The sequence below is a fragment of the Phoca vitulina genome, unplaced genomic scaffold, assembly GCF_004348235.1.
Source record: "Phoca vitulina isolate PV1807 unplaced genomic scaffold, GSC_HSeal_1.0 scaffold1, whole genome shotgun sequence".
In the NCBI taxonomy this organism is placed as follows: Eukaryota; Metazoa; Chordata; class Mammalia; order Carnivora; family Phocidae; genus Phoca; species Phoca vitulina.
Window position 1 is genome coordinate 61,704,216 of NW_022589704.1, and position 72,089 is coordinate 61,776,304.

General features: G+C 38.1%; 3 protein-coding genes and 1 pseudogene across 5 annotated transcripts in view; 1 reads left to right on the forward strand and 3 right to left on the reverse strand.

The window, feature by feature from the left end:
* FASTKD1 (FAST kinase domains 1) overlaps nucleotides 1-1,128 on the forward strand; it is a 45,908-nt gene extending 44,780 nt beyond the window's left edge. Inside the window, exon 16 of the mRNA XM_032401163.1 lies at nucleotides 97-1,128. Coding sequence (XP_032257054.1) covers nucleotides 97-192 — 96 coding nt within the window. The 3' untranslated portion in view covers nucleotides 193-1,128. The remainder of the gene's footprint in view (nucleotides 1-96) is intronic.
* Nucleotides 1,129-5,185: 4,057 nt separating this feature from the next.
* On the reverse strand, nucleotides 5,186-21,473 carry KLHL41 (kelch like family member 41). The gene is made up of 6 exons (XM_032422063.1): nucleotides 20,364-21,473; nucleotides 16,342-16,499; nucleotides 16,111-16,218; nucleotides 11,915-12,100; nucleotides 10,109-10,255; nucleotides 5,186-5,316 (listed from the first exon to the last, which is right to left on the reverse strand). Exons 1-6 carry the CDS (start codon nucleotides 21,471-21,473, stop codon nucleotides 5,205-5,207), a joined length of 1,821 nt encoding a protein of 606 aa, XP_032277954.1. The 3' UTR covers nucleotides 5,186-5,204.
* A 2,874-nt stretch (nucleotides 21,474-24,347) lies between these two features.
* On the reverse strand, nucleotides 24,348-46,195 carry BBS5 (Bardet-Biedl syndrome 5). Of its 3 annotated transcripts, none has more exons than XM_032408592.1 (12): nucleotides 46,035-46,195; nucleotides 43,861-43,943; nucleotides 37,927-37,992; nucleotides 37,189-37,238; nucleotides 36,931-37,058; nucleotides 34,854-34,989; nucleotides 32,633-32,728; nucleotides 31,143-31,205; nucleotides 29,368-29,502; nucleotides 26,192-26,275; nucleotides 25,241-25,264; nucleotides 24,348-25,087 (listed from the first exon to the last, which is right to left on the reverse strand). In XM_032408592.1, the coding sequence occupies exons 1-12, from the start codon at nucleotides 46,091-46,093 to the stop codon at nucleotides 24,986-24,988; spliced, it is 1,026 nt and encodes a 341-aa protein (XP_032264483.1). In that variant the 5' UTR covers nucleotides 46,094-46,195; the 3' UTR covers nucleotides 24,348-24,985. The 3 variants fall into 3 exon arrangements, with proteins under 3 accessions (XP_032264483.1, XP_032264492.1, XP_032264502.1); XM_032408601.1 differs by having other exon boundaries at nucleotides 45,773-46,134; XM_032408611.1 differs by lacking the exon at nucleotides 43,861-43,943 and having other exon boundaries at nucleotides 46,035-46,168.
* Nucleotides 46,196-58,938: 12,743 nt separating this feature from the next.
* On the reverse strand, nucleotides 58,939-59,573 carry LOC116634995 (annotated as a pseudogene).
* Nucleotides 59,574-72,089: the final 12,516 nt, after the last annotated feature.

Here is a 72,089-nt window from a genome sequence, read left to right on the forward strand (position 1 = left end):
CCTACAGCTCGGCTCAGTGGTGCTTACAAGTCTTCCCTGATGTCTTTTTGTTGTTGCTTTAAAATTTCCATTCAAACTACATGGCTTATTTTACAGATCCCGCATTTTGAATGGAACTCTATGGCATTGTCAACAAAGGAAGCTCGGATGGACTACCTGAGAGAACGTATATTTGGAGAAGGCAAATCATGATTGTAGTTTTTATTTAAAATTAGTGATGATGGTGTGTCACAACTGAACTTATTTTAATTAAGTGGCCTGACTCAATGAAAAAATAATAGTACAGAATTGATTGATTTGAAGGTCAGTTGAATACCTATTAAAATAAACAGACATTTTACTTTCTCCAGTATTTCTTTACTATCTGGTTGGGAAATTGTATAAAATTCTTAATATAAAGGACTTGTAGCTTTTAAGAAACTTAAATAGTTTATAATTCATTCTTTGTCTACTAAGTGCCAGAAAGTGTTTTAGATGCTGGGGATATAGCAGTGAATGTAGCGTATTTGCCATGGGTAGAGTCAAACAAAATAAATGAATAAATTACATTATACCATAGATGATACTAAGTGATATGGAGAAAGATTTGGGGGAGAGGGGATAGGAATATTTTGGGTAGGTATAATTTTAAATAGGGTGATCTGAGGACTCACTAAGGTGGTATTTGAGTAAAGACTTAAGGAGGTGAGGCTAACTGGCAGTAGAGTATTCCAGGCAGAGAGACCAATAGGTACAAAGATCCTGAGGTAGGAATATGCCTGGCATATTTGAGAATAACAAGGAATCCTCTGTGGCTAGAGCAGAACAAGTAGGAGGTTGCGGGTAGAAGTGTAATAGGAGAAAAGGTAAAATAGAGTCAAATACATATGACCTGACCTCATGGCTATGGTGAGTGAGATAAGCAGCCATTGGAGAGTTTCTATAAAGGAATGATAAGAACCCATGTTTTAATTGAATCACTTGGGCTACTCTGTTGAGATGGGAAAAGACTGCAGTGAGGCAAGTGTATAAGCAGGGAAACCCATTAGAAGATCATTGCAATAATCCAGACAAGAAATAGATGGTTGGTGCGGCGCCTGGCTGGCTCAGTCAGTAGAACATACAACTCTGTATCTCAGGGTCTTGAGTTCAAGCCCCACATTGGGCATGGAGCCTACTTAAAATAAATAAGTAAAAAATAGATGGTTGGCTTAGAGTAGTAGCCGTGGAAGTAATGAGAAGTGCTCAGATTTTTTTGATGTATTTTGAAGGCAGAGGCAACAAAATTTGCTCACTGATTGGATATGAAGTATGAGGGAAAGGAGTCAAGGCTAATTCTAAGTTTTTGTCCTTAGCAACTAAAAGGATGTTATTGCTATTGACTGAGATGGGAAAGTCTACGGGAGGAAGAAGTAGGGGGTGCACTGGGTGGGAGGATCATGAGTTTGGTTTTAGACATGTTGAGTTTTGATGCCTTTTTATTTTTTTTAAAGATTTTATTTATTTATTTGTCAGAGAGAGAGAGTGTGTGTATGTGTGCACAAGCAGGGGGAGTGGCAGGCAGAGGAAGAAGCAGGCTGCTCAGCAAGGAGCCTGATGCAGGACTCGATCCCAGGACCCTGGGATCATGACCTGAGCTGAAGGCAAACGCTTAACCGACTGAGCCACCCAGGCGTCCCTGTGATGCCTTTTAAACATCTTAAGTGGAGATATCAAATAGGCATTTTATTTTTTTTTTATTTTTTTATTTTTTTTAAAGATTTTATTTATTTATTCATGAGAGACAGAGAGAGGGACAGAGGCAGAGGGAGAAGCAGGCTCCCCGCGGAGCAGGGAGCCCGATGCGGGACTCGATCCCAGGACCCTGGGATCATGACCTGAGCCGAAGGCAGACGCTTAACCGACTGAGCCACCCAGGCGTCCCTCAAATAGGCATTTTAATGAGTTTGGAGAAGGCAGAGGTCCAGGGCCAGATATAAATTTGGAAGTTGTCAGCAGTATTTAATGTGATGAAAGTAGATGAAATCACTAAAATGTGATTAGAGGAGAGTGTGAATGGAGAAGTCTGAGGACTCAGCTCCAGGTGCCCCAACATGAGGTCAAGAAGAAGAGAAATGAGCAAAGGAGGCTGGGCAGGGGTGGCCAGTGAGGTAGGAGGGAAAGTCATAGGTAGTGATACTTCCTAGAAGCCAAGTCGAGAAAGCATTTCAAGGAGGAGGAGGTGAGCAGTTGTATCAGATACTGCTGATGGCTCAGGTAAAGTGAGGACTGGGAAATGTCCATTAAATTTAGCAACATGAAGATCATTGGTAACCTTGAAAAGAGGAGTTTTGGGAAAGGGGTATGTGTGAAAGCCTGACTGGTTTAATAGAAAGTGGGAGGAGACAGGTTTTGTTTTGTTTTTTAAATAAATGGAAGAAGAGATATGGAGTGGGAAATGGACTGATCTTGACCTGGTCTGATCCTACCCATGATGGGGGAATAATGATTTTCTCTTGTCTTACAACACATTTATTCAATAAAATAGTTACTAAGGGTCTACTATGTGATATAATCCCTAACCTTTCTTCCAATAGTGATGTATTTGTGCTGGGCAGAAAGCCATGTTGTAACTATCCTCAGACCACCTGGTGGGAATGTAGGTAATTAGCATCTGAAACTTGCTGTCTTCTGACTTCATGACCATCTAAGTTCATTTAAGCTGGTAGCCAGAGTGCCTTGAGTCTTAAGCATAGCTATAAAACATGTGTCCTGCATAGATTTTGGTCTGTTGATATTTGATTTAGGTTTAGTTGAAGTACTTGTTCAAAATATTGTTACTTCGTGGGATGCCTGCGTTGCTCATTTGGTTAAGTGTCTGCCTTCGGCTCAGGTCATGATCCCAGGGTCCTGGGATTGAGCCCCGCATCGGGCTCCCTGCTCAGCTGGGAGCCTGCTTCTCCCTCTGCCACTCTCCCTGCTTGTGAGCACTCTCTCTCTCTCGCTCTCAAATAAATAAAATCTTAAAAAAAAAAAAAAAATCATTACTTTGCATGATGTGAAATCCAATACATAATCGTTTTGCAACATGTAAACTTCACAGAACCTTTTGTGAAAAACAGGATCAAAACAGTAAGCAAATGAAAGATGTCTCCCCTAACCATTCTCCCTCATTTTGGATTTCCTTATGATATTCATTTGTATTAGCTGAAATGCTAAATTCTAAGTGTTTGTCTTCTATATTTATGAATGTGTTCTCTTTCCCAAGCAAATTATGAGAAATAAACCCTGAATAGGTTAAAATATTTTACTCAGCAACTTTTAGAATAAAATGATTAGACCGATGAGGATTATAAATTGTTTCCTTTGGATATAAATGAAAACCCAGTTATAGTATACTTTGAATACATGGAAATCTTGATTAAATGACCCTCTTGTACCTTTCACTTACTGTTACACATACTCTGACGTCTCATGTACCACATCTCTTACTGGTCTTCCTCTAGGCTGCCTGATTCAAATGGTTTTCTTTATATATATACTCTTATATTTTGTATTTGATGGTTTTTCTATTTACATAACTGGAGTTGTTAAAAGCATTTTTTTAAAGCATTCTTTTTTTCATTGAAATACAATTAACATACCATAAAATCCACCCTTTTAAAAATATACAATGCAGTGGTTTCTAAAATATTCACTTTTGTGCAACCATTACCACTATTTGATTCTAGAACATTTTCATCATTGCAAAGTATTATTTTTACAGTTTAATCTCATGTCTGTATAGATCAGCACTCTCTGCCCAATAGTAACCACTCTCTTGCTTTTATAGTAAGCACTTCCTCTAACAGTTCTTATCACTCAGGTTTGCATCTCTATAGACACCATAATTGGCACCTCCCCCGCTTTTAAGTGTGTCTTAATCTATAAGCATCTCCCACCATCCCTTTCTCTTCCAGTTTTTCTGCTGAACAACCTGTGGAGTTTCCCACCCTCAGGATTTGTTGATTGTATAATCGTGGTATAGTCTAGAGCAGTATTTGTCAATACAGAAAAGTACCTAGGATTCTACTTCAGAGATCCAAAGTAAAACTGGTTTTTATTGGATGTTTCCACAGAGACAATAAAGCTGTATGAACACTCACCTGTTCTTTATGAAATTGCTTGAACACTCCAAATTAGTTCCAAGTCAGGTTTCTCAGAAAATAAGATGTGTAACGATAGAAGTCAAACATGTCTATGAAAGCATGTGAAACCCACTAGTGATGCTTGGTTGATGATTGCAGAGTTGAATGTGATGGTTGTGGACAGACCGAGATGTCAACTTAGTGTGTACACTAAGAACGACATCTTGAATATGGTGTTTTACATTCCAGAAAATGCAATGATACAGTCACCTTTCTTTCTATCAAAAATTTGTGAATAGGTAGCTCTTTCATGGAAAAAATAGATAAAACTTAAACCAACAAATACACACCCTCCTCCAGTACCCTCACTGGCCCCAACCAATGCCCAGCAATTTAAAGAATCAATTCATTTCCTAAGGACAATCCTTAACCCTTCTACCACAGATACTGTAGTTAGAGCTTGAAGACTGTGGTTTACTGGTTTTAAATAAAAAAAAAAAAATTAAATTTGATTTAAATCATGAACAATATACTAGTATCACAAAAGGAATGGAGAAAAAAGACCCCTTGAATTTGACGACTTAGAGATTTTTCTCCTTCAGATGAGACCCACTTATTATACTTCTTAAAAAGCATTTCCAAAGTTTTTTCATGGCATGTCATCTTTAACATAATGCATAGGATTCTTGTCATATCTTGAAGCACAAGGGAAAGTGATATTTGATACTTTAAACATTAAAATGTAGATGTACATATTTCATTCCAGTTTAATTTATAATAAAAAATGAGTGTGAAGTTACCGTAACAATGCAAATGAAAGAATTAGTAAACAACTCAAATTCAGAAAACTTTACAATTGATTGAGACAGATTAACAAAAGAAATAATCCATTCAACTTAATATTTAATTTCTTACTAGAAAATGGTTTTAAACAATGATCATTACACCAAAGATTTCAGTGACTTTGAGGTTTTGATGCCCACTGCTAACCTCATGGACATTTATTTAGTGAATAATTTCTACATGAATCTCTGCATAGGCTTTTGAAAACAGAATAAATTAAAGCCCTATTTCCAAACAAAACACATCCCATTCTATTGTGTTTTTTCACCTCCCTGTTTATAGTTTAGACAGTTTGAAGAGGTTTAAACGTGTTGCTAGGCAACTAGCTCCTGAAGCATAACGTATTTCCTTCAACATCCCAGCCCATTCTTTCTTATCATCTTCATACCTGATGGAGAAAAGAAAAGTAATCAATAAGCAGTTTTTAAATAGTTCTGTAGGTCTCCTTGTATTAAATATACAAATAAGGGTTTTCAAGAAAACCCTACTGGCTCTTGTCCAGAGGAGCATGCACCTGACTGGTAGAGTAGCATTTGAATTCCTCCCCAAATATGCCTTCTCTGAATGAGCATATGTCTGAACTTCCTGCCATGGTATTTAATCTGGATGCTTAGGCAGTTAAGCCTTTTCTGGGGATCAAAGACTGTTCAGAGATGAGGAGTAATCAACAGTTAAGCAATCAGTTATTCACCTTTGGACCGATTATGATGGCTGGTCTCTGAGTCAAGGTCAGCAGACTCTACCTTAAGAGTAAGAACTGGGAAGAACAGGGATGGCTAGTCGCCTTGATTATAATTTCAATTGTTCCAATATACTTGTGTGGAGCATGGCACCTAACAGTAGGGATCCCTCCAGAAGAATCCATTCCCCTCCTGCTTTAATGTCCTGTGTGAGGACTACTCTTAGATTTTGCACTTGGTGTTAGGTGAGAACTAACATTAGGTTGTTTCCTCCGGGGACTAGTCATGGTTATAAAGATGCAGGCAACTTGAATTGCTTTGAAATATGTGTGCCTCTCTTCTGCCTGGTGCCTGGAATGCCTTCTCTGCCTGAGGAATTCCGAAACGCTGCCTTTTCTCTGAAGCCTTTCTCGCCTTCCTCAAGCAGAGTTTGTAGTTTCCCCTCGTTTCTCATGTTGTCCTTTATATAGTATCTATTATAGCAATTATCATTCCTTTAATTTTTTCCCCTATATTTATGTTCTCAACAAGCTCAAGGGTACTTGAGGGCAAATAACATCTTATGCATTTTAGTATCCTCCCCTCCTTCAGAAGCTATCAATAATTGACCCATAGGAAATACCCCCAAATCATTCTATAATGATGAATAAGATTTAAAGTAAAAAATTTAAAAAATTGGCTAATACCTATGTAAGATATGTGCTATCTGACTTAATTTCATCAGTGGTCCAAATTTAATCTTAATATTTGCACTGAGCACTAAGTGATTTTTATGTTGAGAAAAGTAGACAAAAATATTTTACCACTAATAAAGGGAAGAACCCTTGATTATCTCTACAAAATTTGGGGCAACACACTAAGAGATAAGGAATAGTTTTAAAGACCTAATGAAAAAGTGACCACATTTAAGCAATAGGAGGTTAAATGAGTCTTAAAAGCATTTGCTTCCTAGCAGTTATATTTTTACTTTCAGCTTGGCTAATCCTAAATAATGGAAAGATTTCAATAAAAAATACAAGAATGAAAAAAAATGTTTTTACACATCACACCAAGAGGGTCTATAGGTTTAGAATGTGGTATACCGGTATACCGATAGTTTTCGTCTTTGAATTTCATCTCTGCATGTGTGGGTAGATTCACTAGGAAGTTGAGGACAAGTGGGCCGCCACCTTTCTGCAGGTCAGTTGCTGTCAATGTTAGCACACATCTGAGTCACCTGGAGGGCTTGCTCAAACACAGATTGCTGGGCCCCATCCCCAGAGTTTCTGTAGATCTGAGGTAAGGTCTGAGAATTTGCATATTTAACAAGTGCCCAGGTGGTGCTGATGCTGCCTTGGGAACCACAGCAGATCACTGGTTCTCAAACTGGACTTGCACATTTGGAACCACCTAGAGGCATTAAAAATATTGATGCCTGGCTCTCACCCCCAGAGATCGACTTAACTGGTATGGAATATGGCCTGGGCATGATCATTTTTTAAAGTTTCCGAAGTGATTTCTAATATGCAGCAAGATTTGAGAATTATTGCCCTAGATTTTATCACCCGCGCGGAAAACACCCGTACCTAAATTAAAAATTTTACAGCCAGGCAGACAGTGATGAATGCATTCTTGCCTTTCCCCAGTCTGGTGGTTCCCAAACTTGTCTGCACATGAGACTCATCCAGGGGTCTTTTGAAAGTTTCAAAGCCCAGACTATACTGTAGACTAATTAAATCATAGTCAGTAAGGTAGGACAGAGGTGACAGTACTTTCTGAAGCTCCCTAGGTGAACCTTGGGAACCACTGCCCTACTTGCAAAATACACCATCATCAGAGAGGATCCCTTTTTCAGGCTCCCCTCAGCAAGGTAAGGGCTACTTTTAGCGGAGATGCTCTCCTTTGCTGCCTACAATGTGCTCCTGCTGCAACAACTTGGCTTTTGGTCACCAGGGAACGTACAGGCTCATGTGGGATCAGCTGATTGACGGCACCATTCCCTAACATCAGTGTTTCTCAACCCTGGCTGCCTATTAGAATCACCTGAGAAGGTTTTAGGACCTAACTGCAGAAATCCTGATTTAACTGGCCTGCATTGAGGTCCAGGTGCTGGTATATTTTAAAAGCATCCCAGGTGATTTAAATGTGCAGCCAGGGTTAAGAATCACTGCCTAAAGTAGGGACCCGAAAGGGTACGTGCACCCCGATGTGTATAGCAGCAATGTCCACAATAGCCAAACTGTGGAAAGAGCCAAGATGTCCATCGACAGATGAATGGATAAAGAAGATGTGGTATATATATACAATGGAATATTATGCAGCCATCAAGAGGAATGAGATCTTGCCATTTGCAACGACGTGGATGGAACTGGAGGGTATTATGCTGAGCGAAATAAGTCAAACAGAGAAAGACATGTATCATATGACCTCACTGATATGAGGAATTCTTAATCTCAGGAAACAAACTGAGGGTTGCTGGAGTGGGGGGTGGGGTGGGAGGGTTGGGGTGACTGGGTGATAGACACTGTGGAGGGTATGTGCTCTGGTTAAGTGCTATGAATTGTGCAAGACTGTTGAATCTCAGATCTGTACTTCTGAAATAAATAATGCAATATATGTTAAGAAAAAAAAAAAAAGAAGAAGATAGCAGGAGGGGAAGAATGAAGAGGGGAAACCGGAGGGGGAGACAAACCATGAGAGACAATGGACTCTGAAAAACAAAGTGAGGGTTCTAGAGGGGAGGGGGGTGGGAGGATGGGTTAGCCTGGTGATGGGTATTAAAGAGGGCACGTTCTGCATGGAGCACTGGGTGTTATGCACAAACAATGAATCATGGAACACTATATCTAAAACTAATGATGTAATGTATGGGGATTAACATAACAATAAAAAAATTAAAAAAAAAAAAAAAGAATCACTGCCTATTCACTGTTGGTATTTATCCCTGTTTTCCAAAAACCTGATCTTCTCAGCCCTCCATTATTTCATTCTTTTTTTCCTACTGCTTCCAGTCTTTTTCCATCTCAACTTCTCCCTAAGTCTCACCTCTTTCTTCCCTGGAAATTTCTACTTTCTTTTTCTTCCTCCTCCTTTTTTGGGGGCAGATGAGTTAATAGTCAACTTCCCTTTATAGCCACTTTTTTTTCTTGCCCTCTACACAGCTAGTTACTATTACAACAACACTAGGAAATGATGTTTGATGCATAAAATAATTGCTTGGTTAAGCCATGGGCCTTTCAGCCTTCCCGTTCACCAGGGAATAAGGCATGTGCTGGGTCAGGTATAGAACCAATACCACTTCCACTCTCAGCCTTGGTGGTATGCCTTCATTGATCACTCTTCTAAAGCTGTACCTACAAATTTAAATGTGCATGCAAATCACCTGGGAATCTTGTTAAAATGAAGTTTCTGATTAAGTTTGGGGTGGGGCCTGGGATTCTGCATTTCTAAGCTCTCAGGAGATGCTACCACTGCTGGTCCATAGACCGTCCTTTGAGTATGTCTGAGGTTCTGGACAATCTGGTGACAGACCAGGTAAGGGCATCCATCCTTGAGAGTGAGGACTGGCCTTTAAGCATGAGTTTGGCAATTTCTGGTTGAGTGTACAGTATGAATTCGCTAATGCTCACCTCAGGCAACTGAGATCTACCTCCTATAAATTTTTCTCAGCAAGCACAGTTCCTGGGCTGAAAGCAGCAGGCACCATTTGGCAGACCATGCGGTATCCTAAGGTAACTAGACATCTGCATAGTGTATGCCCTGCCCAACTATGTGACTCTCTGTGCAGGACACAACCTACACTTCTGCTCCCAAGACGTCTTGTATATACCCTGGTCTCCAGGCGATAGTCACAGCATTAGAAACGATGGTAAAATTTTCCACCCCCCACACACTGTAGAAATACTACATTCGTTTTAAGCCTAACTTTAAAATATTCAACTGAATAACAACTGCAAGTGTCATACTTGGGACATCTGCCCAGCACCTATCTGGGAGGTAAAATGGATTGCTACTTTTCACTTTTTTCTTTTTGAAAAACTTTTGTAACTGAATCCTCAAAAACTGGAAAAACACTTAAATTAGATTCAAAATAGAATTAATGAATTCATGGAAAACTCAAGAAGCTAAATGTTTCTTCAGAACTCTCTTTTCTTAGGAAATAAAGTACTCTCTAGTAGAAAGGTTTGGAAGTAGCCTTTGCTCTACCAGATGCCTAGAGCATTACACTTTTAGAGCTAGAATGGAGCTTAAGGGATCACCAGTCCATGTCTCATTTTACTCATTTTCCTGATTTACAGGCCCAGAAGAGTCCTTCCCCAGGCACAATTAGAAGCAGTACTTGATCCTCAAGTAAGTGGCACATGCAGAAGTCCAGTTAGGTTCGAAAAGTGTTTACTACCAAGAAGAAGCATACATGCTGGGAAAGTCTGGCCTACTCTTTACTGCAGAATTGTTTATTTTATCCATTATCAGTTATTTGATTGAATATTTGGTCCAGAAATGGGAGTCAAAAAAACTTACTTCCATATGTCATTGACTTCAGTGGGTGCAAACTCTTTAGACTCCAGTTGAATCATGGCAAAACCACCGATGGCATACAGGGACCCAGCGAGGCCGACCAAACTGATGGAACTTCTTTCTTGGGGAAATTCAGTCATTACCTCCCATCTAGGAATTATTGAAAATAGAGTCAATGTAAAACCTGAGGAAATGTCAAATGTATTTACTGAATAATTATATAAAATTTTAATTTAAAAATTCAAGTAGCAAAGGCATCTAAAATTAGAAGTTTGAGTTTGTTACTGAAAAATACCTAAATATTCCTTTACTTGAAAGATGTAGCCAGATTAAATATAAAGCTCTCAATATGTCAGTCCCAGAAAATTTCACCTTCATCAGTTAGCATATTCAGCAATGGTGCTATAAACAGGGGGCATTTTGTGGCAGTTCTAGGCCTCCTAGGTCCTACGGTGTTGGATTTCATTTGAATGCATATATATAAATTTTGAGAAACTCTGATTTCTGTCATTTCTCAAGAAATCTTTAAATCCTTTGCAATAAAGGCATTTGACTAACCTTATATTATCCTAGTTTAGAAATTAGGGTTGGTAATTTTCTTTTTAATGACTTATACATCATCTTTTATTTTAAATAAAGGATTTAAGGGAACTTTTTAATGTTAACAGCCACATGACAACTAATGATAAAATCAATCAAATTAGTTGGAGGGATCAAGAGTCTAGAATGAGTTAATCATTTTGGCAACTCTCTATTTTATTACTCTGGCATTAAAAGTGGACCTTTAAACATATTATCTGTTTTTCTAACTATAAAAGTAGTATATGTACATTGTAGAAAACCTGGAAATACAGAAAGGTATAGAAGAAAACAAATACCACCCATGATCATAGCCTCCAGAATAATCATAAGGAACATTTTAGTGTAATTTTGTTATTTCTCAAAAAGCATACAAATTTAAATATAAACATCTATACATACCTATAAAAAAAACTAAGAACATAAAGTATTTACAATTCTGTGTGCTTCTTTTTAACTTCTTATGAGTGTTTATCCATACTACATAGTTTTCAAAAAAGATGATTTTTAATGATCATTAAATCCTCTCCCATAAAAATTCCTTGGTGATTTTCAGATACTGAAGTCTATTTTGTAATCAGGCATTACATGGTTCCTTAAAAAAGTAATGACAGTGCTCTAATTTTTTCTTCATTGCTAAACTATGAGTATAAAAACTATATACTTACCCAGATGAGTGAGCTCAAAAATTTGAAAAAGACTGATTTTACATAAAGAATATCTGTCAAGTATCTTTTCACATTAACTTTAAGCGAGTAAAAGCTTATATATGAATATTTTAAGAAAATTACAAAGAGCATAAAAAAATTTCTGAAGCATTCGTGTTTTACAAACATCACAAGCTAAGTGGAGGTCTTTCCATCCTTAAACAAACTACATATTTCAAATCAAATAACCCGTATGGGGACGTGTATACCCATCCACATGCATATGATTATTCAGAAGTATTGCCTTTGCGTGACTAAATTCACAAAGTTAATAACAAGGATGAATTGGACATTCTGGCATTAACTTGAGGGTTATGTGTTCCAAGTTGCAAACACATGTAATGCATCAGAATGTTAGGCATTTCACACCCAGTAAGAGCAGAAGAAACCCAGATCCAGATGCTTTCTCTTAATCCTTGCCTCCCTGCTCTCCTCTCCCCATGTCCTAATTAGAAAGCTTAATTTTCATCCAAAGTTAGAAAGTAGAGTGATTCATACGCTGTAGTAAGATATAGCAACTCACTTATGGGTTGTGAGGTCAAAAGCTTCCACTGAAGCTGAAAGACCATCTTCAGTGACACCTCCCGCAATCACAATTTTGCCTTTATGCACTGCCACTCCAAACATGGAACGGGGGGTTTTCATTGGAGCCAGATCCTTCCAGTCTCCTTTTTTGGGGTTGTAGATAAACACCCTGTTTGTACACTTTCTGTAAACATAAAAGACAACAAAATGGTTAGAACCTTCCTTTTCTGAAGGAAGCAATTTCACTAATCATTTAGCTTTGCTTCCCATCTGAAACACATCAAACAGAGTTAGAAAAACTTGGAAGTATTCTTAATCTGAACATATGACACAAGTGAAGGACAATTCCAAATGTGGGGAACTTAATTATACTAATGGAAGGTAGGATAACTTTCCTTTTGGCAACTGCCCAGGCAGAGTAGATTTTAATCCTATCTCCTGCTAAATTCAATGGAAGACAGGAATAGAGTTAAAAAAAATTCATAAACCCTTTATTGTGCCAAGTAACAAAAATGTTAAGTTTATCTTATTATTTGAATCTCCTAGGAATGAATCAGTTAATTTAAAAAAATAATTAGGTATGAAAGTATTTTAAATTTAACTATGTAATATGATGGCTCATTTCATTTTAGTATATACTGATATACCAATGCATTTTAAGAAATCTGGGACTAGGGGCGCCTGGGTGGCTCAGTTGTTAAGCGTCTGCCTTCGGCTCAGGTCATGATCCCAGGGTCCTGGGATCGAGCCCCGCATCGAGCCCCGCGTCGGGCTCCCTGCTCAGCGGGAAGCCTGCTTCTCCCTCTCCCACTGCCCCTGCTTGTGTTCCCTCTCTAGCTGTGTCTCTGTCAAATAAATAAATAAATAAATCTTAAAAAAAAAAAGAAATCTGGGACTATAGATTAGGCAACTAGTCATCTGAGTAGATGAGTAATGAGAACAGTTTTTACATGCTAAATGCTACCAGGAAAACCTGTACTCATCTGAATTATTCTTAGCATGTTCCTTATGGTTCATTAAAGTTATCCATAATTTAGTGATGGGAGTTCAAAATGCTAAATAATAATTGATTAACTGGATATATTTGAGGGGTTTTTTGTTTTGCTTTTGCTTTTTTTGTTTAAGATTTTATTCGAGAGAGGGCATGTGCTGGTGGGGGGATGCAGAGGCAGAGGGAGAGGTAGACTCCTTGCTGAGCAGGGAGCCCAACGCGGGGCTCGATCCCAGGACCTGGAGATCATGACCTGAGCCAAAGGAAAACGCTTAACCATCTGAGCCACTCAGGTGCCCCAGTTTTTACTTTTTTAAAGTAAGCTTTATGCCCAATGTGGGGCTTGAACTCACAACCCCAAGATCAAGAATCACATGCTCTACCAACTGAGCCAGCCAGGCGCCCCTGGATATATTTGGTAAAGCCAAAAAGCAAACAAACAAAAACCCTAACTTTCTGTGAGGACAACTTTTTTCTTTAGTCTTATGAAAGACCAGGTATTTGGAGTAGAAGCATTTCCTCTAATATTTGACTATAAGTATTACTTTAAAACTTCTTTTTTTTTTTTTTAAAGATTTTATTTATTTGACAGAGAGCACAAGCAGGTGGAGTGGCAGAGGGAGAGGGAGAAGCAGACTCCCCACTGAGCAGGGAGCCCGATGTGGGGCTCGATCCCAGGACTCTGGGATCATGACCTGAGCTGAAGGCAGTCGCTTAACCAACTGAGCCACCCAGGTGCCCTACTTTAAAACTTCTTGACAAGAGCATGATTACAAAATCATGTTCCTCAAATTCAGTGGTGTTAACTACTGCAATTCAGTGCTTACTTTTAGATAATGACTCATTTCAAAGTTCTTGACTTTGGCATTCGTCAAGCAATGTAGTCTTGGTTAATCATATTCTCAAGATTAATATATTCTTACTGACAAGACCTGTATGCTTTTACTGACATATCAATTTCCTAGTTACTAATACCACTTGAAGGAAACAATTTAAATCATTTGGCAGGGTCACTACATTTCCAAAGTCAGAACACTGCTTAATACACATTTTCCATTCCATTTACTCAGGAAAAATATCCAAAATAAGATTTTGCACTAAGTTTATAATATGGCCTTCCTTTAAATATTTATTTGATGGGAATAGCTGGGATTAAGGAAAATATCAAAATTTCAAAATATGTTATCTTTGAATATGGATAGACTGTATAAAAGCCCGTTATTTTTTTTAAACAATTATTTATTTTTATTTTTTAATTGAAGTATAACTGACATGCCACATCTTATTACTTTCAGGTGTATATCACAGTGATCTGATATTGTTATACATTATGAAATGATCACCCATGGTAAGTCTAGTTACCATACAAAGTTATTACAATATTATCCGTCCATCCTCAACCTTTCCCCTCTCTGGTAACCACCAGTTTGTTTCCTGTATCCATGAGTATGTTTCTGTTTTGTTTTTTCATTTTTTGTTTGTTTTTTAAGGTTCCCATTGCTTTTTAAAATCACGTTTCCTGTGCTATTTGTCATTTTAATTTAATAATGACCATTAATTATTCACTCAGAATATAGATCTTTATTTCTAGCACATTTCCATATTTTACTCTCCTTTCCTGCTTTGTCCATGTAATTTCTTAATTCTGGTTCCCTTTCCAGGATTGACATCTTCATTTATTAAGGAATCTGCGCAAATGAGGACAAGCCAAATTAGGCAGTTTTCAGGGGCAGGAAATTAATTCTATTTAAAGTGAAAATCTTCATTTTACCAGATGGGCTACTGGTTTAATTAACTGACTTCTGGAGCACTCTGAACTCACTTCTCCCTTTGAGTTACAAAATCTTTTTCCTAATGATCTATCCCTTGAGAAGTGCCTAGAAATCAAGTTATATGATTTTTATCCTGTTTTCCTCACAAGAGACTGGGGACGAGTGAGTGAACCGGGTGTAGTAGTTCTGTTTGATCACTGCCTCTTTGTGACCAGTTGTTCAATGTTTTGAATATCACCTCCGTCCAGCAGTAAGTCAGTGAAACATTGTTTCGGAAATAACTGCCCTCTTTTCAGTCCCCATGCTTTTCAGTTTCAAACTCATCTATCTAAATTCTCTTTTATGAATGTAAAGTATAAATCTGTAATATTTTTATGCACTATTGCCTTAGCAGTTATATTTTAAGTATTACATTACAGAGGTACACTTAATTTTTATTTAGTTATGGCCAAAAGAATAAGAAAACCCACTATTTTTTTTTTAAGATTTATTAATTCATTTTAGAGAGGGAGAGAGAGTGTAAGAGCACAAGCAGGAGGGGCAGAGGGAGAGGGAGAGAGAATTTCAAGCAGACTGTGCACTGAGCAGGGAGCCCGACTTGGGGAGCCCAACTAGGAGCGCCCTACTAGGGACTTGATCTCAGGACCCCGAGATCATGACCTGAGCTGAAACCAAGAGTCCGAGGGTTAACCTACTGTGCCATCCAGGTGTCCCAAAAACCCACTGGTTTTAATGTAGTGAAATATAATTAAAAATTAGCTCAATTAAAGACTTGATTATGCTCCTAAATGCTGCTTTTTCACTGTAAGAATGCTTATGATGGAGATATCATGCTAGTTCCTAGCAATATCCTGGAATCTACAAGTTCACTTCAGCAACTTTTTTTTTTTTAAGATTTTATTTATTTTAGAGCAAGAGAGCAGGGGGAGGGGCAGAGGGAGAAGGAGAGAATCTCAAGCAGGGTCTGTGTTGAGCGTGTAGCCCGATGCAGGGCTCCATCTCACAACCCTGAGATCATGACCTGAGCCGAAATCAAGAGTCGGATGCTTAACCAACTGAGCCACCCAGGGATCCCATGTTAGCAACTTTTAAATTTTATTTAAATTTCCCTTCAGTTTCCCTTAGAAATAATTTATAATATCCTCCAATAGCTTTTCAAAATTTTATTTTGAAACTTTAACTTCCACAATATTACAGGTGAGAACCCAGTCCCATTTCAGTATGTAGATTCAAATGAAAGGAGGAAAGAACTCTCTCGGTAAAAAATCATTTGGAGGGGTGCCTGGCTGGCTCAGTCAGTAGAGCATGCAAATCTTGATCTCAGGGTTGTGAATTCAAGCCCCACACTGGGGGTAGAGTTCACTTAAAAAAACACAAAGGTTTAAAAAAATCATTTGGATGTAAGCCATAAGGGGATTTTAGGGTACTTACTTGTCATCTGTCTTTCCTCCTAGACAATATATCATCCCCTTATGTGATATCACACTGTGGCCATAGACTTTGATAGGCAGTTTTTTAACTTCATTCCACTTTGCAGCCCTGCAATGAAAAGATGATAGAATTTCTGTGCTTTCAGTTAGTACCAGGGTCTAAAATTATGAATATGTATTAGGCATTCCTATACCCAAATGCTTAGGAAACAGGAACATCATGTCAACTTACACGGGATCGTAGCATAATACTGAATCCAGCGAAGCCTCTGTTTGAAGGTCTTTGCCTGCAACTACATAGATTTTGTCATCTACCTCTCCCAGACCAAAGAGACACCTGGCTGAAGGCAGAGGCGGAAGTCCAATCCACTCAGATGCTATGTTATCAAGCTGAAAGAAAAACATGTGAAGAATTGTGGAACTTGTTAGAAAAAAGTTACAGTTGTACCGAGAAATATGCTATATTTTACGTGTTGTGTAGAATACACGGAGATAGTCAAAAATATTGCAGGTGAAATAAAACCGCAATCTGAAAGTATCATATTTTACCTCTGGACTACCAAGAAAAAGGAGAACATCTACTTGGCTTACTTAAAATACCAAAATCTGCAGAAAAGAAGGAGAGAACAGAGTCACTAGAGGTCAGTTAGAACTGTGAGGTTCCTTGTCAAAGTTTCTTCCCCTGTTGCCTTCTTCAGGTTCAAAAAAGGCATCGTAATACTTTTAGGGAATTGAGGAAAGAGAGGTTGTCACTGTAGGGAGGGTCACAGTATGTGAGTGACCCCCGAATGCTATATTTAACACGCTCCCCAAGCCAGCACCCAGGACAGCTGGACCTGTCGCTCAGTCCACAGACAACTGGGATGTTAGGCAACATCTTTTTTCTTTTCTTCAAAATTTGTTTAGGTTCTCTCTGTTTCGCTTTATTACTTCTGACATAGGCAGGTGTTAACAGCTATAACCTCCCAGCCTTTTGTTGGAAGTCATTTGAAATACCCTTGTCTCTTTTTTTAAAAAAAACATTATCTTAGGAAGCAACTTGCTTGTTTTTGCTACTGCCACTTGTGCAAGCCTGAGACAGCTCTCTAAGTGCGCATGCTCCCACAGGGCATTCTGGTATGGCTGGTGTCGGTTCCCGCATTTACTACTGGTCATTTTAAGATTTTTCCAGTTTGCATTTTAGGACACCAAGGCACAAGAACACTGCTTCATGAGGGAGTGCAGTTACAGATTTGTTGTTCTCTGTAGTGCTACTTCTGTGTAGCAGAAGAAAAAGGAATAAACCCGAGAATAACTGGATACCAAGAGTAGGTGCAGATATTAAAGGCTGCGGTCAAGGGAGGGATCTCTGTAGAAGTCTGTGTATATCTTGCCAGTAACTCCGGTTAAAGCAAAGCACTAATTAAGACTAGATATGATGAGCAGTTTACTCCTCACATATGTATTGTTAGCTCTGCATTCACGAATTTTAACATCTAGATTGCGAGCCCTAATGTTTTCATTTTTGAAAACAAATCCTTTGATCAAGACGGTGTGTACTCCAGTAGAAATAATGAACATTTATGAAGTCTTGGTTCTGTGACAGGCTTTATACTAAATGCTCACAGAGCTTTTAAGTGATATTCAAATAGAAGCTATATAAATACCCTGTTTGTTTTTTAAATGGGAACAGTAGCCATCGTCATCTCAGACTGGAGGGTGCACTGCCCATGCTGGACGATACGGCCCACATCCCACACCAGCCCCAGTGAGGGCACTTACTACAGCAAATGTAACAGGAGACTGCCTACCAGGCTCTTTCACAGACGAGCTGTCAAGCTATTTAACCTCTCTGGCTCTAGTTTCTTCATCCTTCAGATCAGGGTTTAGACCAAGATTACTTTAAGATGGGGTGCTATTCAAAGATTTGATGAATCTATTAATTTATGAAAAAAATCCCCTCTCTTACCCAGGTAAAAAAGTCTCATTGTCTATTTATAGCATATAATCAAAGATCATATTATTCCTAACTTAATACATTTTAAACAGATGTGGCCAAGCAGAAAAACACAATATAAAACCTGATATTCTCATACATGCATTTTCTTGTGAGTCATAAATAACCCTTTTTATAGTCAGGTGTTTTTATCCTGGCATCTTGTTCACTATTTGTGCCTTTTTTTTTTTTTTTCAGATTTTATTTATTTATTTGAGAGAGAGAGACTGAGAGAGAGAGCACATGAGAGGGGGGAGGGTCGGGAGGGTCAGAGGGAGAAGCAGACTCCCTGCCGAGCAGGGAGCCCGATGCGGGACTCGATCCAGGGACTCCAGGATCATGACCTGAGCCGAAGGCAGTCGCTTAACCAACTGAGCCACCCAGGCACCATATTTGTGCCTTTTTAAAGGAGCAAGGCAAGGGCAATGACAGGAAGTCGATCTTTTCAACTTTGTATAACTGTTTTTGTAGCTATAAAGAGCATCAAACAGGTTTCTTAAAACAGAAGTGAGAAGCTGTACCAATAAAAGTAAGACTAGTAACAAGATGGAAGAGAATAAAGACTAAGTATTTCTTGGATCTATGATTTCTAGATATCTGTCCATCTGTATTTTTTGTTTTTTGTTTTTGTCAATCTGTGTTTTGATGTCATTTTTACTTCCTAGATATAATTATTGCCTTTTAATTTGAATTTGGCTTTTCTGAAATTTCAGTGAATTTAAAATTAGGGCTTAGGAAATTTTCTGGCATGCATTCAAATACTTATGATTATGGCTTCTATTTTATTTTTATATTTCGTAGTTAACACTCTTCAACAGAACTTTGAAAATTAAGAATCATGATTAACATGTATTATTACATTTTTCAAGATTAGAAAAAGCTGGTTAAAGGTAGTATTTTTGTGAATGCACAGCATGTCACACGCTCTCAGAGCACACAGTGACTGTGATATGACATTCTACACTTATCTTTGGCCTTTCCAACTCAAGTGCCCATAAACCTCAGGCTATGGGTAGCTATGACCTAAACAAACTCCTCTGAGCTAGCTGTAAGCTACAAAGTACTGGTATTGGCATTTTTTTTTTTAAGATTTTTTATTTATTTAACAGAGAGAGAGACAGCGAGAGAGGGAACACAAGCAGGAGGAGTAGGAGAGGGAGAAGCAGGCTTCCCGCGGAGCAGGGAGCCCGATGTGGGGCTCGATCCCAGGACCCGGGGATCATGACCTGAGCCGAAGGCAGACACTTAACGACTGAGCCACCCAGGCGCCCCTGGTATTGGCATTATTAAAGATAAAGGTTAAGCCACTGATTCCTTCATAAACTGATAAAATATAACATGTTGATAATATGAAACAAACTCTCTTCAAATAAACCACAAAGAATCTATTAGTTTGGAGGATTTGTTTTCTCGGACACTTCTGTGGTTTCACAAAACAGATTAACTTGTAATAATGTCTAAGTACAACTCTGATCCAAATACATGGGGTCACTTGTCATAAATAAAAATTAATGGGGTGCCTGGGTGGTTTAGTCCATTAAGCATCCAAGTCTTGATCTCAGCTCAGGTCTTGATCTCAGAGTTGTGAGTTCAAGCCCAGTGTTGGGCTCCACACAGGGTATGGAGCCTACTTAAAAAAAAAATCATCATAAATAAAAATTTCTAAATATAATTAATGAATTCAAGTTAGTGACACTGGTATCGGTACTTTTTTCCCAGAAGGTAACCGAAAGTGTGTAAATTAAGTACATAAGTTCTCTTCATTTTCAACAAAATTATATTTTAGGCAGTAGATATAAATGACACGTAAAATGCTACCTTTAAGAACTTCAGATCGGTTCAAGAAAACCTGGAAAAAGGCTGAAAATCTGATCAATTATCATTTTTGTAATGTGTAAAGTACTATGATTTAGGGAAATACATTAACCTATTTTTCAGAAAAGAGGTACAAGATTAAATTTAAGTTTTACTAAAACACTGGGTTTTGAAAGATCATAGTCACCATCAGCTATAAACTTGACATTTGGGGTAAGAGTATAAAGAAAATCTTGAGTCATCACTTACACATTAATTAGAACCTCATTCTTCAGGTTCTGAAGTGAAATTAACTGATTTAAATATTTCTGTCAGCTCTCGAAGTGGCAAAAGTGCAAGGGACTGGAATAGGATATCAAGTAGAATAAAACACAAGCAGCCTGAATAATTCACACATCAGCTAACAGGATGGTAAATAACAGTTTTCTTTATGCCTCTACTTTTATAAAAATAGCCCTTCTTACCTGGAAGAAGTAGGACTGTAGAGGTTGATCTTTATTTTCTTCATCCACGTATAGTCCTCCTACCACATACACTTGATTTTGTTGGGTAACAATGCTAGAATGATTTCTGGGAATCTGCTCAGCCAATGCAGTAAGGTAACACTCATTTTCTGTGGGATCATAAGCCACTGCAGCTGTGTCATTAACCAAGAGGATGAGGTCTTTGACAAACATTCCATGCCTGGGAATGTCATTCAGGTAACCGGGAAGTAAATCTTCATCACCAACATCCCCATTCACCTCACCAGCCCCAGCCTTCTCTGTATTTTTGCTGGGTTCCGGGAGTTTGCCTGCAAAGGCATCTTTGAGAACTTTGATTTTTTTCTGGAGTTCTGGGTTGCTTTTAATTATATCATCTTTCTCAACATGATCTTTAAAATATTTTTCTGTCATAAGGCGAAAACGGATACAATCAAACACTTCGCTAAGGTTTTTAACCCTGTTTTCTTTGTCTGTTCGCACCCATTTCATCACTGCCTCAAATACTGCTTCTTCCTTTTCTACATTTAGGCTGTCATTTGAAATGACTGAGATCAGTTCCTGTGGAGATAGTTGCATAAAGTCCTCTTCCTTACAAATCTGTACAAAGCGATCAGACACAAATTCACGGGCAGAGATGGCGAGTCTCGGGCAGTCAAGAAGAAGTCCTAATCTTAAGATGGCTAGACAGTTACCAGGAGCAAGTCTTTTCTGAAGGTAAGAAACACAGACAGTGAACACCGAAGGGATCTGAAAGCGGCTGGCCAGGGCAAAAATATCTTGTACATTTCCATCGTTGAGATCAATACTGGCGGAGTACAGGTACTTGATGATTAAATCCAGTACAGCAGGATCCACATTATCTAATACTACCTCCTTTTTTTTCCCCTCATCAATTTCAGATAAAAAATACTCACGGAAGTAAGGACTACAAGCTGACAAAATCAATCTGTGGCAAGGAAGACTTTGGTCACCTGCTTTTAGGGTGCAATCGATGAATTTTTTTTCTTCCAGGAGATCTTTTAGACCATCCTGAAGAAGGGTGGATTGGTAAAGCCGCAGTTCCTCTGTGAGCTCCCGCTGGGAATCCATTTTGTGGGTAACCTGGGTAAGGAAGGGGACACTGAAGGCCTTAGCTCCTTGCAGCACACAGGTCTAGCTGTAAAAAGGCAGATCAGTGTGCTTTGCCCAGCTTGAAGCCTTTGCAATTTAATCCCACCAGCTAAATATAGACACCAACTCTAACAACGGGAATTCAGGAGAGCTAGTTTGGAAAGAAGAGTTGTTCTTGCAGCTGTTCTAGATTGAAGGGAACAACTGGAACTCTTAATCACTAAGGAAACAGCTAAGAAACAAGAGATTGAAATGAAGTGGGAAGCTTTAAGATACATAAAGCATTAGAGAACATATGCCAATAAAGGTATGTTTAAAGAAAGTGTTTATTGAACTGACAGAAAACTGAATCATAAAAATGAGTCAGTCCGCTAAAAATGGTCTAGTGGCAAACTCCTTGGCTGTCTGAATTAATGCTGCAAAGGTCAAGAATATGAGGTGAGTTCATTTGAATACTCACAAGCAAAACCCCTTTTCCAATTACTGTTACATACAAATTTTTATTTTCTACTTAAAACAGTGGTATTTACAATTTTCTTTTAGAAGTAGGAAACCTAAAGACTTCTATTGATGTACTATTAATATAATTAAACAAAAACCTTTAATAACAATACCCCATCATAATTGAAGTAATAAATGCAGAGAAACTGCTAATTTTCTAAGACATTCTAAATTATCCTTCTTAAGTGGAAAAACTATAATTGGTATTGAATTACATTATAAAATTATTTAAGTTATTCATACCCTGCCTTTCTCTACAAAGGATCTGATGTGGCAAACAATTATAAAACAAGTAGCATAAAGGCAAAAGGTTAAAATGAATCAAGTCCAGAAAGAAATAGAAATAGTTAAAAGTCAACACTAGGTAAAGAAAAAAATCACGTATGATTACTAAAGATATCCTGTGATTTAAGTGAAGATAAAAAAAATTAAATAAAAAGTTAAAATACAGAACAGATGAAACTCCATGAAAACAATGTTATCAACAGAACACAGCAAAATCAGGAAGAAGTGCTATATCACCTGCATAATTTGGAAAACAAGCTTATTCAAGGAAAAAAAAGAATATATAACTGAAAGAATAATCTAAGTTGTTGACTGTAATAGAACACTCTATTAATTACAGAATGCAGAAGTCATTTGAAAAAAAAAGATCTTTTGTTTATATGCATATGACATCATATATACCTCTTCATGAACTATTTTATTACAAAATTATACTGTCACATTTTCTGAACTCAGTGGGGCTGCAGAAATACTGTATAATTTCGAAGTTTGGTATTCTTTTTTTTTTTTTTAAAGATTTTTTTTTTTTTTTTTATCTGAGAGAGAGAATGGGAGACAGAGAGCATGAAAGGGGGAGGATCAGAGGGAGAAGCAGACTCCCCACTGAGCAGGGAGTCCGATGCGGGACTCGATCCCGGGACTCCAGGATCATGACCTGAGCCGAAGGCAGTTGCTTAACCAACTGAGCCACCCAGGCGCCCCTCGAAGTTTGGTATTCTTTTTTTTTTGAAGATTCTATTTATTTATTTGAGAGAGAGAGAGAGAATGAGCAGGGGGAGAGAGAGCAGCAGGCTCCCCATTGAGCAAAGGGAGCCCAATGCAGGGCTCGATCCCAGGACCCTGGGATCATGACCTGCGCCGAAGGCAGTCGCTTAACCGACTGAGCCACTCAGGTGCCCCTTGAAGTTTGGTATTTTTAAACATCAAAAGAATATAAGCTCCTTGAAGACAGGAATTTTTTTTGGTTTGCTTTGTTCAGTGCTATAGCCCCAGGGCCTCGTGTGCTCTGTAAATATTTGTCGAATGAATAAATGCCCCCAGATCAGTGAATTGTGTATTTTTAAACTTCAAGGTCTCTATCTATGAGTAAAGGTTTTTTTCTTATTTTACATCACAGTGAAGTCAAAGGTACTGTCAGCTGCTAAAACAACAGCTGAAAGAAGAGCTCATTGACTCTTTTTTCCATTTATAGATGTCACTAAAGGTTTTAACACACTAGAAAAAACTAACAGCTGCTCCCTTGTTTAAACAATAAATGACTCATTTCTCTCTACTCGTAACAACTAACATTTGAAAAGATTACTGAGTCAGATGCAAACACCATGATAGGACATTTGAGATTTCTTACTAGTCAGCAATTATAAAGTCTGTTTTGCTTCAAAAACTATTTAAACATATTCCTGGCAGCATTTTGTGATCTGTGTAAATTTTTCAAACAACCTTTTTCCCCCCTTAATGTAGGTTGCTTATTATAACCCCATCTCTTAAAAATGTACAAATCCTTTCCTTTTTAAATAAAGAAACCAATGTATAGCTTTTCTTCATTGATTTTAATTAAACTCAGGTTAGCACTTGGCTAGCATTTTTTTTTAATTTTTTTTTTTAAGATTTTATTTATTCATTTGAGACACAGAGATACAGCGAGAGAGAGAGTTAAAGCATAAGCAGGGAGAGAGGCAGAGGGAGAGGGAGAAGCAGGCTCCTCGCTGAGCCAGGAGCCGGATGTGGGGCTCGATCCCAGGATCCTGGGATCATGACCTGAGCCGAAGGCAGATGCCCAACCATCTGAGCCACCCAGGCGCCCCCTCCCTTTTTTTTTTTTAAGATTTTATTTATTTGTGTGAGAGAGACAGAGACACTCACTCCTTTCCCTCTAGAGAAAGAGGGCTCCTTTGGCTAATTTCAATGATTTGACAAAGGTTCCTTACAATGTTTCTTTATACCAAAGCAGTGGCAAAAAACACGGATGCCAGAGAGGTTCCCAAATCACAGCTAACTAAGAAATCAGAATATCCTATTTTTTGAAAACTTCAAAGAGGTTTCAATGAGTACAAACAAAGAGAAAGTCAATAAATGAACAATTTATTTACAAACTATTTAAAACTATTTCCTTACAAAATAAATGTATTCTTGCCAAAACTATATTATAAGATAGTGCCCAAAACATTACATAGGAGTTGATATACTCCAGAGTTAACCATAATTTTTAGGTTTTACAGAAATGGTCACTTAAACATGACAAGTTTAAGGGCTACAATTTATATTAGAGTTGGCTTACATTTGGAACTATTTGATAATTTATTTAAACCAGATTTTTACAGTTAAAAAGGCAGTATTTTGATTACTCCATAAGAATAGTCTTATTCTTTTAAATAACACTTTCAAAACATTAAATGGTGCTGTATAAATTCTTTATTAAACCCAACATGATACAGTCATTTATTATCTGCAGACTAATAATTTACAAGCATTAGGTACAAAATAAACATATTTACAAACCAGATACATTTTGATTACAATTTTAAATATAAGTTTTAGAAAAGTGGCAATAAAATCTTAGATAAATGAGTTTTTCCTTAATCATTAAAAAACTCTTTCTTAAAAGCTTTTTCTGTAAAAGTAGAAACTATTCCATGCCTTATAGCAGGCGCCTAGTATCTTTAATCTTGAGATATCTTTAAATAGAAATCCAGCTCAACTCAAGATCAACTCATTACTTCCCAAAGTCCCTGTAGGGTGAATCCATCCTTCAATTTCTCTATTGCAAGCCCCAGTTCTTCTGAAAATACAGGTTCACGATCTTGTTGCTTTTTGGGAGATAAGAGGATGAGATGGGAAAAGAGAAGGTGGGCAAGGAAGAGGAAAAAAACAAAAAATAGGTTTCACATAAGTGTTGTGAATACTAAATTTTGGAATATAGAAAGTTTTTATTTCATATACTATAGATAAAATGTCCTTACCTTATTGCCATCAGCAAAATAAGCCTATAAGACAAAGAAATTATATTTCACATACTTGACATATAACAGGTCAGTGGACCAAGGAACAAGTAATTAATTTACAGAACAATTGTGTAACTAAATGTATTTTACATTCTGTTACTGTGTCTAATGGTCTTCACACCTATCTTTACTATGCTAGTAGTAGATTTCACTTCTTCTGTCAATCATTAGTAATGACTATAAGAGTTATGCTTTGAGCTCCAAAAATGTGTTTTGTAATTTAGTATACAATTAGCATTGTTAACTTGAAAGGAGATAAAAAGAATGACTTAGAAGCTATAAAATTTCATCCCTACTTTTGGTTGAGAAGAAGGTGCTGGCAAAACAAAACAGTCAGTGCTTCAATGTGTCAGCAAATGCTGTAGTTTATAATTAAATATTTTATACTATTTTCACACTTTTAAAAAAATATTTATTCCCAGAGAGGTATGCTGGTCAGATTCATACACTACACTATATAGAAAGCATTAGTATTATTTTGGCTATGAATAATACAAATTTGGAAACAGGAAAGCTCATAGTTCAAATACACTTTTTAAGATAATATACCAATAAATTGAAAGGACATCCATCTCATAAGGATTAATAATGAAAAGTATAGATTTTAAATTAATTTAATTAACTATTTAACCTGTTCTATTATTCTAAGGTATAAAAAATTTTTCATAGATCTGAAATCCTCTGAATAATAGTGTTCTAAAACTATTTCCCAGTTTGGTAATTTAGAAGTAATTTCACACAAAGAAAAAATCTTTAACTTAAAAAAAAATTACTTTCCAACTCATGTTTGAGATAACTCTCAAAAGTCTCAAGTTCTATGGTGTTTTATGCACTTAAGCCATTACTTAAACATGACTCAGATAAAAAAAAATCATAAGAAATTTAGTAGCTCTTCTTTGTCATGCTCACCACAAAAGCGTCCGTGTGATCATCAGAGTCTATTTCTACATCATCTTGAATCTGTTCAACTGTCAGAGCTTCAAGGGGCTGTGGCTAAAAATCAGTAGATATTAAAATGCATCAAGGAAAAAAAATGCATCAAGGAGACAATATTAATTAATTTTAGTAAATTGTGCTGTGAGAATTGTAAATACTTGTAAAAGGATAAAACAATTGAAAACTACTCAAGTCTTAGAAAAATCATTGTATAATTTATATTCTATTAAAACTAATGAGTAATAAATCAGTTAAACCTAAGCTTTTAAATCTGAAGTCAATATCATCAAAAGTATTAATATGACAAATTTACACAAACTTAATATGATACTTGGAGATATCCTTAAAGAAAAACTCTCAATGGACTTAATTTGATTTTCTTTCACGTAGTTTAAAAAAACTAAGTTTGGATACAGCAAATTTTCAATTTTCTTCAAAATAGTCATTAAATAGAATTTGTGAAAAGTAAAAGAACTAAGATTTGCATGCAATATTCCAATGGTAAAGCAGAATAAAATGTGGTGCTGATATTAATTCATTTTTCAAATTTTTTTTTTAAAGATTTTATTTATTTATTTGACAGAGAGAGATACAGAGAGAGGGAACACAGCAGGGGGAGTGGGAGGGGGAGAAACGGGCCCCCCGCTGATCAGGGAGCCCGATGTGGGGCTCGATCCCAGGACTCTGGGATCATGACCTGAGCCGAAGGCAGATGCTTAACGACTGAGCCACCCAGGCACCCCTCTGTACAAGTAACTTAACCTAGCTAAGCCTCAGTCTCCACAACTGTGAGATAAGGATAATAATAATGCTATACTTTATAGTACGGTTGGGAGGATTAAAAGAGATGATGCGTATAAAGTTCTTAGAGCAGTGAATGGGAACAGTAGGTGTTCAATGCAGTCATTCAACCTCTATGAATATTCACTAAAGTGCCTATTATGTGCTAGTTCTAACTGCTGGAAATACAGTGGTTAAATAGATGAAAATCCCTGACTTCATGGAGATTATTTATAGTGGAGAAGACTGATGAGTGTTACCAAAAATAAAGCAAGCAAGCAAACAGGGATAAGGAACAAAAAAATGATGGAGGCTGCTGTTTTAGACGGTGGTCAGGGAAGACCTTCCTGAAGAAGTGGCTTTGGAGTAGGGCCTTATATGAGATGACAGAGTGGGTTATTATGGCTGGTTATTATTACGTACTGGGGGCCAAAAAAAGAAAAGAAATGAAAGGTAGAGAGACAATGGGTAGGAGAACTAATATACTGAGTGTCTCTCATGTGCCAGGCATTTCATGAATGTCATCAATAACTTTGTGAGAGAGATTATCTTCATTTTTTTTTTTTAAAAGTAAAGATTTTATTTATTTATTTGAGTGAGAGAGAGAGACAGTGAGACAGTACGAGCAGGGGGGAAGGGCAGAGGGAGAAGCAGGCTCCCCGCTGAGCAGGGAGCCCAACACAGGGCTTGATCCCGGGATCCTGGGATCATGACCTGAGCCAAAGGCAGACGCTTAACTGACTGAGCCACCCAGGCACCCAGATTATCTTCATTTTATAACGAGAAAATTGAAGCTCAAATCTGCCTAGCATCACAAATAAATGGTGAAATTGGGACGAAAGTCAGGTTTGCCAGGTTCCAAGGACCAGGCATGTTTTACAATATTATTATGCAAGCAAGAGTAATAATGGTAATTGTGGTTTGAGTGAAAAGAAAGGGATAGGAAAAGGGAGGAGACTGTATGATTGAATGTGTAAAATAAGACAATCAGGAAAATAAAAAATGAAATCTCTGAGGTTTTGAGCACAGCTGACTTTGCCAATGCTAAAAGTAAATCAGTAGAAAATAAATAGATAGATGAGCAGGATGGTGCTTTTGAGAAAAATGATAGCATTTTATGTATACCAAGTTTGAGATACTCAAGTCCCAGTGTATCTTACAGATTTGGAAAATTACTAGGACAAACTTTGAGAAATTCAATTTATGTTGTTTGGAATGCTCATTTACATGAAAATATTCAGGAATATTTAGAACCATGCTCGTCTGAGAGAATGTGTCAAGATCAGAATAAAAGATGTGGGAGTCATCTACAGAAGTATAGGTTGAGGAAACTGGAAGAGGGCTTATATTCCTGAGGGAAATACAGAGAAGGCAGAATGAAAGGGAGAGTGTTGAAAGAAGTGCAGGTTGGGAGGAAAACAGAAAAGGATGGTTAGAGATGTGAAAAACATGAGTGTATATATAATATAGTGTCAGCAACCCAGAGAGAAGTTTCAGCTGGAAGGGAAGGGGGATATATAGAGAATATTACAGGGAGAGAAAAAACTAGCAAGGAACGCTACCAGGCAACAAGGGTCTGTTTGAAGTCAGAGGGTGTGAATTTGAACTCAGCTGCCCAGCCCTACTTCCCGATCTTCTCCGGTCACACCCTGCAGTCCAAGAGCAGAGGAGATATAGATAATATATGTGCTATGTGATAGGGCTCAACATGCTTAGCACCAGCAGGGACGCTGCTGAAAGAGTGGGTGGCAAGGGCACCATCGTAGGGTACAGTGAGGGCGCCAGCAAAAGAACAGACAGCAAGGGAACCTGTCATGAGTGGTCAGTGAGGGCACCTGAGACAGAACCTCTGGCCAGAATACCACTGACAGAGCAGAAAGTGAGGTCATCTCTAATGGAGTGGCTGGTGAGGACACCAGTGACAGACCAGATGACAGGGGTCCCAGCTGGAGAGGCTGAAGAGTGAAGTCAAAGGAGAGCTGATGTACCTGGAGAGCAGGGTGGGTGTGGTGTCTGTGAGGCCTGTGAGGTTTGCCCAAATGCTACTGGGAGGCAGAAGTGGAATAAAAATAAAAGAGAGTGAGAGACTGAAGTCTGTCCACATCAGAGGAGCCTTGCACATGGACACTTCTCTGGATAAACTGCTCATCTAGAAGGGCAGGAATGAATGATGAAGCAGCCAGTGAGAAGACAGGTAGATGGCACAAATTAGTGATGGCTGAGGGGTCATGCTCTCTGAGCAGAGTCTGTATATCCATCATTTTAAACATAGTTCAAAATTAAACTGTATACAATGTGTTTATATCTGAATTTTATAGACTGTAAAAGCAACTCAGCAAACTATGTATTTTATATGCTGAACAAATTACCTTTTCTTCCATCTCATAATCCACTCCAAATATAGGACTGGCAGAATAGACTTTGTGAAGTGAATTGATTTCCTTAACTGATTCTTGTAGTTTTTCCACAGGATCTATTTTAAAGCCAAGAACATATCCTCCACTCTGTAAGAAAAAATAATGAATAAACAAAAAACAAGCCTGAGGAATAGGTATTTACAGTACATAAAAACTATAGCTCTAATGTCCTTATTTCAGAGCACCATAGGTAAGCTGATTTTTTTAATGAAAACTTTTGTAATGAAAAACATAAAGCATATACAAAAATAGAAAAAAGGGTACAATAAGTGTCCATGTAGCCATCATCCAGCTTCAATAAGTAGCAACATATGGCCAACTCTGTTCCATCTTTAACCTCCCCTTTCCCCAAATTTCCTCCCCTTACACACTCAGGATTATTTTGAAGCATATCCAGATATCACATCATTTCATCTGTAAATATCAAAGATGATATTTTAAGATTTAAAAAAATAGACTATAGATTGTGAAGGCCAATGGAACTAAGTTTTTCTTGAGCTAGACCTTGAAAAGGAATAGACCATATATTAAAAGAAAGGGAATGGCCTAGCTGAGGCTAATTCCTTGAAGAATTAGAAAGAAACCTGACCATGACAGGTTGTTGTTGAAAAGTGTTGAAAAATTAAGTAGCATACTGTGAAAGGTGAGAGCATATGCTTTAGGTTGAGAGCATATACTTTTGAGTTTAAATTCTGGTTTTACAACAAATTTACTAGCTATATGATGCTGGGAAACATACTTTTCTTAATCTTTTAAGCCTCAATTTTCTTTTTCTTGTTATTATTATTTTTTTATTATTATTTTTTTATTATGTTCAGTTAGCCAACATATAGTACATCATTAGTTTTTGATGTAGTGTTCAACGATTCATCAGTTGCGTATAACACCCAGTGCTCATCACACCATGTGCCCTCCTTAATACCCATCACTCGGCTACCCCATCCAAGCCTCAATCTTCTAACCATAAAAGTTATCTAATTGTTGTATTAAATAAAATAATGTACACATGATATTTGATACAGTTCCTGGAACATAGTAAGCACTCAGTAAATGGAAGCTACAAATCTGCAGGCCAGGGGAAAGGTGTGACTAGACATTCATATTTATATTTAGAATTTTGAAGAGCGCTGATTTTACAAATAAGTAAATGTTTTATTCAAATGTATTTCTGCAAAGACCTGGCCTAATGGGGCACAGCAACTATAATTAGATATAGTATAATCTGCATGTGAGAGTCTAAAATCTCAAATAGGGTGCATGTGTGTGTATATTTGTATATATCTGTGTTTCTCAATGACATTCTGGTGAGTCAGTCAGACCTGAATCAAAACCTATTCCCACCACTTACTAGTTGTGAGACTGTGGGCAAGGTTCCTAACTTCTCCAAGCCTCAGTTTCCTTGAATGTAAAATGGGGAAAAATAGTAACTGTATCATAGGGTTGTGTAAAGATTGAGAGAATTCATGAAAAGTACAGTGACTTAACTCTGTCATTAAAAATGATAATCATAATGATAATAATGGTTATGTCTGCCCAACAAGGAAACATAAAAAGATTTTTCCTATGTGGACAATTACTATATGACTTTAAACTCTTTATTTAACATGTTACAAGCTAATATTCCTCTTGGATGTAAACTGGTTACTATATAAATAAAACAAAAAATATAGACTGTCACATAGTTTAAAAAACCTATTAAAGATTAATACAGACATAAAATATCTTACCTGCTGAGAGCTTTCTATGACAAGAGCTAAACCAAATTTTGAATCTCTAATCTTTATTGAACGCTAGATGTAAAATGGAAAAGAAGAAAATGCATGTTTTTATTATCGGATAGTAGTGATTCTTTAGTACAAACAAGTTTTTCAACTTCTATACAGTAACTGCTTTTCATAATTTAAAGATTCTCCCTCTTTCCTTCATTATACTCCCATAGAGATCAAGTAAATGAAAATGTTCATACTAGAAAGAGGCAGCAAACTTGTACGGCAATACAAAGAAGGCATCTCTGAAATATGCACAAAATTATCTGACTCGAATATCCCCCACAATCAGGGAGTCTACAACTTTTCTGAGTATTTTAAACCAAAGGTCTGCAATCTTTTAGTACTGGAGAGCCAGTGTTTTTTGTGGTTCCCAAGGCTGGGTTAGTTTTTAAAAGTCACATGAATATGACTGTCCTAGTGACAGACTGTGATATCAGATTGCAAGTTGTTTGGACCAGGCTGAATTCATTCCAGAGGCCATATTTGGTAACTGTATTCTTTTCTTTTTTTTTAAAGATTTTTTATTTATTTGACAGAGAGAGAGACAGCAGGAGAGGGAACACAAGCAGGGGGAGTGGGAGAGGAAGAAGCAGGCTTCCCGCAGAGCAGGGAGCCCGATGTGGGACTCGATCCCAGGACCCCGGGACCATGACCTGAGCCAAAGGCAGACGCCTAACAACTGAGCCACCCAGGCGCCCCCGGTAACTGTATTCTTAAATAACAAAAAGTGTCTATCTGAAGAATAAAAAGCACAAGGTTGTTTACTACTCAGTAATTTTTTAGTATAATAGAGATTAGGTCAGACAAGCTGTTAACACATGTAAACCATATAAAACAGCAATGAACAATACAAACACCAGTTTATCAAATGCTTATGTAGACTCTGTCATATCTTCCCAGCCAGGATTATAAATTCTTGTATTTCTTTAGATGGCCAGAAATCACTTTCTTCCTATCAGATTCTATGGTTTTCTTTCTTTCTTTTTTTTTTTTTAGATTTTTATTTATTTATTTGACAGAGAGAGACACAGCAAGAGAGGGAACACAAGGAGGGGGAGGGGGAGAGGAAGAGGGAGAAGCAGGCCTCCCTTGGAGCAGGGCTCGATCCCAGGGCCCTGGGATCATGACCTGAGCTGAAGGCAGATGCTTGACTGACTGAGCCACCCAAGTGCCCCTGTATGGTGACTATTAAAAATTTTTAAATCCAGTATATTTCTCTCTTAATAGCGAGTTGATAATGGTGGGGTTTCCCCTGAATGTAAGTACTATTGGGTCTTTTCTATGTTGAAATTATAAATTATCAACATTTTAAAGTCTGCTCTCAGCTACACTGCTGCCACTTAAAAAGAGGGAGACAAAATTCATCTAATCCTGAAAGTTCTATTAACTAATGAACAGAAATTATTTATTCTACATTAAAATAAGGTCACCAAAATGCATGCACTTACAATTTGTAGATATGGTATGCTGACGTTAAAACTGTCATTCATATTTGCATGCCACACAATTCTCACATTGGTAATAAAAAAGGTTCCTAAATTTCCCTGTAAAAGATAAGAGATACATCAATGATCATTTGCTTGACTACTTACTCTTTATTTTCTAAACATCAGAATGATTCTGATTATCACAGTAGCAGAGAATACCAGAATTGAGTATCATGGAGTATTAATGACTTCATTATTCACTGGATCGAAGAACAATTAGATGACTGAGGGCCTGGATTCTGAAGTTAGACTCTAATCATTATACCATCAGTACTTATCAGTTGCCTGACCATGGGCAAAAATTTGTTCTTGGTGCATTGTGTCAAACGTAAAATGGAGATCTGATAAAATAACCCCTATAAATAAAGCCCTTATCACAGTGTCTGACACATAGTAAGCATTCTGCAGTGTTAGATCTTATTACAACTATTATTCAAAACCTGGGATAAGTTAAGACAAGGAAGTTGTGGTAAGAGAAAGACAAAACTGTAAACTATGGTCTGTGGGACAAATCTGGCCTGCTGCCTAATTTATATGGCCCACAAGCCAAGAAGCCAAGTTTCTTGGCCCCACAAACCAAGTTTTAGATTTTTAAATGGCTGGAAAAAAGTCAAAAGAATAATAATTCATGATACATGACTACTGTATGAAATTCAAATTTCAGTGTCCATAACAAAGTTTTATTGAAACATAGCCATGCTCATTTGTTGCCTATGGCTGGTTTCACACTACAATGGCAAGTCTGAGAAGTTATGACAGAAATGGTATGACCTGCGGGCGCCTGGGTGGCTCAGTTGGTTAAGCGACTGCCTTCGGCTCAGGTCATGATCCTGGAGTCCCTGGATCGAGTCCCACATCAGGCTCCCTGCTCGGCAGGGAGTCTACTTCTCCCTCTGACCCTCCCGACCCTCCCCCCTCTCATGTGCTCTCTCTCTCAGTCTCTCTCTCTCAAATAAATAAATAAAATCTTTAAAAAAAAAAAGAAATGGTATGACCTGCAAAGCCTAAAATATTTACTATCTGGACCATTAGAGTAAAAAGCTTGCTGATTCCTGATGAGGACTTATTCAGATGTAGAGCTGTCTATATACTACAGAACCATTATCACTGTTTAAAACTAGTTCTTTTTTTTTTTTAAGATTTATTTATTTATTTGATAGAGAGGGACACAGCGAGAGAGGGAACACAAGCAGGGGAATGGGAGAGGGAGAAGCAGGCTTCCTGCGTAGTGGGGAGCCCAATGAGGGGCTCGATCCCAGGACCCTGGGATCATGACCTGAGCCAAAGGCAGACGCTTAATGACTGAGCCACCCAGGCACCCCAAAACTAGAACTTTTCAAATGCGCAAAATTTAATTGCAACTTAAGTTTATGATTCAATGTTCAGCAAGAAGCTCTTCATTCAAATGCTATAGCTTTACTCCAGAGGTTATCAGTCTAACCTAGGGTGTAACACACACACAGGCTGGAAACTATTCTTAGGTAAGAGAAAATTTTTCTTTAGAAATTGATGTGTTACTTATTCCAACTTAGATGTTTTAACTGGTCATAACTTCAAGAGCAAATGAGAAGTTATGATAATGGATGTAGGAATCACCAAATGAGTTATACGTTTAATTCCATAAGGACCAGATTTTTTTTTTTTTAAGATTTTATTTTTAAATAAAATACACCCAACATGGGGCTTGAACTCACAACCCCGAGATCAAGAGTTGTATGCTCTTCCAACTGAGCCAGCCAGGCACCCCTAAAAGACCAGATTAAAAGTCTTCCATGACTGTCCACCTCATGGCTATCCTCAATCAGCATAAGTTATCAAGATGTTGAGAGTAGTGCAGCATGTGGGGAAGAACACAGTTCTCAGATGAACTAGATGTGTGAAGTCACTTAATTCTTTGGGGCCTGAGTTTTTAGTCTATAAGTGAATGGACACTGAAGTAGATAATCTCTAAGGACCACTCCACCTGTAAATTCTATGTACAACAAATGTTGCTAAAAAGAACACAAAACCATAAAAATATGAAAATCAGAATATTATTTCATATCAAGAGCTATAATACTAGCTTATCAGGAGATATAATGCTAATTTTAACAGAGTTAAGTGAATATTCAAACTCAATGACAATGGAAAAATGATTACCAAAGTACTGACCCAAAAGGTTCATTAGCTTTTTGCACAATACCTGATCACTGGATAAATTCCATACTCCATTGATTTTATCATATACATGTTCTTGTGGTAATAATCTTAGTTGCTTATTTTGAATTAGTGCACTTCTCAATTTAAAATCACGATACATTTTAGAAGTTTCATATGCTCTATAAAAAAGAACAAAGACCAACCCAAACTGAAAATGTGGTTTTCCTAGGTTATGTTTACTTATCTACCAAAATATACAGTTATTAATACTTATGTATATCACTCAAGTAATTATCACAATAAATTTAAAAATTTGCTTTTCAATAAATTTTGGTGTCACAGTCTTTTATAGACTTTATCATTTTAGTGTAGTATTTCAGTAACCTATTTTTAGAAGTCTAATTTTTAAGACAACGTGTATCATACAGCATAAATGAGAGGAAACATTTTCTCTTTAAGCTGAAAAACAATGCTTGCATATAACAGACATGGAAATTATTTTTCCCTATCAAAATGCTTCCCTCCATTTCTGTTTTAGTCAAAGGCACAATTGGGAGTCCAATTACTTTTCTCATTGCAACTACAAACATTGTGCTCACAGCTACTTCTATACAGAAAATTGGAATGAATCTGTACCAACTCCAAAAGGGACCCTAGGACAGCGTGTATCTGCATGCAATTTATATATATATATAAAATATATATAAAATCCCTCTTTGTTTTCTCTCCATGCCTTCCTATTGATAAATAATAAATACAGAAGAAAGTTCTGTATTTATTATTAGTTTTGATTAGTTTTTTTAAGGATTTATTTATTTGAGAGAGAGCAAGAGAGAGAGAGCACACACAAGCAGGGGGAGGGGCAGAGGGAGAGGAAGAAGGAGAGGAACAGAAAGAATCTCAAGCAGACTCCCCACTGAGTGTGGAGCCCATCATGGGGCTCAATCTCACAACCATGAAATCATGACCTGAGCCAAAATCAAGAGTTGGGATGCTTAAATGACTGAGAGTTCTCTTGGAAATGAGAAAATGTCAACTTGCATTTCCTTATAGAATTAAAAAAAAAAAGACAGCGGGGGCCCCTGGGTGGCTCAGTTACTTAAGCAGCTGCCTTCGGCTCAGGTCATGATCCCAGAGTCCTGGGATCGAGCCCTACATTGGGCTCCTTGCTCAGCAGGGAGTCTGCTTCTCCTTCTCCCTCTGTGCTCTCTCTCTCAAGTAAATAAAATCTTTAAAAAAAAAAGAGCTAAGGTAGTGAAAATAATTTAGCAAACAAATGAACAAACAACCACAAAAGAAACAACAACAAAACTCCTTAGGGAAAATACCCAGACATGCCTTCTACTGTTAGTAAAATATATATATATATATAAATCTATAAAATATATATATATATATATTTTAAAGATTTTTATTTATTTGAGAGAGAGAGAGCATGAGAGAGGGGAGGGTCAGAGGGAGAAGCAGATTCCTCGAGGAGCAGGAAGCCCGATGCGGGACTCGATCCTGGGACTCCAGGATCGTGACCTGAGCTGAAGGCAGTCACTTAACCAACTGAGCCACCCAGGTGCCCCTAAAATATATATTTTTTAAGATTTATTTATTTTAGAGAGAGAGAGAGTGCGGGGAGGGGGGAGGGAGGGAAAGGAAGTGAGAAACTCAAGCAGACTCTGCACTGAGCGCAGAGCCCGAGGTGGGGCTCAATCTTATGACCCTGAGATCACAACCTGAGCCAAAACTAAGAGTTGGAGGTTTAACTGACTGAGTCACCCAGGTTCCCCTAAAATAATCTTTTTAAATTCATTAATTGAATTATCCAACTTGGTTATCTATATTGAATGAACTCTCTATTTCACTGTTAACTACCCTGGTAGCTTAAAAATTTAATAGAATCTTCAAGTAGAAATTTTTATGAATCTTCAGTAGTCTTATTGTTTTAAAAATACTTTCAAAGTGCTTATTAAATGATAATGCAATATGTTCTTCTATCTATCTTCAGGATATTGCAATTTTCTGAGCTTGGAGGAAAATAGTACCACACTTATACACTTTATCCTCTAAACCTCTGTATCATAGAATTGCCTTAAAATTATTCAATAATCCATAAAGTATTACCATACCTGTGTACTGCAATCACAGAAGTAAAAAGTCTAGGACTTCCAGGAACCAAATTTGTAAATATAAACTCAAAACGAGTACTGTTACATTTTGTTAGTATATAAAGAGCTTCAGTCTGGCCTCGTAATTTCTGTAAGGACAAATTTATTTAAAAGTTCAGATTTCAAGAGCAATTTCCCATTTACACTGAAAACAAAGTCCAATCTCAAATATCTAATGTTTCTTCACTATATATATTTCAATAAGTTTTTCAGACTTACAGAGTTAGCAGTCCTTGTTGTAATGTTCAATATGCAGTTGTAACCGATAGCTAAAATTCAAAAGCAAAGAATTTCAAGAACATGATATAATAAACTGAGAGATAAAAACCTCTACATACAGAACCTTAAGTGTTAAAAATTAAATATATGGAAAGTACAACTTTAAAACATTTTAATAAATTATTACAAATTTAAGTTAAATAATTAAAAGAACTAAAAGTAAATTCTGCTTCTTTGGACAAACAACATTCAAAGCTTCTCTAAGGAAGAAAGAAAGGAAGTTTGCTTCTCTAAAACCTATACAGTATTATTTACTGAACATCTTAGCACCAGTACCTCAAGAGAAAAAGTCTAGCTGGACAATCTAAAATGATTTTAAAAAATAAGTAAAACAAAATTTAACACAATGGAAGGTTACACTTTTATTACAATTTAGATCTTCCTTCTTTGGGATTAGTTGAAACAGGTCACAGCAAGTTGTCAAAGATAAGCAAAGAACGAAAACCATTCAGTGTAAAAGCACTAATCTCGTGTATGTCCAAGAGACAAAATGGACTGAAAAATATTTTTTTTGCAAAATGGTACAGTCTGTGGTTAGTCTAAGATTGCTAAAGTTTTTATCAATTTAAGTTTTCCGCATATTTCATGGTATAGCTTTTTTGGTTATCAAAAGCCACTGTGCAAGTTCACCTGACAAAGTATTTTTTTTCTTTAGTGTAATCTAACAAAGATACTTACAAAGATTGACTCTGGGTAATGCCAAAGAATGCCAGATAATTCTTAAATTTGTTACTAAGAGTCTACCTAAGAGCAAACAAACAAAAAAATAGGTTACTTTAAGTAAGGACCCATTTTTACAGTACAGAAAGAGGTAGACATGGAACCTCTAGCTCAGTTATAGCAGTAATCCCCACAGATGTTCTCATACATTTATCAACTGAACATGTTTATTGCTCGTATCTATCCTGTGTAAGGTATGCAATGCATGATTCAGAATCCTGGAGAAACAAAATCTGATAGTTACAGAAGGGATACAGGTATTCAATGCCAACAGCTTGGTTTGACTCAAATTAGCAGAGAGAACTGTGTCTTGGATTTTTGTCTTGGTGGAAGCTGTTCTGGGAGTCCTGGCAGGTCATATGTGCACAACTGAGAATGAGTATGGGATAGAATAACTACAAAGCCATTTAGTGAAATCATACTTCTCAAAGGACTTTCATATATACACTAATCTCTGCCACAGGACTGCTCTCTTAACAGTTCTCATTTACATGAGCCACACTTACAAACCCATTTTTTTTGTAATAAGCAAAAAATTTTTGCTCATATGAAGTTATGACCAGGCTGAAGTCTGCTTAAGGCTTTATGCTTTTCATTCCTAACTTCAGACTGATGTTCTTACACTGAAATAGAGTTAGATAAACTTCATTTCTCAAAGTGTGTCTTATGAAACCGTAGTCCCTATAAATGCTTTAGAAAAAAAAGTCAAGTAAATCTGAGCATGGTAAACTGTCTTACAGATTTATAATGTAATTAACATTTTTTTAAATTTTATTTTTATTTTTTTTAATTTTTTATTGTTATGTTAATCCCCATACTTTACATCATTAGTTTTAGATATAGTGTTCCATGATTCATTGTTTGTGCATAACACCCAGTGCTCCATGCAGAACGTGCCCTCCTCAATACCCATCACCAGGCTAACCCATCCTCCCACCCCCCTCCCCTCTAGAACCCTCACTTTGTTTTTCAGAGTCCATCGTCTCTCATGGTTCTTCTCCCCCTCCGATTTCCCCCCCTTCATTCTTCCCCTCCTGCTACATTCTTCTTCTTCTTTTTTTCTTTCTTAACATATATTGCATTATTTGTTTCAGAGGTACAGATCTGAGATTCAACAGTCTTGCACAATTCACAGCGCTTACCAGAGCACATACCCTCCCCAGTGTCCATCACCCAGTCACCCCATCCCTCCCACCCCACCCCCCACTCCAGCAACCCTCAGTTTGTTTCCTGAGATTAAGAATTCCTCGTATCAGTGAGGTCATATGATACATGTCTTTCTCTGTTTGACTTTGTAATTAACATTTTAGCATAACTTTGTGATACCCTGAATAAAACTCACTTAACTTTAACCAACATTTCTTCAACAAATTATAACCACAGAATTCTTTTGATGAGTAATCTATAGCCAAGTAATACTTCTTCCTCCCTGAAAACCTCTAGAATATCCAAAATCAGAGAAACTAAGCTTGTATGAATGCTAGAGTGAGATGATATAAGGCAGTTACCAAAATAAAGGCAGGCCTTCTGAAGAGAAACTGTGGAACATAACATAATATGTTTGACAAAAAATAAATAACCCGGCATGGCAAGAGTATAAGATTCACTCAAGATCACAGAAGAGTAGACACTGCTCAAACAGACAACAGATGGCACACTCAAATTAAGAGTAACTGAGGTTTATTTATAAAAGGACTTATTACAAAGGTATGGGTGGGGTGTCAGGAACCATAAGTGAGTGCTGCAAACCTGTTACCACCCCAAGCCCAGTGGGACAAGGACAGGGAACAGTTAGCCAAATCTGGAAGTCCTGCACAGCTGAATATCTTGAGAAGAAAGAACCAGGGGAATAAATACCCAGACCTCACTCTCCTGCCTCCCTTTGATCTTCTGGCATGGCTCTTCCAACCCAAAGCTAGAATGCATAAGGAGCCCCTAGACGTAGTCTATACAAGTCATTTTTCCAGGGCAAGGGGGAAAGGGTGATGGGTGCTGGACCTGTAGTGACAAATGTAAGCCAGTGGCGCAACCAAGAAAGACTGTTTGTGGACAAACTAGAAGTTCTTCAATGCTAGATCAAGAAATTCAAACTTAGAAACAAAAGCAAAAATAAACTACTGGCTAAATATAAATAAAAACCTTCTTTGCAGCAAAGGAAACAATAACAAAACCAAAAGGCAACCTATGGAATGGGAGAAGATATTTGCAAATGACATCTGATAAAGGGTTAGTATCCACAATATGTAAAGAGCTTGTAAAACTCAACACCCAAAAAACAAATAATCCAATTAAAAAATGGGCAGAAGACATGAACAGACATTTCTCCAAAGACATCCAGATGGCCAACAGACACATGAAAAGATATTCATCATTTACCATCAGGGAAATGCAAATCAAAACTACAATGAGACACCACCTCACACCTGTCAGAATGGCTAAAATCAACAACACAAGAAACAACATGTGTTGGTGAGGATATGGAGAAAAAGGAACCTTCATGCACTCTTAGTGGGAATGAAAACTGGTGCAGCCACTTTGGAAAACAGTATGGAGGTTCCTCAAAAAGTTAAAAATAGAACTACCCTACGATCCAGAAATCACACTACTGAGTATTTACCCAAAGAATACAAAAACACTAATTCAAATGGATACATGCACCCCTATGTTTATAGCAGCATTATTTACAATAGCCAAGATATAGTGCCCATTGGTTGATGATAAAGATGTGGTATATATAAACCATGGGATATTATTCAGCCATAAAGAATGAAATCTTTCCATTTGCAATGACGTGGACAGAGTTAGAGTATAATGCTAAGCAAAATAAGTCAGTCAGAGAAAGACAAATACCGTATGATTTCATTCATATGTGGAATTTTTTTTAATTTTAAAGATCTTATTTATTTATTTGACAGAGAGAGAGAGTGAGAGAGCGAGAGCAGGAACACAAGCAGGGGGGGTGGTAGAGGGAGAGGCGGGCTTCCTGCCGAGCAGGGAGCCCAATGTGGGGCTCGATCCCAGGACCCCGGGATCATGACCTGAGCCAAAGGCAGACGCTTAAGGAATAAGCTACCCACGCGCCCCTCATAAGTGGAATTTAAGAAACAAAACAAACAGGTAAAGGGAAAAAAGAGATAGAGAGATAGAGAGAGAGAAACCAAGAGGTAGATTCTTAATTATAGAGAACAAACTGATGGTTACGAAGAGCGTGGGGAGGCCTTGGGTGAAACAGGTGATGGGGATTAAGGAGTGCACATGTTGTGATGAGCACCTGTGATGTATGGACCTGGTGAATCACTATATTGTACACCTGAAACTAATATAACACTGAATGTTAACTAACTGGAATTAAAATAAAAACTTAAAAAAAAGAGAGAAATTCAGACTTAGATCTGTTAGCAATGGAGGCGGAGTTGGGGTTTAGAATTGGGATTGGAGAGAATTGAAAATTTCTGAGAAGAGAATAATGTGATCCTAGCAGTTTGGAAAGCAATGTAGGCTGTTTGGTTCATCACTTGGTAGCTATGTTACTTTGGAAAAGTTAATTAACCTCTGTTCCTTAGTTTCCTTATTAAGAAAAAGGGTGACAACATCCACTTCATTTTTTATTATTAATTTTATTATTAAATGATATTACACATATTATGTAAAAGATTCAGAACAGTGACTGGCAAAGAGTAAACATTCAAAATGTTAACTATTATTTTTTAACATTTTAATTCTTTACAAACCAATTTTTATGATTTATTTTGTTATTATAGATACACTGATTTATGTTTTCCTTACACCATTTCATGTAAGTAACATGTCTCCACAATTGGACTATAAGCCCAGCACATCTTTTGATTCTTTTTGTTATTTGTCTATTAGAGGATTCCAGGAAAAATTATGGAGTGGTAAGTAAAGTCACTGACCAAGTCTGATTACCTGTTTTTCTGTTCTTGGTACATTTCCTACAAATCTCTATCATTCTTATGTTGCCTCTTTCTTGCTGAAAGGCCTCATCCTATCGCTACAAACCCAGTGTCCTAGGCATGGACTTTCTGTCTGTCTTTCCAAACACCAAAATAATAACTGTCCCTGTTTTTCCTAATCTCAAACACTGAAATACGGCTGTTTCATTCCCATACAGCTTCAATGTATAAAGCTAATCTGATAATTTCATGTCAGGGTATTTACAGTTGAAATGGATTAGATGTGCTAATCTTTTGGGGTATTTATAGTTTTAATACGGGTCTCCTGAACTTAATGGATGCCTTAATTTGGTCATTTTCAAACTGCTGGGAAGGAAGATGGCAGGAGAAGGCAGGAGTCCCCTTCTCTTTTCTACCTTCTTATTAACCAGAAGCTCTATACCCTCCTATAATATTCTATTTTCTGGGGAATTGTTTCTGAGGTGAGTACACATAGTTATTTTTATGAATAGGAAGATTTCAGGCACTCACTGTGATGGATACTTCTGGCCAGGGAGGTGTTTTGCGCCCCCTATTCCAAAGTCCTAGTATAAGATTCTGCACTCAATGAGTACTCAATGAATTGAAAAATGTTCTAGTACCCATAGTCTTAGTCTGGACTACTGGATGGACTGTCACATAAGAGTTCCTGCCAGTCTGTATGAGAACAACCGAATTTTCTCCTGCTTCCTTAAGTTAATTCAGGTTTGTCAAGATCCAGATATCTAGAGATTATTATTCCACTCTCAAAGGTCCTCAAAGGCACAAACTAAGACTTCTTGTTTGCTACTAAGACTTCTTGTTTGCTGCTAAACCTTCATACCTCACTCTCACCTGGGCCTGCCCGACACTAGGAAGCATTTCATAAACGTGATCTAAGCATTCTTTTAAGGATGGGCCCTTGCCATTGACAGGATCTGCCTGTAGCTGGTGGTGACGACAGGTGCCCTTCCCAGGGAAGAAAGGCCCACAACTAAACCTGCTGCTCACATTCCACCCCAGAGCAGACCAGAAGAAAGACTAAGAGAGCAAGTGGCCACTTGAAAGGCTGCAGTGAGCATGTTCTCCCAATAAGGGTTACTGTGCAGACTCTAGGATTTACTGATCTTTCTCACCTGAAAGAGGTCTGCTCCTTTGCCCCCACTTACTCTTCTTTTCAATAAGAGGTTTATGACCCATCCTCCTAAACCTCCTTTCCTCTAAAAAACCTTCTCAGATATACTAGGCTGCCCACTCATCCCCTATTTTTTTTCCAAAAACAACAGTAGTGATACTTATAAGACCTGGTCACTGGATACTGGCTCTATGTACAGCTGTTGTATGCAGCCTGGACTTTTCAAAGTTCCAGCCTTTGGGAAATTTGGTTTGAGACGGACTCTAGAGTCCAACTCTGGCAGCTCCTCAATGACATACATACATGTCTCACAGGACTTTTCAGTGCTTAACCTACAAATAGACTTCACAATACAGCACTAAATTTGCTCTCCACATGTCCATCTCCAGGTGTCAGTCTGGGGGATTGTGAATTACTCTTGAATTTCTTAAAAGGAAGCATGGCTCCAGATAGCACAGCTATGACCTACTTATGTTCTATGACCTCATATTCTTTGTGTGGGGAGGCAGATTCAAAAGTCAGAACTATCCCATGCCCCTTACAAACAGGGATCCCGGAGTTTTAACAGTTATGTTGGAGAAAGCTGATGTCAAAACTGGGACTTACTGAAGGACCAAAGTTCCGAGGAAGAATCTGCATTCCCTGGCTACAGGTTTAATACCCACCTTTTCTCCTGTTTAAGTCTGAGAAAAGTCTTATGTGGATTTAACTCTTTGACTGTCACAATTACATTTACATATAATGCTTATCTTATTCTCCAGCTAATATGATTTAACATTTGTAAATCAAACCAGAAATATAAAAAATATTAGGAAACATACTCACCTCTATCCCCATTATTTCCTTTGGTGTCTTCAATTGAATCTAAACAATCAATAAGGACTTCTCCAGGTCTTGTTTTCATTTGTCTAAAGTAAATATCAAGGCTTTAATAGCTACAACTATACCCACTTACAATCTAGTTAAGGAGAGAAGAGACTTATGCACATAAAACAGCCAACAGTATAAATGAAATAGTATCAAATGCTCATGCATTGGAAAATGGAGACCACTGGGGCCTGGAGTGACCAGGGACATGTAGAGAAGCCTGAAATAGGAGAGGTAGGATTTGGAGAAGTAAGAGAGAGAGGGAGGAGAGTCCATGATTAAAGACCAGAAAAAAGAAATGATATGGGAATGTGGAAAGATGGGCCTGGCTAGGGAAGAAGATCCATGTTACGAGGTAGTGAGAAATATATGCCACGACCTCTGAATGCTAGTCGGATAGGTATGGGCCTTGTCCTCTGGACAATGGAGAGCCCTCAGAGGTTTCTGAGTAGAGGAAAGGAAGTCAGGCAGTTATGGAAGGAGCTAGTTAAAGCAAAGCATCATCAGGACTTGGCAAACAATTAGATACAGAAGATAAAAGGAAATAAAGAGTGAAATATAGTTTGCTGACTGATAGAATGCATTCTAAATGTGTTCTAAACAAAAACCTAGCAGAATATGTGGTAAAGCCTTCTAACACATTCTCCATACAGCTGACTCAATTACCTACTGAAAATACAGATATAATCATAATATAACTTCCCTGTTTAAGAGTTTTCCTGCCTAGAAAATGACGTCCAAAATCCTCAACTAAACATTTTGGCTAATCTACCTGTTTGTTCCTCCATCCTCTACCTGCCGACCCTGCCTTCCAGCCAATGATGTTTATACTTCCAAGACTATGCTCCTAATGTTTTGTTTTGTTTTCTTTTTTTTCTGGAATACTCTCCTCCTGTCTATCCTGACAAGGCCCTGTCCAATCTTCAGGGTTGAACTCAAATATTATTTCTTCTTCAAGGCCTTCCCCAGGCAAAATGAACTATTCTGTTTCTATGATACCCCAGCTTCTTGTTCATTTTTTTCAGGATGGTATTTACCACATTTTTAAAAATAGTTAGTTGTCTATGTGTATCTCCTGCACTAAAATGGGGGGCAGATAATAATTTTCTATTATTTTTGTATCTCTAGCTATCAGCACAGTAACTAGCACACAGTAAGTTTTGATAAATGTTCAATAAAATGGAATTATTCATGAAATGGACTTTTGCTTGGATTAAGAACCCTCCAAGAACAATAGAAAAAAAATCATAGAATGTGTGCAATATGCAACCATTGTTTATAATTTTATAAATTCCCTTCCCTCACAACTTTTTAAAGGATCTAAGATCATGTTATTATTAGATATCTAGCTACAACTAAGCCTGGGAAATTATTTCATTTTCTAAGGTTTTGGTCATAATAAGGAATCATAAGAAGTGGCTAAGAAGCTTTATTCATTCCATTAACCCTAGAATCTTAGCTTCACGGTCTTCCAACAGTTAATATCTCAATGGGCATTTTTTCCCCTGGTCTTTGGGTAGGAGGATTTTAAGTATTCTCTCTTTAAAGCATGAACTTAAAAAAAAAAACAACAAAAAACCCCCCAAAACCCCCAGAGTTTCTGTTGAGAGGTTCCAAAAAGTAGCTCCTTCTTTCCATTGGTGATTTGAATGAAAGCTTATCATGGAAATAAAGTCTGCGTGGTTAGGAATTTTGGAGAATCCTTATTCCCACCTCCCTTGTTTTACAGACAGAGAGGCTCAAGCTTAGGATGGCGAAGCCTAAGGGCCCACAAGGTGTGTCGCTATTCCAGACCCAGTTTCAGAACCCTCGTCTCCTAAGTCCCTGCCCAACGTCCCTCCACCACAGGAAACCGGCACTCCAAGCTCACTTGGGGGTACTGGACGCCCAAGCGCTACATGGTCCCGGACGTATTTGGGCTCAGCTTCCCCGGCGGGCCGGGGATCGCACTGGACTGAAACGGGTTAATGGAGATGCATTCCCTCAGCGGTCGGGCCCGTCCGGGGTCTCCCGGGGCGCAGACCACAGGATCAAACCTCCTCCCGCTCTCGCGAGGGCCGTGAGCTCTGGGGGCGCAGGCTCCTCCTGAAACCGCGCTGCGGCGCCCTCTACAGGCCCCGGGAGCGACTCACTGCGAGGAGACGTCGAAGCGGACATCCCGGTCCTCCCAAAGCGCGTCCAGCACCGACATGGTGACCGAGGACCAACGCTGGCACTCTCCACAGCGGCGGAGGCCGAGTGGCGTTTCACTGGCTCCCAGGCAACGGGCCGCCTCTGTCACGACGTCTACGGCGGGCGCCGAGATCCAAACTTCCTGAGGTAGGGCGCGCTCTTCCCCACCCCCTCCGCCCCCAGTCGCGTCATTAAGCGGATTTGACGCTCCAGGCCGGGTTGGGCGGCTCGGAGAAGCCAAACTGGTCGCGGCCCAGGAGCATGTGCTTGACCTCTGAGTGACTTTCCTAGCTCCAAACACACATCCTTAAGCCATTCCACCCTCTTCCCCCATTTTGCTACAGTCAAGAAATTTAGACTTAAAACTCTTAATTCTTTACCTGGCCCCGCCAGATCTGGTCCTGCCCACCTGTCCGACCTCTTCCGACCCGATCCTTCTGCCTACCTTCCAGAGAGGCAGGGCCCCCTTTTTCTGCCAGGAACTCTCTTTCCCCAGATCGCTGCATGGCGTGACCTCTTTCACTTAAGTCTCAGCTCAGATGTCAACAGAGGCGGTCCCTGATCTTTCTGTCACCGTACCCTGAGTACCCCGAGGACAGGACCTGATCTATCTAGTTTATTTTGAACGGTAGCTGGCGCAGAGTAGGCACTGGAAAACTTTTCGAATGAATTAAAACGCCTTCCTTCCCTCAACCTATGACAATTCTTTAAAGCAGTGGTTTTTAAAGTGTGGTCTGGGGATCCCTGGAGTTCCTTAAGATCCTTTCGGGACACCTATAAGGTCAAACTATACGCACAATAATATGAAGACATTCTTTGCCTTCGTAACTTATTTGTTCATTGAATGTACAGTGGCATTTTCCAGAGGCTGTATGATGTGTAATTATATGTGGAAGCAGGTATGAGAGTCTAGCTGTCTTCCATTAGGCCAGGCATGAAAAAGATTTGCAAAATCTTTGTTTTACAATGCTACTCTTCTCACATTTTTTTGGATAATATAATTATTTAAAAAAAATGTTATGTCCGTTGAGCACCTGGGTGGCTCAGTCGGTTGGGCGTTTGCCTTCAGCTCGGGTCCTGATCCCGGAGTCCTGGGATGGAGTCCTGTGCTAGGCTCCCTGCTCTACCGGGAGTCTGCTTCTCTTTCCCTCCCTTGGCTTGTGTGCATTCTCTCTCTCTCTCTCAAGTAAATAAATAAAATCTTTAAAAATGTTATGTACATTAAATATAATGAGTTTACTACTTTTTAATGAATCAGTAAATGAAGTTTTAAATGTTTTACTAAAAATCAATACATATAACCCATATAAACAAAAGTTCTTTCAGGTCCTCAATAATTTTTTTGAAGTCTCAATAGTGTTTTTAAGAGTATAAAAGGGGTCCTGAAATCATAGGTTTGATAACTGCAGCTTTAAATTATCTAGAGCTCCTCTGTGTTAGGCTCTGTGCCAAATACTAGAAATGTGAAAGACCATAGGAGTTTTTCTCAGGTTGAAGAAAATAATGGAGACAAAGGAACATACTAAGGTGGCCCCCAATGAGTCATGCCCTTGTATAATCCTCTCTCCTTAGATGTGGGCAGAACCTGTGACTTGCTTCTAGCCAATAGAATATGGCAAAAGTGATGGGATGTAAAAGTGACAGGAGATCATTTGCATGATTATGTTGTTATGTAAGACTTGATCTTAGCTGACTGCAGCAAGACTCTCCTGCTTGCCTTGAAGAAGCCAGTTGCTATGATATGGCCTTTAGGGCCAGTAGCCTCAGTTATATAAGTCCAAGGAATGGGAATTTATCTACAACCTGAATGTGCTTGGAAGCAGATCTTTCTCCAGCAATTCTTCTGATAAGCCCTTTGCTCCAGGAAATACCTGGGCTGCAGCCTGGAATGACCATAAGCAGAAAACCTGATAAACCATGCTTGTAGTTCTGATCTACAGGAACAGGGAGATAGTAAATGTCTGTTGTTTTAAGCTGCTGAATTGGTGGTAATTTGTTATATGCAACAACAGAGAACTAAGACAGGTTTTAGAATCAAGGGTGGTGCTACTCTAACAAACAGCAGAGGCTAAGACCCAGCAAAATTCTGTTAGGAAGCAGGCTGATAAAATTACTCACCTGCAAGTTTGTTATACCTTTCATGAAAAGGCAAGGATGGAAGTTTTGAACTGAAATATATCTAACTGTTCTTCTATGCCTGGTCCACCATTTTGTGATGGGAGTGTTGGGGACAGACAACTGGTCTCTTTAGTTTCCCAGGTCTGCCAAGAGGAATTGTGCTTCGAGGAACTGTACTTAATGGATTATACCCAGGAGCGTTATTTGTACCACATATAGATGATTTAGATGATGAGATCATGGATTTTGAGCTGCCAGTGTAATGGCAGGGGAAGGGAACCTTGGGAGGGAGTGAACTTCTTTTTCTTTTGGGAGGGGCATGAATTATTGAGTGCCAGAGGGCAGACGATGGTAGGCAGAATTCTGAATAGCCCCTAAGATTCCTGCCCTCCTTATGTGCATACCTTATCTAGTCATGATAGATGACTTTGTCTTCTTCTTCTTGAACATGGAAGAATCTATGAATATAATAGGATATCAGCCCTTTCATGAGATTATGTTATGTGGCAAAGATGAGATTTTGCAGATGTTATTAATGTCCTTTGAATTCATCAAAAAGGGAGGCTATCTGTGGTGGGCCTGACTTATCAGGTGAACCTTTAAAGGAGATTTTTCTGCTGGATTTGTTGAAATAGTAGCCAAGTTGTGAGAAAGCCATAAGGCTAGGAACTGAGGGCAGCCTCTAGGAGCTGAGAGAGCCAGCAAGAAAACAAACTCCAGCCATCTCATCACGACGAACCTAATTCTGCCAACCTGAATGAGCCTGGAAGAGAACCCTAAGCCTCAAATGAGATCACGTCCCTCTGACACCTTGATTTCAAGTGAGACCCTAAGCAATGAACTCAGCCCAGACTCCCAACCCATGGAAACTGTGAGACAATAAATTTGTGTTGTTCTAAATTTCTAAGATTGTGAAAATTTATTGTGCAGCAATATTAAATTAATACACTGACATCACAGTAGGACTTTTGTAACAAAGACTGAAATGAAGACTTATTTCAATGTGCTTATAACTGGAACTTCATATACTTTGTTTCCCAGACTTTCGTTTTCTCCTGCCTTTGTAAGGAAAGTTTTGTGTGTGTATGTGTGTGTTTTAAAAATTTTTAAAATTTTGTTGTTTTAAAATTTTTAAATAAATTTTACTTAAGTATAATTTACATACAGGGGCGCCTGGGTGGCTCAGTCGGTTAAGCGTCTGCCTTCAGCTCAGGTCATGGTCCCAGAGTCCTGGGATCGAGCCCCGCATCGGGCTCCCTGCTCAGTGTGAAGCCTGCTTCTCCCTCTCCCACTGCCGCTGCTTGTGTTCCCTCTGTCGCTGTGTCTCTCTCTGTCAAATAAATAAATAAAATCTTTTAAAAAATATATAATTTACATACAAAAATGCATCTATGGGACGCCTGGGTGGCTCAGTCGGTTAAGCATCTGCCTTCGGCTCAGGTCACGGCCCCAGGGTCCTGGGATCGAGCCCTGCATCTGGCTCCCTGCTCAGCGAGGAGTCTGCTCTCCCTCTCCCCCTTCCCCTGCTTATACTCTCTCTCTGTCAGATAAATAAATAATATCTTTTAAAAAATGCGTCTATTTTACTTAGCTGTGCTCTTCGATGAATTTTGACAAGTGTATGCATCCATGTAGTCACTCCCATAATGAAGCTATAGAACATTTCTGTCACCCCCAAAAGTTTCCTTGTGCTTTGCAGTCAACTCCAGGTCCTAGGAAATCACTTGTTTGCTTTCTATTACTGTAGATTGTTTTTCTTTTTCATTATTTTATTGTGATAAAATAATTATAACATGAAATTTGCCATACTGGTAAACTAATTTTGAATGTTCTAGAATTTTATATAAATGGTGTAATAAATTATATATATACTACATAAGACTAGTATATGTACTCTTTTGTATCTGGTTATCTTTTATTTGGCATAATTTTTTTTCTTTTTCAAGTTTTTATTTAAACTCCCGTTAGTTAACATACAGTATAAGGTTAGTTTCAGGTATAGCATTTAGTGGTTCATCACTTACATACAACATCCAGTATTTGGCATAATGTTTTGAGGTTCATCCATTTTTAAAAAAAATTTATTTATTTATTTGAGAGAGAGGGAGAGTGTGAGGGGGAAGAGGCAGAAGGAGAGGGAGAGAGAGAATCTCAAGCAGACTGTGCTGAGCAGAGATCCTGACGCGGGGCTCAGTTTCACAACCCTGAGATCATGACCTGAGCGGAAACCAAGAATGGGATGCTTAACCGACTGAGCCACCCAGGACCATATTGTTAATGTGTCAACAGTTCATTCCTTTCTATTGCTGTCTTGTATTGCGTTTTTTTTAAAAATTATTTTATTTATTTATTTGACAGAGAGAGCGAGAGAGCACAAGCAGGGAGAACAGTAGAGGGAGAAGGAGAAGCAGGCTCCCCGGCAAGCAGGGAGCCCGATGTGGGGCTCGATCCCAGGACCCTGAGATCATGACCTGAGCCGAAGGCAGACGCTTAATGACTGAGCCACCCAGGCGCCCCTTGTATTGCATTTTTTAGATATGCTGCACTTTGTTTCACCTGTTGGACATGTGGGTCATATTCAGTTTTTGTCATTAATAAAATTGCTAAGAATATTCATGCACAAGTCTTTTTTAAAAATTTATTTTATTTATTTTATTTTTTTATTATATTAATCACCATACATTACATCATTAGTTTTTGATGTAGTGTTCCATGATTCATTGTTTGCATATAATACCCAGTGCTACATTCAATACGTGCCCTCTTTAATACCCATCACCAGGCTAACCCATTCCCCCACCCCCCTCCCCTCTAGAACCCTCAGTTTGTTTCTCAGAGTCCATAGTTTCTCATGGTTCGTCTCCCCCTCCGATTTCAAGTTTTCATTTCTTTTGGGTAAATATACCTAGGAGTGGATTTGCTGTGTTATATGATAGGTGTATGTTTAACTTTTTAAAAAACTACCAGCTATTTTCCAAAACAGTTATACCATTTTACATTCCCACCAACAATGCATCTCCATTACTTGTCAGTCTTTTTCATCTTAGCCATTCTAGTGGGTATGTAGTATCTCATTGTGGTTTTAACTTGTATTTCTCTGATGACTAATGGTGTTGAGCATCTTTTCATGTGCTTACCAGGCACTTGTAAATATTTTTTATAAAGTGCCTGTTTATGTCATTTCACATTTTTTATGGGGTTGTTGTTTTCTTATAATTGAATTTTGTAAGAGTAAAGTCCTTTGCTACATATGTGTATTGTGAATATTTTCTCTCAATCTCTGGCTTGCCTTTTCATTCTTAATGTTTGCCTTCCAGAGAACAGAAGTTTTTAGTTTTTAATGTTAATGGAATTTATCACTTTTTTCTTTCCTGTTTAATAATGTTTTTTTGTGTATCCTCTCAGAGAAATTATGTCCAGCCCAAGATCGCAAATTTTTTCTTCTGTTTTCTGCTAGAAGTCTTATAGTTTTGGATTTTCATATAAGTTTATGATCTGGTTTAGGTTAATTTTTACATATGGTGTGAGGAAATGTAGAGGTTCATTTTTGTTCCCCATAATGTTCCTTTATTTTGTGTATGGATATCCAGTTGTTCTAGTATTATTTGTTGATCTACTCTTGCCTGCTCACTTCTTTCAAGAACACCTATTTTTGTGTGTGTGTGTGTGAGTAAAGCGATAGAAGTTTATTAAGTGAAGATACAGAAAAAGCTTTCAAGAGTGAGAGGGGTCCCAACAGGGTTGCCAATGAGGGCCTTTAGGGTTGGCCAAGAACACCTATTTTAATATAATGTTGTATGTCAATTGTACTTCCATAAAAAAGAATACCTATTTATATTTATTTCTAAAAGCAAACTTAAGGGCATGAGGGCGTGGGGAGGGGGGAATATATGATGACCTTGAGCCCAGTGAAAGACAGTACATAGCTCGGGTAACAAAGAAGTACAGTAAAGTCAAAACGTGAATAAAAACTCATTGTTACCTTTATGTCACTGACTCATTTCTTCTTTCCTCTACTCCACTCATCTCCTTTTTAAAATGATTACTTTTATTAATGTTGAGAGTTCATAGGTAAGGATAATCTTTCCTTCAGGGTGTTAGTTTCTACTTTTTATTGCGTGTTCATAATACGTTGGATAGCCCAGTATTCTTTCTGCCAAGAAGACACATCTTACTAGGAAGACATTCAGTAGGCCAAAATATATTTTATAACCTTAATATTTAAAAAATATAAAATCTAGAATTTATGTAACAAAATATGCATTAGTGCAAATATGTTACTCTGTTCAATTAGGTGGCAATCAACGTTGATTGAAATATATTTCTATCAAAATAAAATTATTGCACTTAGAAATCAATTTCCAAGTCCAACTACTAGAAAATGGGTACTAAGCAAAAAGCCTTTAGAGGAAGAAGTAATTATATTTGTGCTTTTCCAAGTGTTTGATCTGTTCCTTAACTCTGGTCTATTCCTTAGCTTCTATGTGAAGACAATCATTAAATACATGTCACGAGTCCCTGAGTAGCATTTACTATAAGCTGTCTTAAAATGTAAAAGAGCTACTAGATGGTTTTAGTGTTCCTATAAAAATTTTTATTTTGAACTAATGTATATACTGAAATATTGAGTTTATGGAATCCTTTGTTCTTTTGTTGAACAAAGATGTTCTTACTATAAAGAAGTTGTGGAATCTGAACTTCTCAAACTCAACACCCAAGAAACAAATAATCAAATCAAAAAGTGGGCAGAAGATATGAAAAGACACTTCTCTGAAGAAGACATACAAATGGCTAACAGACACATGAAAAAATGTTCATCATCATTAGCCATCAGGGAAATCCAAATCAAAACCACACTGAGATACCACCTTACACCAGTTAGAATGGCAAAAATGGACAGGGAGAGAAACAACAAATGTTGGAGAGGTTGTGGAGAAAGGAGAACCCTCTTACACTGTTGGTGGGAATGCAAGTTGGTACAGCCACTTTGGAAAACAGTGTGGAGGTTCCTCAAAAATTTAAAAATAGAGCTACCCTATGACCCAGCAATTGCACTCCTGGGTATTTACCCCAAAGACACAGATGTAGTGAAAAGAAGGGCCATATGCACCCCAATGTTCATAGCAGCAATGTCCGCAATAGCCAAACTGTGGAAAGAGCCGAGATGCCCTTCAACAGATGAATGGATAAAGAAGATGTGGTCCATATATACAATGGAATATTACTCAGCCATCAGAAAAGATGAATACCCAACTTTTACATCAACATGGATGGGACTGGAGGAGATTATGCTAAGTGAAAGAAGTCAAGCAGAGGAAGTCAATTATCATATGGTTTCACTTATTTGTGGAACATAAGGAATAACATGGAGGACATTAGAAGAAGGAAGGGAAAAATGGGGGGGGGGGAATTGGAGGGAGAGATGAACCATGAGAGACTATGGACTCTGAGAAACAAACAGGGTTTTAGAGGGGAGGGGGGAGGGGGGGATTGGTTAGCCTGGTGATGGGTATTAAGGAGGGCACGTACTGCATGGAGCACTGGGTGTTATATGAAAACAATGAATCGTGGATCACCACATCAAAAACCAATGATGTATGATGACTAACATAACAAAATTAAAAAAAAATAAAGACTTTAAGCCTATGCAAAATAAAATGAAACATGGTTTATTTATAAGATGTTCTATCAGATGCATTCCTAGACATCATAGAGGATGCATTAAGAAATGATGTTTCCTTATATCACTGAAAAGGAATGTACTGCTTAGCAACTGGGTGAAACATAAAAATTCTCAATTTGTGAATATTCATCAGCAATTAATATATGCGGTCAAGAACAGTATGCCATGCTTAAAAACTTATTTATTTATTTATTTATTTATTTATTTATTTATTTGAGAGAGAGAGTGAGAGAGAGCACAAGCTGGGGGAGAGGCAGAAGGAGAGAGAGAAGCAGACTTCTTGCTGAGCAGGGAACCCAGTGCGATGTGGGGCTCAATCCCAGGGCTCTGGGATCATGACCTGAGCCAAAGGCGGACGCTTAACTGACTGAGCCACCCAGGCACCCCCAAAACTTGTTCATTTTCTTAACGTGCCACATCCAAAGTAGATGTATTCTTGCTCAGGTAGATTGAGATGAGTTTAGTGTAAAAGGTTGGGATTATGCAGAGGAGGCGAATCTCAGCTTAATGGGGACAGCAAAGAGTAGAGTAGGGAAGAGAGGAAGGCTATCTACTCCTCACCTTGTGTCTTCCTACCTAGTTCTCATGGTAATAGCTATAGCCCTTCTGTTTTGATGCTACTAGTAATAGGAGGTATCAGGCCTCTTCTCTTCCCAATGTTAACAGCTCCACTGATCTGGTCAAATTGGAAACAAACCAAAGACTCCGAAGTGAATCACCCTAGTTCCATTCACCATACGTCAGTGTGTCTTCCCTGAACTTTATTTATTTATTTATTTTTTTAAAAGATTTTATTTATTTATTTGACAGAGAGAGACACAGCGACAGAGGGAACACAAGCAGGGGGAGTGGGGGAGGGAGAAGCAGGCTTCCTGCGGAGCAGGGAGCCCGATGCGGGGCTCGATCCCAGGACTCTGGGATCATGGCCTGAGCCGGAGGCAGACGCTTAACGACTGAGCCACCCAGGCACCTCTTCCCTGAACTTTAAAAGGATGAATTCTATTTATCATTGTCATTATCAAGCCAGATTACCCCAAAATTCTAGCATTGCCTCTCATTATTTACCAATGGCCAGGAATTCTGAACCATTGAACTGATTCCCAGTATGTGCCTGTACTTTTCTTTATGCTGTTCCTTGCGTACACCATCCTTCCCAATCTAAACCTATCAGACTATCAAGTTATACTCCAAAATTCATATTTATATATATTATTGCAACCTCCCCTAAAAACTGGGTAAACCGCTATATATTGACCATTGTCACCAAAACGATAGACATTTCTTTGGCAGCCACCTTACCAAAACTAAGTATAGTCATTTATATCCATACTATAATACAATTGTATTACACACATACATGGCCTTGATCTAAGTTGATCTACATCATAATTCCTGTGTATCTTCTGTATAAAAAAGAACAAGGAAAATGTCTGTAATTATTTGTATTTCATTATTAATCATGTTTATAAAACATTTTACAAACATTTTTAACTCACACTTCCAAAGTAGATTTACTATGGTACCCAAAGTTATTTTATAGCATGCCATTAATAGTACATAGTAACACATTTAGAAGGTTATTATTTTGTTTTACAATATGATTTGTACACTCAAATTGAGCTTCAATGCTCAATGGGCTGATAAAATAGCAATTCCTCACAGCATTAAGCATAAACATTATGAATGGAATGGGTTTAATCGTTACTGTTCTTTCATGCAAGTCCAAAACATAAAAACAATCTTATGACGTTGGGGCTATTTACAGTACATTAAGCATCAGGTTAATTTTAAAGATTAAAGAGGGTATAGAAAGAAGAAAAAAGTTATTGCCTATTTCTTAGAATTTCGATTCTCTGCTGATTGTAACAACTAGTAAAGTTTAGAAAAATCCATTTTGTAAGCTCTAATATTATCTGTACTAATAAAAAAGTAAACAGTATGAAAAATGCTTTCCAAAAGGCTTTCAGCTTATATACCTTTAGGATACTCACATTGTGAGGGGAGGGGGGAAGAGAGGGAGAGGAAAAGTGAGAAGCCTGGAGGGAGGCTAAAGTAGAAATTGTGATTTCAACATAATGGCAGGTCATTTGAATGGCATGGACATCTAACTCTGGATTTTAAGTTATCTGTAGAATTGTGATGTAAACCCCATTCATCTCGCAAAACTTTAAAACACAAAGGCTTTGTGTGAGTATTTCTCCCTCGGTAGAAATCAGAAAGTGATGCCAAATTTCGTGGCTCAGAACAGGGATGGGGTTTCTTAAGAAGGGGCCATCCATAATCTTAACCAATTAATTCAGAGGAAGTCAAAGCTTGGAGCTGTAGGTAACCATGAGAAGACAAACCCTTTGACATATCACAGACACCTTGGATATTGAATAGAATGTGGAGAGGATGTTTTACCCAATCTTACTGTTAGAGTCAAGGTGATGGTGCTGACATCTGCAGTTCGTGTAGATTAATACCTGCTTTCACATACGAAAATAATGATATCTTGGGAATTCAATGAAGATGTGATGTTCTTTCCCTTTCTTATAGTCATTCTCATAGGTTTCATATTCTAACTCCAGTGATTCTTTGGTGTGTAAGACATATATTCTCTTATTCACCCACTTGCCACTTGCCTTAGCTGGGAACGGGCAAAGATTAGTAGTCCTGGGAGCTACTCTTTTTTTTTTTAATTTAAATTTTATGTAGTCAACATACAGTGCAATATTGGTTTCTGGAGTAGAATTCAGTGATTCATCACTTACATAGAACACCCACAGACATATAGGCACTCACCATCTAACTAAGCCTTAACACTCTTGCTGGAAAAAGACACTAGAGTTTAGAGTTGAGAAAGGAGAATTCAAATTTAAGAATAGCATTAAATTATATTGTTGTAATTAAGTATTTTGAAAATCAATGAAAGTAGAGAATGACAAATCAGAGAAGATCTTCAAAAGATGCTTTATGAGAGCACTTCTTCATGTTTGGAAGGAGACCAGAGCTATGGAGTGTAAAGTTGCAAATTTCTCCCTAGAGCTCTTTCTTTTTGACCATTTCTATTTTTTAAAATTAATAAAATCACAAAAGTGTGAAAAAATTTAAAACCATGCAGAAATACGTAGAATAAAGAATGAAAGTGCTCCTTCATCTGTCCCCTTTCCTCCAAGAACACTTTTCTCCCTGGAAGTACCCATTGTTAACACTTTGGTCTATTTCCTCTCAAACCTCTTCTGTACATTCCTGAATATACTCACACACTCATACCTATCCCTAAATTGTGGCAAGTGTGTAAAGAAACAAAAGAGATTTTAAATATATTTTTAAGATTAAATTTCCTTATATATTTAGATAGTTCTGTGATATAGGTATGGGATCAGGGGGTAGATGATATCAACCTGACATTACCGATAATGCCGGCCTTGATCACCTGGCTAAGGTGGGGTCTGCACCAGGTTTCTCCACCATCAAGTCACTATTTTCTCTTTCCCTGCTCAACTTTTGGAAGTCATTAAGTCCAGCGTACACCTAAAGGGAGGAAGATTAGGCTCCATATCGTGGAGGTGAAAATATCTACATTTATTATTTGGAATTCTGTAAGAAAGATTTTCCCTTTTCTTCCATGTATTTATTTTTTCAATCATTTACTCATGTCAGTATGAACTCATGGATATTTAACTTACACTTTGAGTTATAATACAGTACTATAGTTATTTATTTTGTTACTCAGATTCAAATGCTTTTACACTCACTCACTTATTTAGTCACTCACATACTCCAGAGGCATATGTGAAAGAGGAGCAAGCATAATAGGATTCTATTTATGTTTTGGGCTTCTTACTCATTCCTCTCTCACTGAGTCACTGGTTTTTAATGTCAGCCTTCTGATGAAATGAGAGTCAGGTGGATGATGAGCAGTATATGAAGCACAGTCTAAGCTCAGGGGAGGTGGAATTGGGGTAAGTGGTTGAAGCTCTATCTGCACCTCACCAGCCCACACAAAACACCTATTACAGATGATATCAGTGATTTTTTGACTCTTCAGTATTGTTCATTCCTGATCAAAAGTCCCAGAAACAACTTAACCACGTTCCTGGAATAAACTGGGACTAGTTTATCAAAGCTTCCTCTCTCAGGGGCTGGACCCAAGTAACCAGTGAGCTAAATGATTTTACCAGTTTGTATGAAAATGAAAAATAAGTTGAATTGACTAAAAAAGAATCTGCAAGTTTTAGTAAAAAATACCACGTTTCTTTAATTAGATTAATTATAATTTCTATTATAAAAGATTTATTTATTTATTTATTTATTTATTTATTTATTTATTTATTTATTTGACAGAGCACAAGCAGGGGGAATGGCAGGCAGAGCAGGCAGAGGGAGAAGCAGGCTCCTGGCCAAGCAAGGAGCCTGATGTGGACTCAATCCCAGGACCCCAGGATCATGACCTGAGGGGAAGGCAGGTGCTTAGCCGACTGAGCCACCCAGTCGTCCCTATTGTAAAAGAATTTTGGAAAAGAAGCAAATTTTATCATTTGATCATTTCAGGCAGAACCCAGGTTACAAACAGCAGGGATTTATTTATTTACTGACTATTAAATCTTCTCTAAAATGATTCCAGAGAGGCAAGCAGATAAGAGATACAGATAAAGAGATAACACATTTTATTAAGAAAACTTAAAATTCGAGGTGCTTGGCTGGCTCAGTCGGTAGACCATGCGAATCTTTTTGTTTTTTTTTAAAGATTTTATTTATTCATTTGAGAGAGAAAGAGAACACAGGCAGGTGGAGCAGCAGAGGGAGAGGGAGAAGCAGGCTCCCCACTGAGCAGAAAGCCCAATGTGGGCCTCCATCCCAGGACCCTGGGATAATGACCCGAGCCAAAGGCAAATGCTTAACTGACTGAGCCACGCAGGCACCTGACCATGCAAATCTTGATCTTGGGGTTGTGAGTTCAAGCCCCACGTTAGGCATAGAGATTACTTTTTTTTTAAAATAAGCATTTGTCTTTAATTTCTCTTTGTTTTTAAGAAATAAATGGCAAAATATATACACTGTGGAGTCTGAATCCCCAATCACAGAGTGTGAATAATGGTCCGGTTGCGGAGCTCCTGAAAATACTCCTTGGTGTGGGTGATGGCCGCCTTTGGTGCCTCACGTGGAGGTGGGGGGGGCCTTCCACCAACTTCACAAAACAATAGCAAAAAACCTTCTCCATGATCCCAAAGCGACCTCTGCCATGGTATTGTACGCATTTCAGGTACTGGCCTCGCCCTGAGGTCGACTCAGCTATATATAAATTGGATCTGAATTCCACATTGTTGTCTCTCACTGCCATATCTTGTGCTTCTAAGAGAATCTCTTTAATTATTTGGGCCCCCTTTTTGTCCCTGAATTCCAGTTGAGCCAAAGCCTGGTCAATGGACATTCCTCGTAGCAATTTTGCCAAATACCACATCTTATCTTTGCTGTATTTTATTTGCCTTCGACAATGGTAGATTTCTGCTGGTGTCCGAGGTTCTCCAGGCAATTGTGGAGGATAAACAATTTTATTCTTCTTTTCCTATCTTTGAGAAATGTCGGGAGACCCACTCGTGTGGATATGTGATTGGGGTAAAACATTATGAGATGAAAGAAGCCCTAAGGCCAGCTTCCCCTTCAGATTCTGTATCCATAATGCACCCATATGTTCCAGTATTGCTGCTGCCATCTTTCTCCCTCCCTCTAGGCATAGAGATTACTTAATAAGAAAAATTAAAAAGAAAACAAAATTCAAGTTTGCCCTCTTTATTTATGTTTTAGGGAACCGCTTTTTTTTTTTTCTTGGAGTTCCTTCCTTCTGGAAATCTAAGCAGACTTCTAGGACTACAGGACCTAGTCCTCTTAAAGACAGTTGCTGTCAAAACCAATAATGGTAACCCACTGTTGCCATCAATCATCTTAATGGCCCCTTTGCTTTGGGATGTGGGCAGGCAAATATCTTCCTGGTCATTAGTTCATGTTATCACTTCATTGGCCTGGTTTTGCTTCTCTCTTTCTTGAAAGTGACAGTGAAGTTTTATTATTCTGCTTTTACAGTGATGTAAAAGAGCTCTTGCAGAAGGCAACCGCTCTCACACCCTTCTTTTTCATCCTTGTAACGCGTACTATTGCAATGCAGGCCAGAGCTGTGGTATTTACATAGAGTGGGTGGGGAAATAAGGTGCGGCAGACATTGTCCGGAGTGTGAACAGGGTGGTACCACCAATGTGCTCAGTGCACCAGGCTTACACATTGACTGAGACATCACCTTCTGCAGCACTGTCAGTTCAGCTCCAGCCCAGATCTCCTAACTCTGCAAGAATAGAGGGTAAGCATAGAGAGGCATGGTTTTTCATCAAGGTCAAGAACTTTAAATCTAGGCAAATCTGGATTCTAATAATAGTAATAGTTCATACTTTTAAAGGGCTTTTAATATGCCAGGCATTGTTCTAAGTGCTTTAGGTACTAACTTATTTGAACCTTACAACCTCCCAGTAAGGTATGCATTATTAGTATCCCTTCCTTACAGAGGCCCACTGAAGCACAGAGAGGTAAAGGAACTTGCTGAAGGTCACCCAGGTAGTGTGCTGTGGAATTCAAGATTTGAACCCAGATAGCTTGGCTCCTGATTCTGTGCTTTTATCCATTATTAAACACTTCCACATACTAGGCAAGTAGCCTCCCTTGGGTAAGTTATTGAATGTCACTGAGTCTCATGTTCTCATTCTTATAGTACTTATCTCAGAATTGGTGGGAGGAAAATGCCTAGCACAATACCTAGCACGGTTTTCTCTCTGTGGATGTTATTTTTCACCACCAGGCGGGTTCTTGTCAGCTCATTCTACGCTGTGGGCCTGGGTGGAGGACTTGGGTATTTATTTAAGGATTAATTAAGAGAGATAGCAGAGCTTTATAGTTAGTTTTTCTTGTCTCCTACTTCAGAATATAAGATAATAGGTATAACTCTTAGCCCACATTCTCACGGACCCATACTTAAAAAGTAATGATTTCAGAAGATGACTAATTTCAGCCACTTTTGTCTTGAGTAACACCAATTTCACTTCAATTTGGAGGTATTGTTGAACTAATTCCCCAAAAGAGTTCATGATGAATATTATAGGAATTTATAAATTACATATTGGGCACTACTCTAAAAGCACTTTTCTGGAAGCAGAAATCTACCCAAACTATGGTAGTTGGAATAGAGATCAAAGAATTGCTTTCTTTTGCCATTTACAAACAGTTCCTGTATTATGACTCCATTTATATGAAATGTCCAGTATAAGTGAATCCGGCAAGACCAAAAGTAGGTAAGTATAGCCAGAGCCTGGGGAAAGGGTCGGAGTGACTGATAGTGGGTGTGTGGTTTTCTTTTGGGCTAACAAAAATGTGGCATTAGATAATGGTGATGATCGCACAATTCTCTGCATGGGCAAATTTCACAGTATGTGAATATCTCAAAAATGCTCTTATAAAACAAAACTGTTCAGGGCTCCTGGCTGGCTCAGTCAGTAAAGCAAGTGACTCTTAATCTTAGGATCCTGATTTCAAGCCCCACGTTGGGTGTGGAGCCTACTTAAAAAACAAACAAAGCAAAACAAAACTGCTCATCTGAATGTTGTCTCTTGTGCCACCAGTGGTGTCCAGAGGGAGGAAGGCACGGGCCAGGAGGATATTTTACAGGTGTCTGCTGCTCATTTTAGCAGTGATGGATGGATATTACCCCAGGCAGCACTATAGGATGTAGGACTATTACTACATTTTTCAGGTCGAGTAACCATGAGAGGCTATTTGGGATGACCAAATTCTCTATAGGTACCCTGAACCAAATCCCTATCCTGTTGCTACCCTAAGCAGGGGTCTAATCACCCCAAGCTATTGTGAAAGTGACCAGATATGCCCAAACCTCTTGGCATACTATGATTTACATGATGCATATCACATAGCAGGTAATAAATCTTTGATGAATGAGTAAATGAGCGAATCAGACTCCCCAAGGATCCTCTGGGTTGGAGTAAACTTTCTGAACCCAAATAGTGCTTTTTAATTTTTTTTTACACCCTGGACAGCTACTCAGTAACCCCAAATATGTTGATGCAACATTTTTATAGTGATAATTCAAATGCAATGAATTGTGTTAATATTAAATTTTTAAAAAGCTTTTAGAATACAAAAGTAATGCCCTTCCCTGCCCCCTCCTCACCACACAGGCATTACTTAGTTTTTTAAATTAAGGAGGTTGGGGGGACGGGGGCGCGGCATGGTGGGGGGAGCGAGGAGGAGGGGGTTTGTATGCTCTTAAGTTTTCTCTAGAACAATAGTGACACCCTGTGGCAAATTCTTGTAATAGACTATTTTAAATCGAGTGGGTATAGATTTCCTACTTGAGGGCCAGAAGTACTATTAACCAAATTAATCAGACTTCAGATTAGATGAGAATTTATTGAGTGCCTACTATGCACAGGAACTATGCTAGATATTATTTATTTATTATTTTATATGTCTCCCAGATGACCAGGTACTAAACTAATTATACCTGTGTCATAAAGCAGCAGTGGCATTCAGAATACCTAAAATTGTATGCAAAATGTGTTTATGTGTGTTTATAGAGAAATGGGCCCTTAGCTTCCACAACACTTGACACTGCTACCTTAGAGCATGTTTCTTTCTTTTTTTTTTTCAAGGTTTTATTTATTTATTTGAGAGAAAGAGAGAGTGAGCCAGGGGAAAGACACAAGCAGGTGTGTGTGTGGGGGGGCGGGGTGTGGAGAGGGAGAGAGAGAGAAGCAGGCTCCCCGCTGAGCAGGGAGCACACTGTGGGGCTCGATCCCAGAACCCTGGGATCATGACCTGAGCGGCAGGCAGACGCTTAACCGACTGAGCCACCCAGGCACTCTAGAGTACATTCTTATCAATACTGTTGTGATAACCTTTCGACCAATTTCATCAATCTCTTTTTCTCTGGAAGTTGCCATTTCTTTTGGCAAACATGTTCACCCTAGGTTAAAAAAAAAAAACTTTCAAGAAAAAAGGAAAGAAAGGCAAAGAAAACAAAAAGGCAAGAAGAATAGAGTTAGATAGCGTTACAACATTGCATAATGGAATGTGTATTGGAGTATATCAGTCTCAAATCCATTACTTCTGCCCATGTGAGCTTAGTCAACTTCATCTTTGAGTCTTGGTTTCCTCATCTGCAAAATGGAGGTAATAATATCAGAGAATTATTGTAAGAATCAATAGATGGTGATGAATTTTTAGATACAACCGAAAGAACAATCCATGAAACAAAAAAGTGGTAAATTGGACTTTATTAAAATCTAAAACCTCTGCTCTGCAAAACAGACTGTTAAGAAAATGAAAAGACAAGCCACAGGCTGAAGGAAAATATTTGCCAAACTCACGTCTGATAAAGGATTTGTATCCAAAATATACAGAGAACCCACTGAGAAAACTTATGCTGGGATGCCTGGGTGGCTCAGTTGTTAAGCGTCTGCCTTCAGCTCAGGTCATGGTCCCAGGATCCTGGGATCGAGCCCTGCATTGGGCTCCCTGCTCGGCGGGAAGCCTGCTTCTCCCTCTCCCACTCCCCCTGCTTGTGTTCCTTCTCTTGCTGTGTCTCTCTCTGTCAAATAAATAAATAAAATCTTTAAAAAAAAAAAAAGAAAACTTATGCTTATAGGTTTGAAAGTGCTAATGTAATATACAAACATAAATTTTTATTTATAGCATATATTTTTTCTTGATTACAAAGTAGTATTCAATTACCATAGAAAATATAAAAATGGGAGAAAAGGACAAAGAAAAAATGCAATTCATCCCATAGCTCAGCAGTAAAAATTGTTAGCATTTTGATATATTTCTTTTCTTTTTTGCTAAATACACATAACTAAAAACATACGGTGTCATTAGTTAACTGATGTTTAAAGTTATCTTATTTCTTCCACCTCAGAGGTCTGGATTTCTACCAAGAGAAGGAGGACCCCCTTTCCAACACTGAGGAGTAGAATGTCAAATCCTGGTCTGTAGGATGACATGAGCCAAGTCCTGGAGTTGGGGTCAGGGCTGGGAAGATAAGGCAAAAAACCTCCTCTGGTCTGTGCTTGCGGCCTCTTATGCCTCTGCATAGATCTTGTTTGTGTCTGGGTGTGTGCACATGTATGAGTAAACATGTGTGAGCAGGCACACACACAGGGAAAGAAAGAAAGAGGGCTGAGAGTCCAGGGCTCAGGCTGAGTGATTACACTGCTGGCTGCCCAGGAGCCAGAGTGCCCTCAGGAAGCTGCTGCTCAGGGCTTTTTCCCTATCTTGGGAACATTTTGATTGAAGTATAACATAAATACAGAAAAGTATGCAGATCATAAGTACACAACTAGAATTTTCAATCTGAATACACCTAGATCAAGAAACATTACCAGCACCCCAGAACCCCCCACTATGCTCCCTTCCAGTGATTACCTACCCCAGTGAGTGACCTGACTTCCTATACCATAGATTGTTTTTGTCTGCCAAACGGACTTTTAATTCTATTGGACCTGGAAAGGGAAAGATTGTACCCTCAGGAATACCATGAAAAGAGTAAAGTTGTATCTGACATAAATAATTCAGAACTAAGTGTTCCACTAAGGGAACGAGGCCATCTAGGCAGGCCTGTGGACTCTGATGTGGGAAGGCATCATTATAGCCTTGGACTTGGACAGCAAAACTTGGCTCTCTTGGAATCATTGGGGTGCCACATGATGTCTGATTGAAGTCCTATCTAAGTCATGCCTGATCTACTGTTTTAAATCTTGCACTTCCAACCTCAGATATACCAATACTGATCAGTTGGCTTGATTCATATCCCGCCAGATAAAACTAATCTCCATACCTTCTCCTTGTCGCAATTCTTGTCAGCCTGATGGCTGCTAAACCTGCCTTGGTGTTACCCACTGTGGGACCTTAACTAGGCACTCTTACTCCTAATTTGTTGCCAGACTTTTGGAAGGTTTAGCCTTAGATAGTTCATACTGAGAAAACTAGAGAGTCAAATATAAAGAGTAATATTCAAATAATGGAAAAGAACAGGAAACAATAGGGGTATTTCTTTCTGCCTTTTGGTAAATTTTAAGACATGGAACTTTTCGGTTTCCTTTTCTAGACTAGAGCAATGACCAGATCAGGGAAGTCAAAATACGTCTCAAACCTCATTTTAGTCCATTTTTAGGAAGATGCAATAACTCATCAAACATAAATAGAGCAGGGTCAAACATTCCCTATATGCGATTAGAAGTTATCCATTCTCTGCTCAAGTTTAATTTTTTTCACTTGTTCCTTTGCATATCTTTCCTGTTGCTGGTTGGAAATCATTAAAACAGCCTAGAAGGCTGTTTTGGGACCGTCAGTGTTAGGAGGAGTCCAAGGGGATTTTGTGAGCACTCTGTATCTAATGTACAATCTAATGAATTGTAGGGAGTTGGAGATACATGTGGGGGGGGCAGGTGACTTATAATATCCTTTATAATTTAGAATACAGGAGGTGGAGTTCAAAGAGACCCAAGGGGTTAAAGAGATCAGTCTCCTACTTGGTGAGGTAATCCTTTTGAGGATAACCTTGACAGATGGTTATTTAATATCTGCTTAAACATGTTCAATGATTTCCAACGATGGGAAGCTCAGTGCTTATCTAAGCAGGTCATTTTACTTATTCACGACTTGAATTATCAGAAAGCTTTCCCTTATAGTTGTCTAAGGTCTGCCTTCTTGCAACTACTTCCCAGGGAGCCAGTTCCTTCCTGAGGAGTAATATAGAATAAGACTTAGTAAACAATTGAGCAATTTTTCTAACAGAATAAGACAATTACCATGTCATTCCTTTTCTTCTCCAGGCTAAATATCTTCTTTCCACCATTCCCTATTCATCCTGGTCTCCTTCCTCTAGATAGTGTTGATTTTATCAGTGTCCAAATAGAACAGAAAACTGTAAGTGTGGTCTGATCAGTTTAAGGTCCAATACATCTATATCTTTCTTTGATTTGGATTTAATTCTTCCATTAATGCAGCCCAAGATGGTTTTGCTTTTGTTTTTTATGGGTTTTTTTGGTGATCAAGTCACACTTTTGGCATATATTGAGCTGTGGCCAACAAAAACTGTCTTATCTTACTTTAAAAATTTATATAGTTAAACAAATTAACATACAGTAAAATTAGCATTTTTTAGTGTACAGTTCTATGAGTCTTTTTTTAAATTTTTTTATTGTTATGTTAATCCCCATACATTACATCATTAGTTTTAGATGTAGTGTTCCATGATTCATTGTTTGTGCATAACACCCAGTGCTCCATGCAGAACGTGCCCTCCTCAATACCCATCACCAGGCTAACCCATCCTCCCACCCCCCTCCCCTCTAGAACCCTCAGTTTGTTTTTCAGAGTCCATTGTCTCTCATGGTTCGTCTACCCCTCCGATTTCTATGAGTCTTAATACCTGTATAGATTTGTGTCACCACCACCACAATCAAGATACAGGATAGTTTCATCATCTCCCCCAAATTCCCTCCCACTATATCTTTGTAATTATACCCTCCTCTGACTCCTAAGCCCCAGAAACTACTAGTCTTCTTTCCATCATATAGTTTTATCTTTTTAAAATGTTATATAAATGGAATCATTCAGTATGTAACTTTTTGAGACTGGCTTTTTTCACTCAGTATAGTGCTTTTTTGATTTATTCAGTTGTTGCATGTATCAACAGTTCATTCTTTTCTATTGCCAAGTAGCAATCCCTTTTATGGGTACACCATAGTTTGTTTATCCATTCACTTGTTTAAGGGTATTTGGTTTTTTCCAATTTTTGGCAGTTTTGGTAGAGCTACTGTAACCTGTCATGTGTAAGTTTTTCTGTGAACATGGACTTCATATCTCCTAAATACTTTGGAGTAGAATTGTCAAGATACATCTAATTTTATAAAAGACTTCCAATGACTTTCCAGAGTACTTGTACCATTTTGCATTTCCGTCAGTGGTATTTGAGAGTTACAGTTGTTCTGCATACTTGTCAGCACCTGGTATTGTCAATATTTTTTATTTTCGTCATTTTAATAGGCATTGAGTGATATTTCATCCAGGTTTTAATTTGCATTTCCCTACTGGCTGAAGATGTTGGACTACACTAAATTGCCTTCTAAATATCCTCTTTGGTGAAATGTCTATTCAAGTTTTTTTCTCATCTTTTAGTTGAGTTGTTTTCTCATTATTGAGTTTTGAGAATTTATCTATCTATCTATCTATCTATCTATCTATCTATCTATCTAAGCTGGATACAAGTCCTTTATCAGACATATGATTTGCAAATAATTTGTCCCAGTCTCTAGCTTGTCTTTCATTCTCTTAACAGTGGGTATTTTTTGTCTTTCATTCTCTTAACAGTGAGTATTTTTTATAGAGTAAAAGCTTTTAATTTGGATTAAGTCCAATTTATCAATGTTTTTCTTTTATAGATTGTGTCTTTGGTGTCGTGTCTCAAAACTCTGACTAACCCCAGGCCATGAATCTCTTTTTATATTTCTTCTTTTAACCATTGTATAGTTTTATGTTTTACATTTAGATCTATGACCCATTTTGAGTTAATTTTTGTATATGGTTCAGGTATGGGTTGAGGCTTTTTTTTGGTGTGTGTGTGTATGGATGCCCAATTGTTCCAACACCCTTTGTTGAAAAAACTACCCTTTCTTCATCGAAATGCTAGGTCAAAATTAATGTATGTGTGATTTTATTTCTGGGTTCTATTCTTTCCCATTGATTTGTGTCTATTTCTTCACTAATAATACACTCTTGATTATTGTAGCTTTGTAGTAAATCTTAGAGGAGTGTGATTCTTTCAACTTTTTTTTTTCAAATTTATTGTGGCTACTCTAGTTCCTTTGCTTTTCCATATAAATATTAGAATCAGATTGCCTATACTACCAAAAATATTGCTGAGATGATGATTGGAATTCCATTAAGCCTATAGATCAAATGACATCTTTACTATGTTGAGTCTTCCAATTCTTGAACATAGTATGTCTCTCCATTTATTCACATCTATTTTAAAATCAGTGTTTTGAGGTTTATAGTATATAGTTTTCTTAGATGTATACCCTGATATTTCATTTTTTGGTGCCATTGTAAGTAATATTGTATTTTAAATTTCAGTATCTAATTGCTTATCACTGCTATATAAAAATATGATTGATGTTTGTGTTTGTGTTGGCTGTTTAGCCTGCAGTCTTGCTAAATACATTTATTAGCTCTAGGAAATTTTTGAAATAGATTTCTTGGGATTTTCTACATATTGTGAGACAGTTCTAATCTGTATGCATTTTATTTTATTTTTTTCTTGCTTTATTTCACTGGTTAGGAATTCTAGTATAATGTTGCATTGGAGTGGTGAGTGTAGACATCCTTGTCAAGTTCCTGACCTTAGAAGGAAAGCATTCAGTCTTTCATCAGTTAAGTATATGTTAGCTGTAGATTTTTTTGAGGATGACTTTTCTCAATAGATTGAGAAAGATCTCATCTATTCTTAGTTTGCTGAGGATTTTTATCTGGGATGGATGTTGATTTTCATCAAATATTTTTTTTGTATCAGTTGAGATGCTCATGTGGTTTTTCTTCTTTAGACTATTGATATGGTGAATTACATTGATTAATTTTTAAGATATTGAATGAGCCTTCTTTTCCCACCTAATCATGGTGTATTTTTTATATTGCTGGATTAGATTTGATATTTTTTGAGGATTTTTGCATCTTTGTTCATGAAGGATATTAGTCTATAGTTTTCTTGTACTATCTTTGTCTGGTTTTATCATCAAGGTCATGCTAACTTCATAAAATTAGTTGAGAAGTATTCCCTCCTCTTCTGTTTTCTGGAAGAGATTGTGTAGAATTTGTGTAATATCTTTTTTAAACGTTTGGTAGAATTCTCCAGTGAATCCATTGGGACCTGGAAATCTCTTTTCAGAAGATTTTGACTATAGATTAATTCTTTCATTAGTTATAAGGCAATTTGGGTTATCTATTTCATTTGGGGTGAGTTTTGATATTTTGAAGTTAAAGATTAAAAAAATTTTTTTATTATTTTATTTTTTTCTCCCAAGTTTTTATTTAAATTCTAGTTAGTTAACAAAACAGTGTAATATTAGTTTCAGGTGTAGCACTTAGTGATTCATCACTGACATACAACACCCAGTGCTCATCACAAGTGTCCTCTGTAATACCCATCACCTATTTAACCCATCCCCCCATCCACCTCCCCTCCAGTAATTCTGTTTTTTCTCTATAGTTAAGAATCTGTTTCCTGGTTTGTCTCTCTCTCTCTTTTTTTAACCCATGTTCATCTGTTTTGTTTCATAAATTCTACATATGAGTGAAATCATATGGTATTTGTCCTTCTCTGACTTATTTTGCTTACCATAATACTCTCTAGCTCTATCCACATCGTTGCAAATGGCAAGATTTCATTCTTTTTATGGCTGAGTAATATTCCATTGTGTGTGTGTGTGTGTGTGTGTGTGTATATACACACATACCACCTCTTCTTTATCCACTCATCAGTCGATGGACATTTGGGCTCTTTCCATAATGTGGCTATTGTTGATAATGCTGCTATAAGCATCAGGGTGCATGTATCCTTTTGAATCGGTATTTTAGTATCCTTTGGGTAAATACCTAGTAGTGCAATTGCTGGATTGTAGGGTGGTTCTATTTTTAACTTTTTGAGGAACCTCCATACTGTTTTCCAGAGTGGCTGCACCAGTTTGCATTCCCACCAATAGTGTAAGAGGGTTTCCCTTTCTCTGCATCCTTGCCAACATGTGTTGTATCCTGTGTTGTTAATTTTAGACATTTGACTGGTGTGAGGTGATATCTCATTGTAGTTTTGATTTGTATTTCCCTGATGATGAGTGATGTTGAGCAACTTTTCATGTACCTGTTAGCCGTCTGGATGTGTTGTTTGGAAAAATGTCTATTCATGTCTTCTGCCCATTTTTAATTTTTATTTATTTATTTTTTATTAAAAGATTTTATTTATTTGTCAGAGAGAGAGAGAGCACAAGCGCACAAAAAGGGGGAGTGGCAGGCAGAGGGAGAAGCAGGCTTCTCGCTGAGCAGGGAGCCCAATGTGGGACTTGATCCCAGGACCTTGGGATCAGGACCTAAGCCGAAGGCAGACACCCAACCGACTGAGCCACCCAGGTGTTCCTTCTGCCCATTTTTTAAAAAATATTTTATTTATTTGAGAGAGAGGGCCATGCTCATGAGCAGCAGCGAGGGGCAGAGGGAGAGGGAGAAGCAGACTCCCCACTGAGCGAGGAGCCTGATGTGGGGCTCAATCCCAGGACCCTGAGATCATGACCTGAGCTGAAGGCAGACGCTTAACTGACTGAGCCACCCAGGCACCCCTTCTGCTCATTTTTTAACTGGATTATTTGCTTTTTGGGTGTTGAGTTTTATAAGTTCCTTATAGATTTTGGATACTAACCCTTTATCAGATATCATTTGCAAATACCTTCTCCCATTCCATAGGTTGCCTTTTATTTTTGTTGATTATTTCCTTCGCTGTGCAGAAGTTTTTATTTTGATGAAGTCCTCATAGTTTATTTTTGCTTTTATTTCCCTGATATTTTGAAGTTTTTAAGGAATTGGTCCATTTTGTCTTAGTTGTTCTATTTATGTGCATTGAATTGTTTGTAGTATTCCTTATTATTCTTTTAACATCTCTGGGATCTGTAGTGATTCCCTCTTTCTTTCCTGATAATTGGTAATATGTGTCTTTTCTCCTATTTTTCTTGTTGGTCTTGCTAGAGGGTTTTCAATTTTAATGATCTTTTCAAAGAACTAGCTTTTGGTTTTGTTTTCTCTAGTGCACCTCCCCTCCTTTTTTGATTTGGTTAGTTTTAATCTCATCGATTTATGCTTTTATCTTTACTAATTCTTTCCTTTTGTGATATTTTTGTTTATTTTACTTTTCATTTTCAGTTTTTCTTTTAAGATGGACACTTAGCTTATGGATCTGAGACTGTCTTCTTTCCTAATATAAGTATGTAATGACGCGATTCCTCTATAAACACTGCTTTAGCTGTACATTACATTTTTGTATGTTATATTTTTATTTTCATTCAGTTTAAAATATTTTCTGACTTCCTTTGAGACTTCCTGTCTGATTTATGGATTACTTAAAAGTGTGTTTTTAAATTTCCATATGTTTGAAACATTTTTCTTGCTGTTATTGACTTTAGTTTAATTCCTTTGTGGTCAGAAAACTTTATACGAGTTCAATTCTTTTATATTTGGTAGGGTTTATTTTATGAGCCAGTTCTCTCTTCTTCTTTTTTTTTTAAAGATTTTACCCATCCATTTGACAGAAGAGACACAGCGAGAGAGAGAACACAAGCAAGGGGAGCAGGACAGGGAGAAGCAGGCTTCCCACTGAGCAGGGAGCCCGATGTGGGGCTCGATCCCAGGACCCTGGGATCATGACCTGAGCCGAAGGCAGACGCTTAACGACTGAGCCACCTGGGTGCCTATTCTCTCTTCTTTTTTATTTTTATTTTATTATTATTATTTTTTAAGATTTTATTTATTTATTTGACAGAGAGAGACACAGTGAGAGGGGGAACACAAGAAGGGGGAGTGGGAGAGGGAGAAGCAGGCTTCCTGGGGAGCAGGGAGCCTGATGTGGGGCTCGATCCCAGGACCCTGGGATCATGACCTGAGCCAAAGGCAGATGCTTAATGACTGAGCCACCCAGGCACCCCTCTCTCTTCTTTTTTAAAAAAGATTTATTTATTTATTTTAGAGAGAGTGAGCACGTGTGCACAGGGTTGGGGGGGCAGAGGGAGAGGGGTAGGGAGAGAAATCTCAAGCAGACTCCCCACTGAGTGTGGAGCCCCATGAAGGGCTCCATCTCATGACCCTGAGATCATCAACTGAGCCGAAACCAAGAATTGGTCACCAAACGACTGCATCACCCAGGCATGCCACAATAAAATATTTTAAAATTAATTTTTTTAGACATAATGCTATTGCACACTTAATAGACTACAGCATAGTGTAAATAACTCATATGCACCAGGAAACCAAAAAATTCATTTGACTTGCTTTATTGTGATATTTGCTTTATTGCAGTGGTCTGGAACCAAACCCACAATATCTCTGAGGTATGCCTGTGCCCAGTAGAATTGCTAGA

Coding starts and splice junctions, on each gene's coding strand:
- KLHL41 (XM_032422063.1), bottom strand. CDS start 21,473: ATGGATTCCCAGCGGGAGCTCACAGAGGAACTGCGGCTTTACCAATCC. Junction 16,219..16,341: donor GTATTATGCTACGATCCCGT/GTAAGTTGACAT, acceptor TTTTCATTGCAG/GGCTGCAAAGTGGAATGAAG. Junction 12,101..16,110: donor GGAGGAAAGACAGATGACAA/GTAAGTACCCTA, acceptor TTATGTTTACAG/AAAGTGTACAAACAGGGTGT.
- BBS5 (XM_032408592.1), bottom strand. CDS start 46,093: ATGTCGGTGCTGGACGCGCTTTGGGAGGACCGGGATGTCCGCTTCGAC. Junction 25,265..26,191: donor ATCACACGGACGCTTTTGTG/GTGAGCATGACA, acceptor TTTGTCTTATAG/GCTTATTTTGCTGATGGCAA. Junction 25,088..25,240: donor ATTTTGCTGATGGCAATAAG/GTAAGGACATTT, acceptor TCTCCCAAAAAG/CAACAAGATCGTGAACCTGT.